Source organism: Anomalospiza imberbis, unplaced genomic scaffold (assembly GCF_031753505.1).
Source record: "Anomalospiza imberbis isolate Cuckoo-Finch-1a 21T00152 unplaced genomic scaffold, ASM3175350v1 scaffold_191, whole genome shotgun sequence".
Lineage (NCBI taxonomy): Eukaryota > Metazoa > Chordata > Aves > Passeriformes > Viduidae > Anomalospiza > Anomalospiza imberbis.
The window spans coordinates 84558-154256 of record NW_027099824.1 but is presented as its reverse complement, the minus strand read 5'-3'; the positions used below and the strand labels follow the sequence as shown (position 1 = coordinate 154256).

At 54.4% G+C, this 69699-nt stretch overlaps 2 protein-coding genes and 1 long non-coding RNA gene across 3 annotated transcripts; 2 read left to right on the top strand and 1 right to left on the bottom strand.

The window, feature by feature from the left end:
• Nucleotides 1–10328: 10328 nt before the first annotated feature.
• On the bottom strand, nucleotides 10329–11238 carry LOC137466369 (uncharacterized). Its single transcript, XR_010995133.1, has 2 exons — nucleotides 11040–11238; nucleotides 10329–10576 (listed from the first exon to the last, which is right to left on the bottom strand). It is a non-coding gene; the product is annotated as an uncharacterized lncRNA (long non-coding RNA).
• A 5797-nt stretch (nucleotides 11239–17035) lies between these two features.
• Nucleotides 17036–18527, top strand: LOC137466371 (zinc finger protein 154-like). Its single transcript, XM_068178132.1, has one exon. The coding sequence runs from the start codon at nucleotides 17036–17038 to the stop codon at nucleotides 18026–18028; it is 993 nt and encodes a 330-aa protein (XP_068034233.1). The 3' UTR covers nucleotides 18029–18527.
• Nucleotides 18528–44349: 25822 nt separating this feature from the next.
• On the top strand, nucleotides 44350–46629 carry LOC137466370 (serine/threonine-protein kinase pim-1-like). Its single transcript, XM_068178131.1, has 5 exons — nucleotides 44350–44370; nucleotides 44895–45033; nucleotides 45675–45854; nucleotides 46110–46259; nucleotides 46490–46629. The coding sequence occupies exons 1-4, from the start codon at nucleotides 44350–44352 to the stop codon at nucleotides 46214–46216; spliced, it is 447 nt and encodes a 148-aa protein (XP_068034232.1). The 3' UTR covers nucleotides 46217–46259; nucleotides 46490–46629.
• Nucleotides 46630–69699: the final 23070 nt, after the last annotated feature.

The window sequence follows — 69699 nt, the reverse complement described above, 5'->3', positions numbered from 1 at the left end:
AGAGCTCACATTATCAACGAGTGGCTCAAGGGTTGGTGTCATCGTCAATATTTTGGATTCTTTAATCATGGGGCAACTTTTACAGCACCTGACCTGCTTGGACCAGATGGGCTCCATCTTTCTGTGAAGGGCAGAAGAATTTTAGCTCATGAACTGTCAAAACTTGTTGAGAGGGCTTTAAACTAGGTCTGAAGGGGAAGGGGATGCAGCTGGTTTGTCTGGAAGCAGGCTCGTGGGTGGTAAGCCTGAGTGAGGGGTGAAATCAGCAGCCCAGCTGAGGTGCATGTACACCAATGCACACAGCATGGGTGACAAACAAGAAGAGCTGGAGGCCATGGTGCAGCAGCAGAGCTATGATGTAATTGCCATCACAGAAACAGGGTGGGACGATTCACATGGCTGGAGCGCTGCACTGGATGGCTGCAAGCTCTTCAGAAGAGACAGGAAAGGGAGAAGAGGTGGAGGGGTGGCCCATTATATTAGGGAGGCTTTTGATGCTACAAATGTTGAAACTAATGATGATGGAGTTGAATGTCTATGGGTAAGAATTAAGGGAAGGCCAACAAGGCTGACATCCTACTGGGAGTCTGTTATCATCCACCCAGCCAGGAAGAAGAGATGGACAACTCATTCTATAAGCAGCTAGAGAATGTTTCAGGATCATCAGCCCTTGTTCTGGTAGGTGACGTGAGCCTACCAGACATCTGCTGGGAACTTAATACAGCAGAAAGAAGGCAGTCCAGGAAATGTTTAGAGTGTATGGAGGAGAACTTTTTGTTGCAGCTGGTTGCAGCATAGTCCCACTGGAACAGGGACAATGTTCGATCTGCTGTTTTCAAATAGGGAAGGGCTGGTGGGAGATGTGGTCGTTGGAGGCTACTTGGGGCACAGTGATCATGAAATTATAGAATTCTCAATATTTGGTGAAGTCAGGAAGAACACTAATGAGACTTTTACATTGGACTTCGGAGGGCAGAGTTTGGCCTATTTAGGAGACTTATTCAGAGAGTTCCTTGGGAAGCAGCCCTTGAAAACAAAGGAGTTCAGGAAAGGTGGGAAGCTTCAAAACAGAGATCTCGAGGGCACAGGAACAGACTGTCCCTGTGTGCCAAAAGACGAGTCGACGAGGCAAACATCCAGTCCGGATGGGCAAGGAGGTTTTGAAGGAACTTAGGAATAAAAGGAGGATGTATCATCTTTGGAAAGAGGGGCAGGTCTCTCAGGAAGTATTTAAGGGGCTTGCTAGGGCATGAAGGGAAGAAATTAGGGAGGCCAAAGCTCAGTTCGAACATAAAATGGCAGCTTCAGTTAAGGCTAATAAAAATGTTTTTATAAATATATCAGTGGTTAAAGGAAGGGTAAGACCAACCTTTGTTCTTTATTAGATATGGAAGGGAATTTAATAACTGCAGATCAGGAGAAGGCAGAGGTGCTTAATGCCTTCTTTTCCTCAGTTTTTAGTGAGAAGACGATTTGCCTTCAGGAAAACTGTCCTCCTGGGCTGGTTGATGGTGTCAGGGAGCAGAGTGGACCACTGTTATCCAAGAGGAGGCCATCAGAGAACTGCTGAGCTGCTTGGATGTTCATAAATCCATGGGACCAGATGGGATCCACCCCAGGGTGATGAGGGAACTGGCAGATGAGCTTGCCAAGCTGCTCTCCATCATTTACCAGCAGTCCTGGCTCACTGGTGAGGTTCCAGATGACTGGAAGCTGTCCAATGTGACGCCCATTCACCGCAAGGGTGGGAAGGAGGATCCTGGTAATTCCAGGCCAGTCAGCCTGAGCTGAGTACCCGGTAAGGTCATGGAACAGTTCACATTGAGTGCCATCACACAGCACTTCCAGGATGGCCAGGGTGTCAGACCCAGCCAGCAGGGGTTTAGGAGGGCTAGGTTGTGTTTGACCAAGCTGGCCTCCTTCTATGACCAGGTGACCCTCCTGGTGGATGCAGGACAGGCTGTGGATGTGTCTATTTGGACTCCATCCAGGCCTTTGGCACTGTCTCCCACAGCACACTCCTGGAAAAGCTGCAGCCCACGGCTGGGACAGGAGCACTCTGTGCTGGGTTCAGAACTGGCTGGATGGCCGGCCCAGAGAGTGGTGGTGAGCGGTGCTGCATCCAGCTGGGGACAGTCACCAGTGCTGTCCCTCAGGGCTCTGTGCTGGGCCAGCTCTGTTCAATAGTTTTATTGACCACATGGATGAGGGGATTGAGGCTTTCATTAGTAAATCTGCAGATGACACTGAGCTGGGAGCGTGTGTCCATCTGTTGGAAGGTAGGAGGGCTCTGCAGGGACACCTGGAACAGCTGGATAGATGTCAGAGTTCAATAAGTTTAAATTTAATAAATCCATGTGTCAAGTCCTGCATTTTGGCCTCAATAACCCCCTGCACTGCTCTAGGCTGGGGACGGTGTGGCTGGACAGTGCCCAGGCAGAAAGGGACCTGGGGGCACTGGTCGACAGCAGGCTGGACATGAGCCAGCAGTGTGCCCAGGTGGCCAAGAAGGCCAATGGCTCCTGGCCTGGATCAGGAATGGTGTGGCCAGCAGGAGCAGGGAGGTCATTCTTCCCCTGTACTTGGCAGTGGTGTACTTGGCATTCTTCCCCTGTACTGGCACCGTACCTCGAGTGCTGTGTCCAGTTCTGGGCTCCCCAATTTAGGAAGGACATGGAGGGACTGGAGCATGTCCATAGAAGGGCAACAAGGCTGGTGAGGGTTTTGGAACACAAGTCCTGTGAGGAACGACTGAGGGAGCTGGGGTTGTTTTGCTTGGAGAAGACTCAGGGGTGACCTTATCACTCTCTACACTCCCTGAAAGGTGGTTGCAGTCAGGTGGGGGTCGGTCTCTCTCTCCTCACAGCAGCTGACAGGACCAGAGGACAGTGTCTTAAGCTGCACCAAGGGAAATTTAGGTTTTATATTAGGAAAAAAGTTTTTTATGGAAAGGGTGATAAATTACTGGAACTGTCTGTCCAGGGAGGTGGTGGAGTCACCATCATGGGATGTGTTTAAAAAAAGACTGGATGTGGCACTCAGTGCCATGGTTTAGCTGAGGTGGTGTTAGGGCATGGGTTGGACTTGATGACCTTAAAGGTCTCTTACAACCCAGCAATTCTGTGATTCTGTGATTGTGTGACATCACAGACCAGGTTGTGACATCATATAGTAGGCTGTGACATCACAGCATGCCTGTATGACATCACAGAGCAGAGCAAGCTGTGAGGTCAAAGAGTGTGCTGTGACATTATAGGGTGGCTGTGTTCCATCACTGAAGGTGTTGTGACATCACAGGGTGGGTCTGTGAGCCCACAGAGGTGCTGTGTGACATGTTGAGTGAGTTCTGCCATCACAGAGCAGGCAGTGACATCACAGAGCAGGCTGTGACATCACAGAGGAGGTTGTGATGCCACAAAGTCAGCTGTGACATTACAGGCTGGCTATGTGACATCACAGAACGGGCTGTGAGGCCACAGAGAAGACGCTGCCATCATAGAGAAGGGCTCTGTGACATCACAGAGCAGCTGTGTGATGTCACAGGGAAGGCTGAGACAATACAGAGTGGGTTGTGACATCACAGAGCTGACTGTGACATCTCAGAGCAGGCTGGGACCTCACAGGACACCTGTATGAAATCACAGGTGGCCTGTTACATCTCAGAGTGGGCTGTGTGACATTACAGGGCAGCTTTGTGACATCACAGGGGCTGTGTGAGGTCACTGGGGAGGTCACTCCACCCCAGCCCCCCCCCCCCAGTTCCTCCAGAGAAGTCCAACGCTGCTCGTGCACAGCAGGGTCCCCTGTCCCCCCGGGTCCCCCCGCCCCCGGCGCCGCAGCCTCCCCCAGAGGATGTTCCACGAGATCGACCCCAGAGCCTGACATGGGGATGGGGGCTGGGGCTGTGGGGGGTGGGACAGGGGGACAGGGACCCCCCGGCAGCGTCCCCGTGTCCCCCAGGGCCAGAGCCTGGGCCAGGGCTCCTTCACCCTGTTACCAACGAGGGCTTGAGAGCGCTGAAAAAATCCCCAGCAAGGGATCAGCAAAAACCAGATTTAATATTAAGCGACAGCACCACAAAGTTCCTTGGCAAGAGTCACTCTGCTCCTGACTGGACACTTCAGGCACACCAAGGAAACAAAGCAACAACAAAACCAAACAGAATCCAGGCAATCAAACCAGAAATGAACCGAGAACTGTCTGTGTGTATGTGTGTGTGTGTGTGTGTGTGTGTGTGTGTGTGTGACAAAAGGGCAATGAGTGCAAGGTGTGAAAAATGCATATTTTATGATTAGCTTTTTTCACAAATATTAAAACAAATATTATATGTGCAGTGATAGAAAGTTATGCTCTATTAATTCTCTTAAGTAGTGTGTTAAATATAGTTCTAGGTTATAACACAATGTTAAAATAGAAACTGCAATGTCAGATATTTTTACTAGCTCAAGAAAAGGGATAAGATAATCAAGAAACTCTTCGCACAGAAGTAACAGCGACAAGACACATAAAGAGTTACTGCCTCCCTATCAGAAAAGACAAACATTCTTCCACCTTCCTTCTGTCTTTATGGAACCACTAGGATTAAGGGGAAGAAGTTGACAACAACCAGAAAAATTCTTAATTTGCAAGGAATTTATGCATCATGTATGAGATATATGAATATGCAACAGGCTGTTGCTGTTAAGGGTAATTCCTTTGTTCACAAGGCATGTTTTTGGCAGCTTAATGCCCAAAAACATCCGGACATCCATAATTCTTTACTTTTTATTGTCTTGTAATTGTCCTAATCCTCATTGTCCAAATTTTTATTACTCTAATTTTATTGCTATTTTTATAACTATTTTATTACTAATAAACTTTTAAAACTAAAAAAAACCCAAGTGATTGGCTTTTTTCACACTATGAAGCCATCCCCCACTTAACACCCAGCCTCCTGCTTCTCAAAACCTACCTTTACCCCCTCCAATGATCCCTGCCCCTTCTCTATCTCCTCAGGGAATCTCCATGCCATTTTTACCCCCTCCAACAACCCCACTCCCCCATATATATCCACCCCTTGGTGCTTTTTCCCCGTTGCCTCCTACCCCCACTAACATACAACTTGCTTCACCTGTAAGTCAGAATACAACACCGTTCCCTGAGAAAAAACCTCTGGATATATCCTCCAACCTAACAACTGAGCCCTCCCAACGTGATAACAAAGAATTAGTGAGCCAGTCAAATAAGCCTTCAGATGCTGGCCCTTACTGTAATACCAGATCAAAAAGTGGTGTAAGGCCAGAGGTAAATCCTGACAGGCTGCTTCCCCTGAGGGAAGTTCCACTAGGTGTGGGGTAGGAGGAATAGGTGTTATAAATGTACCCCTGACAGCTTCTGAAGCAAGAATATATAAGAAAGAGCTAGTTGGTTTAACAGAAGATCCAACTGGCACCGCACAGCAAACAGATCAGTTCCTGGGTCCCAATACACACACCTGGGAAGAGCTGCATCCTATTAGGAACATCCTCTTCTCCCCAGAGGAGATTCACCATCTAACCCACTGGTTTGAGGCATTCCCCACGAGAAGGGAGACAGCCCAAACTGTGACAAAAGTTCTCTTAGAAGAAATTATTCCGAGATACGGGCTCGTAAATTTTATTGATTCAGACCGTGGCCCCCACTCTACATCCAGTGTTCTGCAACAAGTCCTCGGGGCCCTGGGAATGAAGTGGGAGTTACAAACCCCTTGGCACCCTCAGAGTTCTGGGAGGGTCGAGAGGGGAAATCAAACCTTAAAGAATATTTTAACAAAATTGGTCTTAGAAACCCAATGGAATTGGGTCAAATGTTTACCACTAGCCCTATGATGAATAAGAACGAGACCCAGAACAGATCTAGGGGTCTCTCCTTGTGAAATGTTGTTTGGGCTGCCTTTCTTGCTTACCCCATACAGTACTGGGGAACATCAAGAGGGGGGGATGACCATGCAAAAATATATAGAAACAGTAACAACAACCCTGGAAGAACTAAGGAAAAAGGGCTACCTTCCCCAAACTTCCCCACTGGACTGTAAAATACATGGTACTAACCCAGGAGACTGGGTGTTGATGAAATCATGGAAAAACCCTCCACTAACTGCTCACTTTGAAGGCCCCTTCCAGGCACTGCTTGCAGCAAACACCACAGTGAGAGCAAAGGAGCGGGGCTGGACTCATGCAAGTCGAGTGAAGGGTCCAGTACAACCCCCAGCTGAGGCAAGCGAATGGACTATAGCCAGCAGAGACGATAAAGACTTGAAACTGGTCCTGAGGAAAGCACCAAAAGAAGTGCAGCCCTGAACACAACCCCCCCACAGGAAACCTCTGCATTGTTATCTGTATATCCTTAAAGTTTGCTAATGTTTGTTATAGTTATAAGATAAATTTAAGTTTTGTTTAGCTAAGAATTGACAATCAGAATAACATCTCAGTTTCCAGTACTCCTCCATAGAGCACTCCCCTTGCAACCCTCATTGGGACCAAACTGAGGGAAGGGAGTTGGTGAGATAAGGGTCATGGCAGAATGTCTCCAGAAGGAGGGAAAACCAGAGGTGGGAGGCAAGACTGGATCAGGAACTACCTCTGGGAAAGACTCTCAGGGCACCGAGAAAAGCCCTGTGGATCGAGAGGTGAGGAGGCCAGCCCGTACCAGACTCCCACTGGTAGCAATGCTGCTACTCATCCACTTCGGAGGAAGTGGAGGAAACACTTGTGAGAAGTGTTACTATCCCTTGTGTAGAGGAGATACAGTAAGTGCATTCATCAGAGTGCACACCAACATGAATCCCAAATGTATCGACCACTCACAGTTAACAACCTGTAAAGAGGATAATGAAATATATTGGCTGGCTAAAACTATTGCAAACCCAAGTCAGAGGATCTCAGGAGAGTGCCCCATGAAAGAAAGATGGGTATGTTTTGAACAAGAAAGTAAAACCAACTTAGAGGATACATTCAAGGAGAAAGAAGTGCAATTGAAAGGACAAAGGGATAGAGAGGGACAAATAAATGGTAAGAATATTTTTATCAATATGGCGGAAAAGATTACAAAATAATTTAATTTGACTGATTGTTGGGTGTGCAAGGGGACACACTTAAAATTTGTCCATAGGATGGTATCAGTTTGGGTCCCCTAGACATTTTAAAATGGGTTACATGAAAAAAAACTATGGTAGTACCCAAAAGAAGGGAAGGAGAGTGGAAGCTAAAATCCACAATAATAGGGGAAGAGTGTTTATCAAGGAAAGGGAAAATGTATACTATAGAAGCAGGAGAAACACCATGTGAAAGATATCTAGCAGCAAATGACACACACACACCAGGTGGATCCCAGAAACCCCCCATTCATATTGGTCAATAGAAAAAACTGAAAGTAGATGTGTATATAGTGAAAAACTGTTTGAATGCTTAGGAGATTATATTAACCCATTCTGGGCAATAGAAACCCTATCCAAATATTGGAAACATACAACAAATCAAGATTCTAATTTCTGGGATGCACCTAAACGTTTTTTTTAGGTCTGTGGTAACACAGCATATGTGAAGTTACCGGGAGGGTGGACCAGGAGTTGCACAATTGGAGCAGTAAAACCATCCTTTTTGTTACTGCTTAAGGATGTGAAATCACACTTGGGAGTCCCAGTATATGATGATCTGGCCAGAAAGAAAAGGAGTTTATTTGGCGGAACCCAAAATTGGAACAATGAAATTTGGACCCCACAAAAGATTATCGATACTTATGGGCCGGCTGCCTGGGCCCAAGGTGGATCCTGGGGGTACAGAAGCCCAGTATACATGCTCAATCGAATCATCCGTTTACAAGCAGTACTTGAAATAATGTCCAATCTAACAACTCTGACCATTGATCTCTTGAGCCAGCAGCAACCACAAACATGATCAGTAATTTACCAAATTCGATTGGCAGTGGACTACCTCCTCGCAGAGGAAGGAGGGATCTGTGGGAAATTTAACATTTCAAAATGCTGCCTAGAGATCGATAACCACAGTCATGTAATTAAAAACATTACTCAAAATATCAGGAAACTAACCTATGCTGGAACGCAAAAATGGACCCCCTTTTTGGAGACCCCGATTGGTGGGACAACTTGTTCACCTGGAACGGTAAATGGTGGAAGAAATTGGTCTTCTTTGTAGTGCGTGCACTAGTAAGTGTAATATTTCTACCATGTGCAATTCCATGTCTAGTCCTGATAGTACCCAGCATTGGCCAAGGCAGCATCATGCTGCAAGGTAACGTAGAAGGGAAAAATGGCAAAAAAGTAACGCTAATAAAAGAACAGAGTGATCAGAATGCCAGAGATATGCTTGAACAGTATGAGAAACTGAGAAAAGTAGAAATTGGACTTTAAAAGGTTGATGCAGGCTAGAAGACGGATCAAATCGTTAGAGGGGGAATTGTTAAACTAGGTTAGAAACTATTGTAAAATAGTTGATCGCTGTTGAGCGTGTACTGTTGGTTTGGTTATGGTAAAAGGGGTTTGAAGGGTAGTTAGAAGAAATACGGTACTCCACGTACCGTATTACACCTAAGTAAAGTGCAGCCCCCCAAGGGAAAGGAGCCAGCCTGGACTGAACTGCCACGGGCCAATCGAGCGCCTAAACCTTCATGCAAATGAGGGATCCAAAAAGAAACCGATCCAAAGGGACAAAAAACAGGATAAAAAGGGGGCTTCTGACCCACGGAACCTGTGCTGCTCCACCTGGAATGTCGGGGACGTCGCTGCTCAGAAGACCCAGCGCCGGCGCTGCAGCATCCTTGAGGGGAGCGCTCCTGCTCAGCCCGCGGGCCTCCATGCTTTAGGCCTTTCTTTTTTTATTACATTAAATGCTGAAATCACTTTTCGTACCGGGAATGTTTCTAGCAAGTATGCTTGTGTTAAAGTGCCTGCTTGGATGGCAATGAACACAGGATGAGGACACCTGTACAGATCTGCCAACGATCAGCACTCACCGTCTGAAGGCAGTGAGGGCCGGGGCCAAAACTGAAGATGATGATAAAAAAGGACTAAAACCACAACCAAGGAATACACATGCTCTAAAAGGGTGGAACCGAGGAGGGGGAGCCACTCTAAACACTTCTTGGAATATGTAAACTAGTTTGGGAAAAGAGTTTACTATGCATAAGGGTTTATGAATATGCAACAGGCTGATGGAATGGAAAAGGTGTTTAATGGGAATCTCCGGAGATAAGTGTGCTCCTGGTTCAGTACCAAGATGCACACGGCCGTAACAACCTTTGCTCTATGGTCCTTGTCTCCTATCGTCCTGTATTAAAATGTTTAAATTTTCACAGGAGAGTGAGCGTGTTTTTCCCAGCCCGAGCAGAGAGCTCTGCCCGGGGGCTCCCGGGAAAGGCGGCGGCGCTCGGCAGCGGCCCCAGCCCGCGGGAATTCCCCCGCACCGGGACAAAATCCTGCCCCGAAGGAGGCACTTGGAACGCCCGCCTGCGGCTCTCCCTGCCCCAAAGATCCCGGCAGCGGCCCCGCTGTCGCAGCTGCGGCTCTGGAGCAGGGAGGCTCCGCGGGACCCCCGGGCTGTGCCCCCTCCCAGGCCGTGCCCGCCCCGGTGCTGATGTTCCGCCCGGGCTCTCTCGCTGCTCCCGGCTCCCGCAGTCCCGCCGTGAGCGGGCACCGACCGCCCGGCGCCGCAGGGCCCCGAGCCCCTGCCCAGCAAAGGGTCGGTGTCCATCGCCGGCCCTTGCCGGGGGCTCCGGCCATTGCCCGGCCCCGGCACAACCTGCAGCTCCCAGCGCAGCTCCCCCGAGCCGGGCACTGCGGCTGCCGAACGAGGCAGAATATTCAGCTCCTGGAATCTCTGTTAGCTCTGCTGACATGTGCAAAACCAGCTGCTGCTGAGGCAATCCCAGCTCCGACTGAAGCCTTCCCACCCAAAATGCCGCCTTCGGTTCGGACACACCATTAAGAAATACAAGAGCAAACTGAAAGCTGAATAGAGAATCTTGGAAAATCACATCCGAGAACATTTTGTGATAAAATCACAAATGTTAACAGAAGCTGAGAAAGTCAACAATGTTAGAAAACAAGCTTCCAACACTGGGACTAGAAGAGCTCAGGCAATCCATTTGAATGGAATGAGCCCTCTCTTTCTGACATGGGAGCAACGCCATGGAATTTCCCAAACCAGGGAAATGGGGAGCCCTGGCAGCAGCGGCTTCACACGCAGCAATGACACAGAACAGGGCAGGGCAAGAGGCTGACAAAATTCTAACTTCTACTTGCAATGAAGAACCTGTTTCTACTATAGCCACTATTAATATAGAGTCAAAAAGACTAAAAATACTAGTAATAACAACTGTACCATTAATAGCAAAAATAGAGATAATTGAAATAATAATGGTAATAAAAACCCTACCATACTTATACAAGGTTTGCATGGCCAGGTTTTGGTAAGGGAGGGGCTCTAGGAGCACCTTCTGGTAGAGCAGCTGCTCCTCCATGTCCCACAGAGTCAATTCCAGCCGGCTCCAGGATGGACCGGCCGCCAGCCAAGGCTGGGCCAGTTAGAAATGGTGGTAACGCCTTTGGGATAAGAGATTTAAGAAAAAGAAAATGGGTGATCGTGTAGCTGTAACTTGTGAGCAGGGAAGAGCAGGGTGAGAACATGTGAGAGGAACAGCTCTGCACACCCCAGGGCAGGGCAGAAGGGGCAGGAGCTGCTCCAGGTGCTGGAGCTGATTGCCCTGAGATTCCCTGGTGCAGTTCCTGGTGAGGCAGCTGGGCCCCTGCAGCCCATGGAGGGCACGGAGAGCAGAGATGCACCTGCAGCGCCTGGAGGAGCCCGTGCCGGAGCAGGGGGATGCCTGAGCGGAGCTGTGACCCCACGAGAAACCTGTGCTGGAGCAGGGACCTGGCAGGGACCTGCAAACCCCTGGAGAGAGGAGCCCACGCTGGAGCAGGGTCCTGCTAGGACCTGTGAGCCCATGGAAGAGCGAGCCACGCTGCAGCAGTTTGTGAAGAACTGCTGTCCCTGAGATGAACTCACCTTGGAGAAGTTCATGGAGAAGTGTCTCGGGGAGGGACCCCAGCACAGCAGGGGAACGACTCCTCTCCCCGAGCAGCAGGAGAAACAAGAGGTGATGACCTGACCAGAACCCCCATTCCCTGTCTCCCTGCACCCACTGGGGGAGGAGGTAGAGCTGGGAAGGAGGGAGGGATGGGCAGAAGGGGTTTTTAAAGCTTTATTTTACTTCTCACTATCCTGCCCTGATCTGGATAGCAATAAATTCCACTAATATCCCTAATTTCCAAAATGTTTTGCCCCTGATGGCATTTGCTGAGTGATCTGCCCCAGTCCTTAACTCAACCCATGAAGCCTTCCTTCTGTTTTCTCTCTCCTGGCCATCTCTGGAGGGGAGTGAGAGAGCAGCTTTGGTGGGTGCCTGGCATCCAGCCAGGGTGAAGAGACAACACTTCCTTTCCTTCATTCTTTCTTTCTTTCCAGAGGTCACGGTGCAGAGGTTGAGTGGGGCTTTGATGGAGGGAGTGAAGGTGGTGGGGAGTGGTGGGGACAGGAGCCACAGGGACGTGGGACAGGCATCAGAGGGGCCCGGGCAGCTGGCAGGGGGCAAGGCCTGTCCCCCTGGCCCAGCAGCAGCCCCGTGCCCTGCCCAAGGCGCTCCCAGCAGGGGCTGGGCCCCAGAGGCAGGGGGAGAGCCCAGTCCCGGGGGCGGCGTTTCTGCCCCGACCCCCGTCCAGCCCAGCCTGCCCCGTGTGCGCAGTGACCGCTGGCACGGGCTGCACTGGACACTGTGACCTGCTGGGGACACTGAGAGCTGCCCCGCTGGGACACTGCCCTTGGCACTTCACAGGCACAAACAGACCCCAGCCAGCACCGCCCCTGGTCATGTCCCAGGCACCGGAGAGCATCACAGCCAGCCCCGCTCCTGGTGGTGTCCCAGGCACCAGAGCACATCCCAGCCCCGCTCCTGGTGGTGTCCCAGGCACCAGAGCACATCCCAGCCCCGCTCCTGGTGATGTCCCAGGCACCAGAGCACATCCCAGCCCCGCTCCTGGTGATGTCCCAGGCCTTACGAGTGTTCCATGTGTGGGAAGAGCTCCTCACACAGCCCAGCCTTGACCCAACACCAACAGAGGCACCACCAAGGGCAGCCCTGCGAGTGCCCCCAGTGTGGGAAGAGCTCCGTGCGCTGCTCCAGCTCCATCCCCCATGGGAGGATCCGTGCTGGATGATCCCCAGTGAGCCCCGGTGGGCAGAGCCCCGGTGATCCGTGGTGCCGCTGATCCGTGTTGGGAAGACACCTGGCTGGGGGCTCCACATCCTCCTGGCTCCCCTTGCCCTGGATTTTATTTTTTCATTTCTCTTTGCCCTTTCAAAACCCTCAAAAGCAGGTAAAAATAAAGACGTTGAGCTAAGACGAGGATGGGGACACGGGGGTCTTGCAGGGAATGTGGGGGATGCTGGGTTTGAGGGACCGGAGGGTTCCTGGGAGGGCCCTGGGGGTTGCTCAGGGCTTTGGGGACACCAGGCTGAGTGGCTCCGGTTGCACTGGGAGACCCTGGTGGAGGTTCTGGGGAAGCTGGTCAAGGACCCCCCATCCCTGTCCCCATTCCTGGTCCCATTCCCAGTCCCTGTCCCCATTCCCAGTCCCATTCCCAGTCCTGTTCCTGGTCTCTGCCCCCATTCCCAGTCCTATTCCTGGTCTCTGTCCCCATTCCTGTCCCCATTCCCGGTCCCTGTCCCCATTCCCGGTCCCTGTCCGCATTCCCATTCCCTGTCCCCATTCCCGGTCCCTGTCCCCATTCCCATTCCCTGTCCCCATTCCCATTCCCATTCCCTGTCCCCATTCCCGGTCCGTGTCCCCATTCCCGGTCGCTGTCCCCATTCCCTGTCCCCATTCCCGGTCCCTGTCCCCATTCCCATTCCCTGTCCCCATTCCCGGTCCCTGTCCCCATTCCCATTCCCTGTCCCCATTCCCGGTCCCTGTCCCCTCTCACCGACGCCGCCGCCATCGCTCCAGCCCCCCCGGCCCTCACGTGACCGAGCAAACCCCGCGCTGCTCCCGCCGTATTTGCATAGCCCCGCCCCTTGGCCTGGCCCCGCCCCCGCCGGCTGCAGCCGCGTCCGGGCGCTGTTTGCTCCCAGTTCCCTCCCAGTGCTCCCAGTGAGGCGGTACTGGGAGGGAGAGCGCTCCCAGCTCCTTCCCGGTGCTCTCACCATCGTTCCCAGTGCTCCCAGTAAGGCGGTACTGGGAGGGAGAGCGCTCCCAGCTCCTTCCCGGTGCTCTCACCATCGTTCCCAGTGCTCCCAGTAAGAGCGGTACTGGGAGGGAGAGCGCTCCCAGCTCCTTCCCCGTGCTCTCACCATCGTTCCCAGTGCTCCCAGTAAGAGCGGTACTGGGAGGGAGAGCGCTCCCAGCTCCTTCCCGGTGCTCTCACCATCGTTCCCAGTGCTCCCAGTGAGGCGGTACTGGGAGGGAGAGCGCTCCCAGTTCCTTCCCGGTGCTCTCACCATCGTTCCCAGTGCTCCCAGTGAGGCGGTACTGGGAGGGAGAGCGCTCCCAGCTCCTTCCCGGTGCTCTCACCATCGTTCCCAGTGCTCCCAGTAAGGCGGTACTGGGAGGGAGAGCGCTCCCAGCTCCTTCCCGGTGCTCTCACCATCGTTCCCAGTGCTCCCAGTAAGAGCGGTACTGGGAGGGAGAGCGCTCCCAGCTCCTTCCCCGTGCTCTCACCATCGTTCCCAGTGCTCCCAGTAAGAGCGGTACTGGGAGGGAGAGCGCTCCCAGCTCCTTCCCGGTGCTCTCACCATCGTTCCCAGTGCTCCCAGTGAGGCGGTACTGGGAGGGAGAGCGCTCCCAGTTCCTTCCCGGTGCTCTCACCATCGTTCCCAGTGCTCCCAGTAAGAGCGGTACTGGGAGGGAGAGCGCTCCCAGTTCCTTCCCGGTGCTCTCACCATCGTTCCCAGTGCTCCCAGTGAGGCGGTACTGGGAGGGAGAGCGCTCCCAGCTCCTTCCCGGTGCTCTCACCATCGTTCCCAGTGCTCCCAGTAAGAGCGGTACTGGGAGGGAGAGCGCTCCCAGCTCCTTCCCGGTGCTCTCACCATCGTTCCCAGTGCTCCCAGTAGCGCTCCCAGTGCCGGGCGGGCGGGGCCGCTTTGGAACCCCCCCAGGGCAGAGCGCGGCTGCTTTTGGGTGTCGGCACCGCCCGGGCCGGGCTGGGAGCGGAGGAGGAGCGGGAGGGAGAAGAGGGAGAGAGGAGGAGGAAAAGGAAAGGGAAAAAGAGGAGCGGGAGGAAAAGAAGGACCAGGAGGAAGAGGAGCGGGAGGAGGGACAGCGGAGGAGCGGGAGGAGGAGCAGCCCCAGCCCCAACCCCACGCGGTTCCCCCGCTCGGGCCGCGGCTCCTGCGGCTCCGCCAGCATCGCCCCCCCAGAACCGCAGGGGAGCGGGGAGGGGGAGCTCGCCCCAAATCCATCGCGGGGTCTCCGGCAGGGTTGTTTGGCAGGGCAGGGGATGTTTGGGTCTTGCAGGACCCCAAAGCTGAGCCGGAAATGGCCCTGCAGGGACCTTGGGGGGTGCCACGTGGCGATCACCCGGTACCGGCAGGCAGAGGAGGGATATCAGATATGAGAAGGTCGGAGACCGCCCAGCCCCGAGCACCCTCAGCGGTGAGAGGGACACAGAGCCCCTGGTCCCCAGCTCTGCACAAGCATTCCCTGAGGCCAGAGGGATGGAGACACCCCGAGCATCCCCCAGGGTGAAGGGACAGAGACCCCGAGCATCCCCTGGGCTGAGAGGGACAGAGACTGCCCCGAGCACCCCCTGGCACAGGGTGAGAGGGAGGGAGACAACCCAGGCATTCCCTGGGATGAGAACGATGGAGACCCCTGGAGAATGGCCTGGGGTGACAGGGACAGGGACACCCCCTGGGGAATGGTCTGAGGTGACAGGGACAGCGACAGGGACACCCCTGGGGAATGGCTTTGGGTGACAGGGACAGACCCTGGGGAATGGTCTGGGGTGACAGGGACAACCCCCCCAAGCCCCTCCCAGGCATCACCCAGGGTGAGAGGCACAGAGACCCCTCGAGCATCCCCTGGAGACCGGACAAAAAAACTTGAGTTTTTTGAGTTTTTAAACAGATATAAGAAATCAAACTTAACTCTGCATAAAATACTTGACGGATATTTGATTTTCCCACAAGTCACTTGTGATGGAAACGCAAACAAATCCCAAACATGAATAAACTGACAATAGAAGCAGTTCTGTGGCAATTCCAAGTTTCATCGGTTCCTGCACAGCTCCAGCTCAGCTGCTGGCAGGTTCTGATAAAAGAAAAGTTAAAATTTGGCCCAATACAGATTTTTCAAAGGAAGGCAAAGCTATGTGTAGCTGTCACAAAGGAGACAGGGACAAAGAAAATAATGATTCTCACATTTGGCAAAGCCCCCAAGCCTATGAATTCGGGGGTTATTTGGGAATTTAGACACTTGAGCTGGGCTTCTGGTAGGATTTTAACCGCCTTGTGTTCCTCACCTTGTGGTGAATGATCCTTGTCAGTAATGCTGGTATCATTTGGTCCCTTTCCTCCAGTGATTTTAACAAACTTTTCTAGGAAGGACAACAAAATATTTTCTTTACACTGGCCACCCACTACAGTCATTTTCCTCATAAATTCTCCCAAAAGTCGCTCAGAGGAAGCTGCATCCAAGTTTCCAAGAGTTCCTCCAGAAAGAGCCCGAACCTCCTGAGAGGAAGGAACCATGCTGTTGTCAAAGACACTTGGGGTCAGACAACAACGCCCTGAACTCACTGTGCCAAAATAATGTCTCAGTCTGGTTAATAAAATTGTTAGAGAGATGCCTCTGCCCCAATGAAGGTGCTAACGAGACCAAATCCCAAGTGGATGTTATTGAACAGTAAATGTGAGGTAGAGAGAGAGATGGAAGAAAGAGAAAAGGGGGGAGAGCAAGGGAGTGACAGGGACAGAGACCTCCCCTGAGGTGGGGCAAGTGTGACATTGTCCCCTGTGTGCGTGGCCTTCCCAGGGTGGGGGTTTTACACCTGAGCCAGTTTGGGAAAGGGGGGTGGTGTTCACCCCCCACCCCGAGCAGGGATTGCCTCACTGTTTCAGGGTGCAATGTAAGATGTAACCCAAAGTATGTTTTCAGTCACCATCTTCATAGACTGTGATAAACAGGTGGGGCAGTGTTCTTTATCTCTTCCATGACTCAGCCCTGATAACGCCCTCCAGGGGCTATCTTCTGTTAATGGGCCATTGAGTGCCACTGCAGGACTGATAAAATTACATCATCCCATTGTGGGATGCTCCGCCCAGGGGGAGGAACCAAGCATTCCTACCTGGATATAATCTCACCCTTGCAACACCAGGACCACCTTGCCTACTGGATTCCCAGGGGACAAGAGCTCCGTAACCACCACTGGACCTTCAGAGCAAGACCCATCAGGTGATCCCTTCTACAGGATCACTGCTTTGACAGAATAACGATCATCACTCCAACAGGGCTGGAGCCTCCGTTTCATCAGACGGCTACCACCACCCTGACCAACAGGGTGTCAGGTTAAATCCTGACTCTGTCAGATTAAGCCAGTGTTTCTGTATCATTGCCTTGATATTGATTTTTTTTTATTAAATTGTAATTCTGGCTTATACTCTCCTCCTGGTTTGCCTTCAAACCAGTACAAAACTCATTGTGCTCATCCCTTGTTTTCCTCCCAAAACAGAATTTTCCTTCTCCAAACCATTGCAAAATGGAGGAGAAGGCTACGAGGAAGGGGAAGGAGCCCCTGGAAACCCAGGCAGGTGAGGAGGAAGTCACTGCCCCTTTCCCCCTCTCTCCTGCTCCATCTCCCAGCACAGCACAGCCCCCGACTACAGGACAACCTCTCTGCCAACGCCATCCTGCCGGGGACGCACTGCGGGGATCTCCTTCCCCTTCCCTATGGCACGAAGGCAAATCCCATCCTCTCCTTGTCCTTCCTCACCCAGACAAGGAGCTGAGGATGGAGACCAGGAAGGACAAATCCCTACGGCAGAACCTCCTGGCAGAGGCCGTTTTGAGCAGCTCCATGATGCAGGAATCCAACGGGGAGGAAAAGCCCTGGAGATCCCACAGGAGGAAGGGCTGCAAACCCAGCCCAGGGTGCTCTGAGGAGGAGAGACCCACCCTGTGCCAGGAAGGTGGACAGAGCTTCAGCCAGATCTTGGAGCTGGTGGTCCATTATAAGCTTCAGGATGGGGAGAAGCCCTACAAGTGCTTGCAGTGTGGGAAGAGCTTCAGGAAGAGCAACAGCCTGATCTGCCACCAGATGATCCACACCGGGGAATGGCCCTATGAGTGTGGGGAGTGTGGGAAGGGCTTCAGCTACAGATCCAACCTCATCATCCACCAACGCATCCACACTGGGGAGAGGCCCTACGATTGTGAGGAATGTGGGAAGAGTTTCAGCCTAAGGTCCCACTTGATCCGCCACCAGAGGATCCACACCGGGAAAAGGCCATACAAATGTGGGGAATGTGGGAAGGGCTTCAGCTGCAGCTTTGCCCTCGTTATCCACCAACACATCCACACTGGGGAGAGGCCCTACGAGTGTGGGGAATGTGGGAAGAGCTTTAGCTTAAGGTCGCACTTGATCCGCCACCAGAGGATCCACACTGGAGAAAGGCCATACAAATGTGGGGAATGTGGGAAGGTCTTCAGCCAGAAGTCCCAACTGATCATCCACCAAATGATCCACACTGGGGAGAGGCCCTACGAATGTCCCAACTGTCAGAAGAGCTTTCAGACCAGATCCATTCTTCTCAAGCACCAGCGGATTCACACTGGGGAGAGGCCCTTCCCCTGCCCCCACTGCAGAAAGGGCTTCAAGCAAAACTCCCATCTCATCAGGCACCAGTACATCCACACCAGGGAGAGGCCCTACATGTGTCCCCAGTGTGGGAAGAACTTCTCCAGGAGCTCTCACTTGACCAGACACCAATGGAGGCACCAGTAAGGGAAGCCCTGCAAATGCCCTAGCTGCAGGAAGAGCTTCGTGCCCTGCTCCAGCTTCATCCCCCATGGGAGAACCCATGTTGGGAAGAGCTATGGTAATCCATGTTCCCTGTGATCCATGCTGGGAAGAGATCTTTCCCTTTTCCTGCCTCTGCCAATAACATGGTGTGGGATCAAAGAACATGAGGGTCTGGCCATGGCCCTGTCATTACATTCACTCCCACCTCAGGTCATTGCCAGGGGCAGGAAAGGGACTCTCTCTCTCTCTCTGTCCCTGAGGAGAAGGGTGTCCTTTCCAGGCAGGAGGAAATACATGGCCAGGAAGAGCCAGTTGTGATGTAGTTTTCCCTGTAAATAATTTTTCTTATCCCTTCTGTTATCAGTATTATTTCTGGTCCTGTTTGTTCCTTGTCTTGTTGCTGTTCCCAGTAAATTGTTCTCCTCCCAGCCCAGGATCTTTGCCTTTTGTGCTTTCCATGGGAGGCAGGAGGGCAGCAAGGGGCAGTGTGGTTGTAGCAGGAGCAGGAAACTGGGGAATCCCACTTCTAAACCCCGGCCCTTGGAAACCGAGCATTCCAGCTGGTCCCAGCCCTGGTGACCATGGCAGCAGCCCCTGGCTGGGGCTGTGGGAACCTCTTCACTCTGGTGCCCAGGGACAGGACTGGAGGGAATGGCTGCAGCTGAGTCGGGGCAGGCTGAGGTTGGATCTCTGGAAAAGGTTTTTGCCCAGGGGCTGCTGGGGCACTGCCCAGGCTCCCCAGGGAAGGGTCACAGCTCCAGGGCTCTCTGAGCTCCAGCAGCGTTTGGACACCGCTGCCAGGCCCAGGCTGGCATTGTTGGGGTGTCCTGTGCAGGGCCAGCAGTTGGACTCGAGGATCTTGATGGGTCCCTCCCAGCTCAGCCAGTTCTGTGGTTCTGGGATCCCATGGCCATGGGGATGGGACTGCCAATGGTTGCCATGGCAACGGGCTCTGGCTCCAGGCCTGAGCTGGTGTCCATGGCAACCACCCCTGGCATGGGGTCTCCATGGAGCTGCCCAGGGACGGACCATAGCAACAGGGGCTGGGGATGGTTGCCATGGCAAATGACCATAGCAACAAGGGCTGGTGATGGTTGCCATGGAAACTGACCATAGCAACAGCGGCTCATGATGGTTGCCATGGAAACTGACCATAGCAACAGGGAGTCCTGGTGATGTTTGCCTGCTAAGGATCAGATTTGTCACAGGCACTCAGAGGGGTTCCATGGGGACTTTCCAAGAGTCTCCAAGATCCTCAAGAGCTGGAATGTCACAGGCAGAGACAGGGGCTCCATGGAGACCTCCCAGGGGTTTCTGGGGATGGTAAAGAGACGTGTGGTCAGAGGCAGTCACAGCCATCCCATGGTGACATCCCAGGGGTTCTTTGGCTGCAAAGGCACCGATCTGTCACAGGCACTCACGGGGGCTCCACGGTGACATCCCAGGAGTCCCCAGGCTGCCAAAGAGCCGGGATGTCACAGACACTCAGGGGTTCCTGTCATGGGCAGAGTGGGAGCTTCAGGCAAAAGCTTTATTTCCTTACTGGAGAAACTCCTGCTGAGTCATGAGGTGGAGAAATGACCCCCAACAGCCACCACAGATCATGAAACCCCTGCAGGACCCCCAGACTTCTAGAATTCCTTCTAATAGAAGAGACTGGCAGCACCTGGATCCCATCCCGACCCTGCAGATTGGACAGGTGGAATTGAACCTTAATGCAATTTGTCCCAAAAGATTAATGATGTAATACCAGATAAATCTGTATAAATACAGCTATGATTGATTCTGATCATTATTAGATAAAACGGTCTATTTACAACACAGAATAAAATTTAAAAAATAGTTATTTAGTCCTCAATATAGGAGCTATACCAATTATAGACTATTCTGCTCTAGGAAGCAATTCTGACGTCACCAGGGCCTTGCTGGAGTGGTTTGAGCCCACCGCAGGCAGAGCCTCCTGCTCCAGCAGGAACTGCCTTTCCTGTGCCAGGAGCAGGGCAGGTCCCGCTGCAGGAAAAGCCCCAGGCCAGCCCCAGCACAGGGAAGGCCTCGGGCACAAGGGCAGAGTGCCGTGCTGGGAGCTGTGCCAGGGAGAGCCTGAGGCACCAAAGGCGCCTTGGCAGCAGCAGCTGCTTGCAGGGCATGGCCAGAAGCCTCCCTTGGCAAGCCGGCCTGGTGGCCAGCACTGCAGTGTCACTGTTGAGTAAGAAATGTCACAGGCTCATCAGAAGGCTGATTGGCGTAATGTGCCATATGTTTGGAACTGCTCCTTTTTATATGCTGTTCCGATCCAGGTAGATAAAATCCCAGTGGCACATATCAGAGGTTTGTTAGGGAAGACAGTGTGGATCAATTCTGCCTCGAGTACAGACAAACGTATTCGTGGGATTGTCTTTGCTCAGGGATCGGGTTGTACATGGTGAATAATGCAGAAATATGGAAGAACTCGATGTGTACCTCAGGGAGATCTCATATGCAAATATCACTGTTGGATGTTACTGCCACTGTCTTTACATTAAACCACACCAACATGAGACAGAAGGAAATGTGGAAGTGTCGAAGGTTTGTGCAAGTGATACAGAAGGAAATGTGTGTCAAAGGTTTGAGCAAGAGAGATGGAAGGAAATGTGTCTGAGTAAGTGAAAGATGGAAGTTTTTACCTGATTAAGTTTTTACATGACGTTTGGTAGTATGTTGACGATTCGGAGATAAGGGGTGGAATGTCCTAGGGTGACGTTATGGTGCTTGCATCCTCAATCGTGTGTTCTGTTTACGCTTGATGTTATGTTCTGTGCCTTCAGGACTGGCTCCGAAAAGTGAAGGTTTTTTTTGTCTTGTTATCAGCCAGCTCACCTCTCCCCAAAGTCTGTGTCTAGGAGAGGCTAGGGCTTGCTGGCTTTCTTGCTGGCTTGCTGGCTTGCTTGCTTTCGCTTTGCTCTTGCTCCTGCTTTTTGCTTTTGCCCTTGCTTTTGCTTATTAGTTAGTTTAGCTAGGCAATCCAATTTTTTCCCTGGACTGTTTTTTTTCCTTTACCTTTCCTGAATACCATCCCAACCTGCTCAGGACTGGGACCTGGGAAACACCAAGAAACACCAAGAGCCAGCATTTTGTGACCTGCAGCAGCCATCCCCAGTGCCGGAGACCGAGAACTGGGCAACCACTCCCAGCAGAGACTTTCTGAATTTGTCACCTCTTCCGTGTGGTGAAAGAGTTTTTGTCATCTGGTGTTGTTCATTTTTTTGTGCTGGGGAGTGCTTTGCCTGCTCAATAAAAAGGTTGTTTCCACTACTCTCTGAGGAAATTCTTCCCGAGCCAGGTGGGGGTGGGGCTGTGGGGGTTTGCTTTCTGGGGGCTCCTTCTGAAGGTTTTCTCCCAAATTTGCCCGAAACCAGGACACATTACTACATCAGCAGGCTGTTCTTCGGTGAGATCCAGCAGGGCCCTGTCCAGCCTGTGCTCAGCAAACTGACTGGCCATGAGCCACTGGTGGATGTACCTCACCATGGCAGGCACCTGGAGAAGGCAGGGGAGACTTGGAAAGCTGCCAGAGGGAGGAATGTCCCCAGCTTCCCCAGAGAAGTGCTTCCCTTGCCACCACACTGCCATGGCCTCAAAGGCTTCCAGTGACCAGTAGGCATGGCTTAGGAGGCCAAGCAATTCCTGGGAGGATCAAACCATGGCCACAGGCTGCTTACTTGCTTTGGATTGCAAAACCCCTCCTCTACGAGCATATCCAGCAGGGCAGCACAGGTCTTGGTTTTGAAGATGTGCGAATATGCTCTGAGCCGTGTGCCCATGGTGCTGGTCTCTTCCTCCCGAATCCTTTTGATGAATTTGAAAACCAGCTGTAGGAGAAAGGCAGGATGCCAGGGATGCTCCAAGCGCGGTGCTCGGCTGAGCGGTGACAGCAGGCCCAGCCCAGCTGGGGATGGCGGCAGGTACCTGCGCTGTTCTGTGGAAGAGGCCACGGGTGTGTTCCTGCTCTTGTGTGCGCTGCACGGCTGCACCTGGCAAAGAGCGAGCGCAGCCTGAGCTGAGGGGCTGCGGGAGAGGCCGGAGAACACAGCCCAGCCCTGTGCTCCCTGGGCAGGGACAGCCCTGGGATGCCCCAGGGGATGGAGCATGGCCACTGTGGGGTGTCTGCCCAGCCCCTCTTTAGTCCTGTCCATGGGCAAGTGCCCAGGGGATGGGCTGGGATGGGCTGGGATTGGATGGGATGCCATGGGATGCCATGGGATGCCATGGGATGGGATGTGGCCAAGCTGGCTGCAGCCACCAGCCCAGCAGCCCAGCTCTGCCACTCACCCTCCTGCTGAGGCTTGAACTGCACCACCTCTTCAGTCTCCTGTGCTGGGCCAGCTCCAGGGCCTTCTTCCTCTCCTCCACCCAGGCCAGCTTGGGCACTCTCGTGGGTCTCTGCTCCATTTCAGTGATCGGATTTGCGATGACTTGCAGGAGAGATGCCTCGGAAAAGCTCCGAGTCAGCAAGGCCTGCAGTCATGCCTGGAAGGCACCTTCAAGAGAGAAGCCTCAGGAAGGCAACAGGACAGCAAGTCCTGCACTCTGGTCTTGAGGGTTCCTGCCACAAGGACAGGAGACTCCTGTCACGGATTGTGGTCTGGCCTCGAGGGCACCGGTGGCAGGGATGGGAGATGCCTCCAGGGCACCAAGTCCCACGGTCTACCCTCGAGGACACCTGCCGGAGAGAAGCCTTGGGAAGGCCACGGGTCACCAAGTCCTGTGGTCTGGCCTCGAGGTCAGCTGCAGGAATAACGCCTCGGGAAAGCTCCGGGTCAGACACGAACGAGTGCGCTGTGCGGGGGCTCCTCATGGCACCGCTCTGTCCCGTCCTGTCCCGTCGCGTGCTCCGAGCACTGTGGCGTGGTCTTGTCACCGCCAGCTCCTATGTCACCCCGTGTCACAAAGGGCCCTTGGACACGCTGTCCCGTTCCATGCCACACTGACCGTGCTGCACCGTGTCACAAAGGGCCCCTGCACACACTGCCCCCTGCCCTGGGGCTGCCCCCAGCCCACCCAAAGTGGCTCAGGTTGGAAGGAATCCCTCACCCCAAGTGTCTAAGACAGCCCGACAGGATCTTTAGGAATGGCTCAAACCATCAGCAAACGCTGCCCTGCTCTGCGGGCTCAGGGCAGCAGAAGGAGCCCCCAGGGCTGCCGATGCAGCCGCGCTGGGAAGGGCACGGGGCCTTCACAGAAGCTGGCACGGCCTCCTTGGGACACGTCCTGGCTGGTGGCCATCCTAAACCCGCGGGTGTGACACAGACAAGGAACATGTGGGCCAGGGCACGAATGCTGCCCTGACCCCTGCGGCCCAGGGAGCGCTGACATCAGCAGGTGTGGCAGGGTCCCTGCCCAAGCAGACCTGCCACCCCCCGAGCCCTGGCAGCGCCGGTGCCCGTCTCCTGCCCCAGAGACCTGTGCCCGTGGGGGGCTTCTGTGCCAGAGGGAGCCAAAGCCCACGTGCACTGGGGGCTGCGCTCCTGCCTGCAGGGGCTGTTGGCAGGAGCACCTGGAGCAACGCTGGCAACACTTGGTCTCTGTCAGAAGCTCTTACTCCGTGCTGAAATTATTTTCTCATTGAAGTTATTGCCTTCAGCACAAAAACACCTTAGTGGCGAAGGCACAGAAGAATCTGGCAAGTAAGAATCCTCAATTCAGGAAAGCTTTAATTCCCATTGCTCGACTCAAGTAGTTCCAAAAAGTTGCAAACTTCCCAAATTAATTGGGATGGCCTGAGGAGGTGAAGAGTTGGAATTTTGCTTCCCATCTCAAAGCAGCAACTCATTTGCCTTAACCTCATCCACTGAGGGTCACTTTACAGAACATAACACTACACAAAAAAAGGGCAAAACTAAGGGCCATTCTTTGGTTTTCTCTGTAGGGATGATAATATCCTTATTCTCTTAAGAAATAAAAGCTCTCAAGAAATGAAAGTCCACTCAGTGGTAGAAAAGTAGCTCAAAGAATTGAGTAGATGGCAAAAGGGCTAATCCTCCCCCTGGTACAGATATCTGAGTGGCTAGTAAAGCACAGCTCTCCCCTCTTGTTCCCTGCAGGACAATCAGGACCATGAAGAGGAAAAGTCACAGATATTCCTTCTGGCCTCCGTAACCAAAGCTGTGCCAAAGCACAGATGCTGCCTTCAAACTGACTCAAATTCCAGCCTAGACCTCTCACCTTCCAGACAACTCCTTCTCCAACACCCCACCAGCACCAAGCCCCCCAAACTCCCGCACAGAAGCCCTCAACACCCCGCCAGGAGCCCCAGCTGTCCCCATCCCTCTGCAGAGCTTTCCCACCCTCCAGCAGACGCCCTGGTTCCCTGCACGTGCCGTGGGATGGCACTCAGGAGGATCTGCTCCAAGGCCTTCCCCTGGAGCACGCTCAGGCTGCCAGGCCTATGGATCCTGGATCATCCTTCCCACCGAGCCTTCCTGTGCACGGCTGTTCCATTTGCACCTTTGTGCTCAGCTCGGACTTCTCCACTTCACCAGGAGTGCTGGGAAAGGATGGAGAGCAGCCTGGCAAGCTCTTTCTGCAGCTCCCTCTTTACCCTCGGGGAGGTAGAACATTCCACAGGAAAGCAACTGGTGCCACAAGGAGCGGGTGGCCTCAGGCACCTTTGGGGATGGAACAAGGCCTTGGTTTGACATAAGTAAGCACAAGCAATTCACATGAGTAAACAAGTAAATTAGCACAGACATGCCTAAGTACTTAGCAGCAGTTAGCATAACAAAAACCTGGTGGCCTAACTTGACATGAGAGTGACCTGACAAAAAGCTTTAGACACAGTCTACCAGAAGAACTAAGGGCAAGTGTGGAATCAGCCCTGTGCAGGGAAGCCCTGAGGAAGACTTTGTGCTGCTTTGGGGCATGGAGACCGCTCCTGGCCAGGGCCTGGACATCAGCTTCAAGTATGGGAATCTGACAGAATGTATTTCCAACCGCCTGCCTATGGAATCACCTCAGCAGTGTAAAGATGGATGGTGATTTTGATACAACTCCTACATCAACCCACTGAAATTTATATGTGGCAGAGAAACACTTTAGTGGGGTGCAGACCCCTGCCCTCCTGCCAGGTCAATAAAAGGGCTTTTGGCTGACAATGCATTTGTCTGCTGATTTCTTTGAATGAGGGAGACCCCTCAAGACTTCTGTATCCTGAGGGAACACCGCTGGCCTTGGCCTGTAGGCACCTGCACAAGCTTAAAATCAGCTGCCTCAGTTCCCAGGACCTCTCTTGGCCGGCATCCTGACGTGGATGCAGGACTGCTGTGAGGCACTGCTGGGACCCAGCAGGACAGGACCGGATGTCTCGTGTCCACGTAGCACCCCTCACACAGCCAGGGCCATCCCGAAACCAGACAAACGCTCACGTGTCAGCACAGGGGAGCGAGGAGCACTGGGCTCCTCTCAGGGTATCTCAGCTGGGCTCGCTCCACAACACACCCCCACTTTCAGGCCTGCTGATGCCCAGCTGCCAGAAATGCCTACCTTGTTCTCTCCAGGGTGCACAGGGAGAGCCAATGAGCAGGATGCCTTGGGAGGCAAACCTTCCCAGCCTTTTCTGAGGCCAGGGACACACCAAGATCAGCCAAGACTCTCCACGCTGCCTGGCCCACACAGCCCAGCTCTGTGCTGGCCCTGGGCCACAGCAGCTTCCACCAAGCAAGAGCCACATGCACATTGCCAAGAGTTGAAACACAGCAGACAGGGAAGAGGTGAAAAGTGTGTGTGTAAAGGCCTTTTAATTCACAGCTCTCAGAGAGAGCTCTGGGGCTCACGGCTGGACAGAGATGCTCCTGCTCACGCCTCTGTCCAAAGGGGGGAACACACCCTGCTGCAGGTGCTTGGGTTGGTCTCCACAGGTCCAGGCGGATGCCAAACCTGCTCTTCACAGCCTTCTCCCTTGCCCTGCCCCTCTGCCAAGTGCAACGGGCCTCAGGCAGTGAAAGGACCACAGAGAGCCAAAGGGGGACACTTGCACCTGCCTCGCTGGGCGCTCCCTGGGAAGCACTTTCCTTGAGAAGCAAGCCCCTTTCCTCCAAAGGCATTTCCCCAAATGTGTAGCTGTCCTGGGGAACACCAACACACTCTTAAGAAAAGCTGGCAAGGCTGAATGACTTCAGGTCCTTTCAGGACAGGCACTCCGGCTGTAGCTCGTATTCCCCCAAGTGTGTTTCCAGGTGGAGGTTCAGAGGGGCAGTCCCAGGCCCTCTACAAACACAAGCTCACGCTGCCTCTTCACCTGCCTCAACTCCTGCCTGCGGTCACTGCAGCAAAACCAGGCTGTTCCAGCCAGAGCCCAGAGCCCAGAGCCCTGTTCCTGCAGGCAGCTCTTGCCAGCACCTTCCAGGACTCTCCGCTGTGCATGCAGCACTTTTCATGCCAGCTCTCAACAGGCTTTGGAACGCAGAGCACAACCTGGCTGGCTCTGCCACCAGCACATCCCAAACACAGGGGGAGGAAGAAGCAGCAGGGGTTGTTTTGCGGCCATGCCCAAGAGAAACTGGAAGGGTGCCCTCCCTCTGGTCTCCCTTGGTTGGCTTTCTGACTGGGTCTGAGGCTGGGGCTGCCATTCCTCGGTTGTGGGGACCAGAACCACACCCGGGATCCCAGCACTGCCTGACAGCGCTCCGGGCACTGGCACGGTCACATGTCTGAGTCTCGGGCACAGCACTGCTGCTTCAATTGCTCTTAGGCACACCAAAGCTCTCTGTTAAGCCCAGATGGTCTCTGGTTCTGCTCTCTTCCTGATCCTGTGCAGGGATGGAGCACTGCTGTGCTTTCAGGAAGCTATTCTTGAAAACTTGCAGCATTCCAAGCTCCTTTGCCCTCCGTGGATGCTTGCCATGGAATCCCTCACAGCTGGGTTCAGAGCATCCTCAGCTTGGCTCTTCCAAAATCCAGGGGCTCCAGGGTGCTCAGCAAGATCTGTAACTCCACAGTGTTGTGGAACTGGACCTTCAGCACAGGGTCCTTCCCAGCCTGATCTGCCCTCGTTCCTCTGAGTGTGTGCACAAAACACGGCGTGGAAGAGAACGGCAGCAGGGGCCTGTGTGTTCCAGGGCCCTGGATTTGCATCGCTTCAGCTCCACAGAGATGCAGGTAAAGCGAAGAAGCCAAAGTGTTCATTAATGGAAGGCGAAGCAAAGGGATGAGCTGGGAGGGAAGAAAGGGGATGGGCAGGGTCTGAGGGCTGCAGGGAGGGAGCTGTCAACAGGGAGGGAGAAGGCAGGAGCTATGGGAGCTTCCCACAGGCTCAGCTGTGCCAGTCATCAGCTGTGCCTGGAGCTCCAGCTGGTCTCCTCTGGTCTCCAGGTGGTCTCACCTTCCAAGGGATCTGCAGGTCTTAAAGAGACACTGGTTCTTCTGAGCCAGCAGATGAAAGTAGTTCTGCAGCTCTTCCCTCCAACATCACCTGAACAAATGTGCTTCTGCAGGAGGGGCTGTTGTTTTCACTCAGGGCTTGAAGGGCTGGAAGAGAGAGGAACAGAGCCACAGTCAGAGCCTGGATCTGCAGGAATCCAAGGAGACCTTTCTGCCAGGGCCATCCCACCTAGACTGGACACAAGAGGAGAGGAATTTCCCTCCCAGGTCAGGGCTGTGGTGCAACACGTCCCCAGAAGGAGCCTGGAGCAGCCCAAGGCTTTGTGTGGCCAGGCAGGGGCAGGCAGGAGGCAGAGCTGTCAGCAAAGGAAGGGGCCAGCGAGGTGGGGCAGCCGGGGGATGGCGACAGTCTGCAGGGACAGAGGCCAGGGCAGGGACACCGCAGGACAGCCTGGGCTGCAGAGGGCACAGGGATGTGCAGCAGCTGCAAGGCCCTGACAGAGCCAACCTGTGCAGCCCTTTGGCCATGGCTGCTGGCCCTGGGCCTGAGGCCACGAGGGGACAAGTGACCCTTGCAGCCCTGGGGCCTCATTGCCTCCTTGTCCCTGCTCAGCAGCCTGGCAGGGGCCGCCCCATGGTCCTGCCCTTGGCATGGCACATCCCCACATGGCAGTGCCCATCCCGGGAAGAGCCCTGAGCAAGGAGGGAGGGACAGGATCTGCCTTGCCAGGGGCTGGGGCTCAGCCTTGGCCCTTTGCATTCCTGAGACACATCCAGGTTTGCTCAGCGCCAGAGACACCTTTGCCTTGTTTGTCCCCACCTGTCATCAGTGCCTCCAGTTCTCTGCTCTGCCTGGGGCCTGGGGACACTTTGATATGAATTGTGTCCTTGAGTGGAACCCATTAACAGTTAAAGAAAGTTTGGACTTTGAATCTGACTTTTTGAGTTCTTGAGAAGTTCTTTGAGCACACTTCAAGGGACTGGGTCTGATGCAAACAGCACCAAAGCCCCAGAGGTCATTAAAGTCCTGGTGCTGTGTCTGTGCTGCTGAGCTGGGCCGGGCTCCTGGCCCAGAGGCAGCTCCTGGCAAGGGCAGCGCTGCAGAGAGACAGCTCTGGCCAGGAGCAGCTCCTGTGCACAGCCCAGCAGGGCTGGGGCACTGCCAGGGCATCCCAGGGACACGAGCAGGGCACAGACAGAGCTCACAGGGGCTCAGCACTGGCAGGGGCTGTGGGGTGTCCCAGAGGGGGCTGTGTCACAGCAGCAGCTCTGTGGCTGTGTCACGGAGGCACAGAGCAGCAGTGATGTCAGAGAGGAGCTGTGTGACAGCACAGAGTGGGTTGTGTGAGGTCAAAAACTGGGCTATGACATCACAGAGTGTGTTGTGTGAGGTCATCAAGCAGCTATGGCATGACAGAGGGGACTGTGTGACATCACAGAGCAGGCTGTGACATCATGGCATGGCTGTACGACATCATAGAGCAGGCAGTGAGGTCAAAGTGTGTGCTGTGACATTACAGAGTGGCAGCATGACATCATAGGGAGGGTTTTGTGGCATCACTGAGGGGGTTGTGACATCACAGGGCAGGCTGTGACATCATAGAGAAGGGTATAAGGCAATAGAGCAGATCCTGCCATCATAGAGGGTGGCTCTGTGACAACAGAGAGTGGGTTGTGACATCACCGGGCAGCTGTGTGACATCACAGGGGCTGTGTGACATCACAGGGGCTGTGTGAGGTCACTGGGGAGGTCACTCCACCCCAGCCCCCCCTCCCAGTTCCCCCAGAGAAGTCCAACGCTGCTCGTGCACAGCGGGGTCCCCTGTCCCCCCGGGTCTCCCTGCCCCCGGGGCCGCAGCCTCCCCCAGAGGATGTTCCACGAGATCGACCCCAGAGCCTGACACGGGGACGGGGGCTGGGGCTGTGGGGGGCGGGACAGGGGGACAGGGACCCCCTGGCAGCGTCCCCGTGTCCCCCAGGGCCAGAGCCTGGCCCAGGGCTCCTTCACCCTGTTACCAACGAGGGCTTGAGAGCACTGAAAAAATCCCCAGCAAGGGATCAGCAAAAACCAGATTTAATATTAAGTGACAGCACCACAAAGTTCCTTGGCAAGAGTCACTCTGCTCCTGACTGGACACTGCAGGTACAGAAAATGAAACAAAGCAACAACAAAACCAAACAGAATCCAGGCAATCAAACCAGAAATGAGCCAAGACCTGGGGCTTTCCTTCCTATGGAAAAGAACCGTCCTTCTTGTCCAGGTGCCCATGGCATGAACTGGGATTTCACCTCCAACACTGCCTGTTGTGACAGACTGGAGGAGATTGTTGGCTGGAAACATTTCATGTGTGGGGAGGAAGGGGCAGGTCCAGCCTTGCCCTGCCCTGGAACCCCAGCCCTGCCCTGCCCTGGAACCCCAATCCCCCCAGAGCCTCTATCCCAGCCCAGCAGTGTCTGCCAGTCCCTGGCACAGCACAGGCAATGCTCCACAGCCACCTCTGGAGCCCCCAGCCCAGCTCCTGAGTGACCAAATGACCCCAAGTCCCACCTGGGGAAGGGCCCAGGAACACCAAGGGGTATTTAAGGCTGACCACAAGGCAAGCACACAGCTTGACCCTACCTCCTCTTGGAATTTCCATCTGAACCCCGCTGGAATCCAGGAGTTGGTAGCTCTGTGTGTGCTTCTTTATATATTTTTTTGTCTTTCTCTCCTTCTGTCTTCTACTTCCATCCACTTGAAAAACTTAACTTAAAACTGAACAGGCTTGGAGTTTGTGAAGAGAATGGGCCAAGTTAATGCTCTGAGAAGTGTTTTTTGTTCAATGAATGTTGTATTAAACCATTTGCCAAAGTTTCTCTGATTTTCTAAAGTTGCCAGTAAAGGCTGCTTTGTTCTTTTGAGCTCATGAGAATCTCTTGTTGGTATTTCTCCAGTGCATCCAACTCAGAGGACACAAACAATTGCAATTCCTCTTAAATGTCTCCTTGTGAGAGTTGTTTGGGGGATGGGGGTCAGGGCTTGTGTGTCCTGCTTGGCACAGCCCAGGCAGGGCTTTCACAGCCACATTCCACACTCCATTTCCCAGCTGGAGCCGCTGGTGCCTCTGAGTTCTGCTGCCCCAGCCCCAGGGATGCTCTCCTTGTCTGCCCATTCCCCCACGGTCTCTGGGCAGGGATGGCCTCAGTGGGGGCTGCTGACATCCTCAGCACCTTGGAGGCTGCTGCTGAATTTTACTGCTCCAGAGGCTTCTTCAGCCTTCAGCTCTTCAGTTCAGCAATTCAGTGTCCCAGGGCTCATTAACATTCAGAACACCTTAACAAGCCAAACCTCTGGGAATAATGTAAGCATTCAAATAGTTTGTGGTTAATTAGACCAATTTCAGAAGCCTATTCCAAGTGAACACACTACATTTTAAAAGACAGTGATAAAATTTTTTTTTGGTCCTGTTTAGTTTTTTTTTTCCCCTGGTAATACATTGATATGTGCAATCTCCAATTGACACTGAATCCAAGTACCTCCTCATGCAGTTGGAATAGATATGAAAATCAAGACCCTTCATGGCTGACAATCAATCAGACTCTGTCCCTACCCCCACCCCACCATCTCCCCCATCCAAGCCCTGGCACTCAGAGCAGCCTTGTGCAAATCTGAGCTCCCTCCAGCCCAGGCTGCACCTGCAGGTTTCAGCTCCTTGGCTCCAACTCTCACCTGCTTTCCTTGGAGAAGGAGCTGCTCCAGACACAGAGGGATGTTCATTTCTTGTCAGCCAACAAAGCCAAGGGAAGGCACAGCTCCACCAAATGCAAAAGTCATTCCTCTGCTGGATATTAAATCCACTGTGCACAGCAGACAGTCTCAGAGCAATGGAAAACACCTTCTGTGCCCAGCACAGATCCCAAGGCCCCCCAAACCCTCCCTGCCCCGATTCTGCCCAGATTTGCTCTGTGCACACAGGAGTCACAGGCTGAAGTCAGGAGCTCCCTCCATGCCCAGAGGGAGGAGAAAGTGGATGAAGAGCTCTCCTGTGCAGAGCCAAGGTCCAAGTGCCCCTGCAGTGGGAACCACAGCTCATCAGGTTTGTGTCCTTTGGGCTCAGGGATGGTGACACTCAGAGGCACAGAAAGGTTTCCTGCCAACAAACACAAGTTGAACATTTGAACAGTTTAATAACCATCACAGCTCTTCCCTCAGCTCTCTGTGATGTCCCAGCAGCATCTGACATGTCCCCCATCCCCAAGGGATTTGTGTACCAGAACAGTTTTAGACAAAGACACAAGAAAAGGTAATTCTATTATAGATTTAAAAATAGTAAGATGTATTTAATACTTATTTGAACGTCAGAAAGATTGGGCCACTCCCTGATGTGCAAAGTGTGGAACCTCTCAACTGAGAGACATTTGAATAACCAGAAAGCATCTAGAGGGGGAAATCTGGGTGCAACGGGAAGTACATAGATCCACCTGGTCTAGTGCAGAGATGTCCTTAGACATGGCCATTTCAACAGGAGAACTGGAAACACCTGAAGGAAGAGGGAGTGGAAAGAATAAACAGAATATTGGTGACTCAAGGAGACGGGAAGATCAGTATTTCTTCTCCTTCTGCCATCAGTACATCAGAAAACTGCTGTTTCTTAAAAGTACTGAAGTGATGCATATACTAAAAATGTGCTTGTATAATATGAAATGTACAAGTACTAAAACCTGTGCCCCTTTCCAGGCAGACATCAGCTGTGTGCCCATGACCAGGCAGTGCCGCTTGTGCCCTCAGGTGCCGAGCTGGGATTGGATCTCTCAGAGAGGAGCTGAGGGAGAGCAGAGCACCTTGCAAGCTGCAGGTCCCTGCCAGCCCCGCAGGGCTCCTGTGCCATCAACATCTGCTCTGCTCCAGCCTGAAACAGGGCCCAGCATGGTGCCGGGACCATCAGAGAGCTGAGGTGTGTGCTGGAATTCAATGCCCTCCCCATGGCGCAGCAGCCCTGCATTTCCCTGCTCCAGCCTTGGTCTCCAGCACAGCCATGGAGGCTCTTTGGGCTCCTGAGTGTTCCTGCTGTGTCCATGCCCCCAAGGGCACAGAGCAGCCTCCTCTCTCGGGCACTTGCCTGTTTTCCATGCCTTGCACAGGCGCTGGCCCTGCCCCACAAGGCCTGGGCTGAGTCCTGCCCTGCACGCTCAGCCAGGCTGGGATGGACACTGATGGTTTCTGTGCCAGGCTCTCTGAGCCCAGCCCAGCTCCCTGCAAGCTCTGCCAGCTGCCCTGAGCTCTGTGCAGCACCAAGGGCCTCTCCCCAGCACAGCCCAGCCGGCTCTGGCCCCACAGCTCTGCTCAGCCCAGGCTGCTCTGGCCACTGGCCCCACGGCCTCAGCCCCTGGCCAGGGCACAGCAGCAGCTGTAGCTCAGCCAGGACTCAGCCCCAGCCATGGGGGAAGGGGCTTGGCCAAGGCCAAAGGAGGCTCCCTGGGTGCCCTGCTCCCCTGGGGCTGAGGTGCTGAGAGCTCTGCAGCCCCTGCTGCCATCCCATCTGCCCAGGCCAGCACAAGAGCCCGGCCTTGGGGCCCTCCAGAGCTGCTCCTGCTCCAGGCCCAGGGCCCATCCCAGAGCTGGGGCAGCCACAAAGCTGTGCCCATTTCTGGTCATCGCTGCTCTGATGGGGATGGATCCTCAGCCACTTGGAGGTTGCTGATGAATTATACTACTCCAGAGGCCTATTCTTTCTTGAGCTCTTCAGTCCAGGTATTCAGTGTGAAAAGCTCATAAACACTTGTTCAAAATGCCTGAACAAGAACAGCCCCTGGGATTAATTCAAGTTTTCAACTCTTCTGTGGCTAATTAGACTGATTTCAGAAGTGTATTCAAAGTGAATATTTAGTATATTGAAAACAATGCAGGGAATTGTTTTGTCCTGGTAAGTTTTGTTTTCCTGTTTATAGATTGGTATCAGCAATCCCCAATTGATACTGACCCCCCGCACCTACTAATGCAGTCTGAACAGATATGAAAATGAAGACCCTTCATGTCTGACAATCAATAACACTTTGTCCCCACCCCCTCCCCACCATTTCCTTTATCCAGCCCCTGGAACTCTTACGGATCAGGAATGGTGTGGCCAGCAGGAGCAGGGCAGTGATTCTTCCCCTGTGCTGAGCACTGGTTGGGCAGCACCTCGAGTCCGGTGTCCAGTTCTGGGCCCCCCAATTTAGGAAGGACCTGGAGGGGCTGGAGCGTGTCCAGAGAAGGGCAACAAGGCTGGTGAGGGGTCTGGAGCACAAGTCCTGTGAGGAGCAGCTGAGGGAGCTGGGGTTGTTGATCCTGGAGAAGAGGAGGCTCAGGGGAGACCTCATCACTCTCTACAACTCCCTGACAGGAGGGTGCAGCCAGCTGGGGGTCGAGCTCTTTTCCCACAGAACAGAGACAGGACAAGAGGACACAGCCTTCAGCCGCACCAGGGGAACTTTAGGCTGGACATTAGGAAATATTCTTCACACAAAGCGTGATTGGGCATTGGAATGGGCTGCCCAGGGAAGTGGTTGTGTCACTGTCCCTGGAAGTGTTTCAGGAAAAGCTGGATGTGGCACTCAGTGTCATGGTGTGGGTGACAAGGCGGTGTTGGGTCCCAGGTTGGACTTGATGCTCTCCAAGGTCTTTTCCAGCCTGGTTGATTCTCTGATGCTTGTGACACTGCAGGGCCTGGTGGCCCTAAGAGGACCATGGTGACACTGTGTGTGACATGGCACCACAGAGCCAAGGGGCCATTGTGACACTGTGGGGCTGAATGGAAGCAAGGAGTGCATTGTGACAGTCTGGGTCCTGGTGGAACCACAGGGGCCACTGTGACACTGCAGGGCCTTGTGGAACCAAGGGGCCATTGTGACACTGCGGAACCAAGGAGATCCTTGGGAGAGCCTGGGAACAATGGAATCAAGGGGCCATTGCTCTATTGCAAGGACTCTGGGAACTGAGGGAACAATTGTGACACTGTGGTGCCCCGTGGAACCAAGGGTCCCTGGTGACACTGCAGGATCTTGTGTCACCAGGGCTCCATTGTGACACGGCAGCACCAAGGAATTCATTGTGGCTCTCTGAGGCCTCATGGAACCAAGAGGCCACAGTGACCCTGCAGGGCCTTGTGGAACCATGCAGAGCTCTGTGACAGAGCAGGACCTCGTGTCATGATGGGGCCACAGTGACACTGCAGGGTCCCATGGAACCAAGGGGCCAGTGCTGCTCCTCAGGGACTCGTGGAATGAAGGAAACACGTCTGACAACGTGGTGGCCCTTGGGACCAAGAGGCCATTGTGAAACTGTGGGACCAAGGAGGGCATTGCTGCCCTGCCAGACCTCATGGAACCAAGGGCCATTGTGACACTGCAGGGCCTTGAGGGACCAAGGATCCATTGCTGCACTGCCAGGCCTCATGGAACCAAGGATCCATTGTGACACTGCAGGGCCTTGGGACCAAGGGCCATTGTGACACTGTGGGGCCCAAGGACCCAAGGGACTTGGTGACACCAAGGGGTCCCATGGAACCAAAGGGACATTGTGACACTAGGAGGCCTCAAGGAATCATGGTGACCATTGGGTCACTCTGGGGCCTCATGGAACTGTGGTGACACCAAGTTGGCTGGGAGTGCGGATCAGCTGGAGGGCTCTGCACAGGGACCTGGTGAGGCTGGATCCAGGGCCCAAATCAAACAAGGTGAGGTTTAACAAGTCCAAGTGCCAGGTCCTGCACTCTGGCCACAACAACCCCTACAGCCCTACAGGCTGGGGACTGAGTGGCTGGACAGCAGCCAGGCAGAAAGGGACTTGCAGAGACTGATGGACAGCAGTGGCACAAACAATGACATTTATTTGTGGATGATACTGAAAGAGTAAAACAAAGAAAAAAAACCTCCAAAATGAAACCAACAAGAAGTTTCAGAGATGACTTTTATTACAAGTGATTTGCAGAAATTGGCCAGCAGTTTAATGTTTCTGAAATTGTCCAGTCATCAGTGTCCACACTGCAGCCTTGAGCTCCTGGTTCCTCAGGCTGTAGATGAGGGGGTTCAGGGCTGGAGGCACCACTGAGTACAGAACTGACACTGACAGATCCAGGGATGGGGAGGAGATGGAGGAGGGCTTCAGATGAGCAAATGCTGCAGTGCTGAGGAACAAGGAGACCACGGCCAGGTGAGGGAGGCAGGTGGAAAAGGCTTTGTGCCGTCCCTGCTCAGAGGGGATCCTCAGCACAGCCCTGAAGATCCGCACATAGGAGAAAACAATGAACAAAAAACAACCAAATGCAAAACAGGCACTAACAGCAAGAAGCCCAAGTTCCCTGAGGTAGGATTTGGAGCAGGAGAGCTTGAGGATCTGTGGGATTTCACAGAAGAACTGGCCCAGGGCATTGCCATGGCACAGGGGCAGGGAAAATGTATTGGCCGTGTGCAGCAGTGAATAGAGAAAGGCACTGGCCCAGGCAGCTGCTGCCATGTGGGCACAAGCTCTGCTGCCCAGGAGGGTCTCGTAGTGCAGGGGTTTGCAGATGGACACGTAGCGGTCGTAGCACATGATGGTCAGGAGAGAAAGCTCTGTTCCAAGGAAGAAGAAAACCAGAAATACCTGTGCAGCACATCCTGTGTAGGAGATGGTGCTGGTGTCCCAGAGGGAATTGTGCATGGCTTTGGGGACAGTGGTGCAGATGGAGCCCAGGTCGCTGAGGGCCAGGTTGAGCAGGAAGAAGAACATGGGCGTGTGCAGGTGGTGGCCGCAGGCTACGGCGCTGATGATGAGGCCATTGCCCAGGAGGGCAGCCAGGGAGATGCCCAGGAAGAGGCAGAAGTGCAGGAGCTGCAGCTGCCGCGTGTGTGCCAGTGCCAGCAGGAGGAAGTGGCTGATGGAGCTGCTGTTGGACATTGGCTGTGGCTGCACATGGGGACCTGTTCATGGAGAAAGGATAGAGAAGAGTTAGAGGAGATACCTGTAATCAAAACCAAAGCCATCTCCCATACACCCTTCTCTGGAACACGCAGACACTGTCGTTAGTATTTTTGAGTTCTGGGGTTTTCTTTATAAGCTTGCCCGTATCTGTGCTGGTATTCTTGGATATCAAAAACCCTCAGAATTTCTGCTGCCTTTAGGGAGAACAGAGCAAGATCTGTGAGGCAAAATGATGAGAGGAGAGTCAGAGGATATGGTCTGTCATTCTGACCTGTTCAGAGTTTCTCTGGGCTTTAACCTCTATCAAGTGGAGTGTGATCACCTTCCCACGCTTCCCCTAAAATGTCACCAAGCACTGCTGAGAGCAGATGGATCCAGCAGAGCCCAGTTCCACATTTCAAGCAACTCACGTTGCTCATTTCACCAACCCAGCAGCACTTTAAGTGTCAGAACACCTCTGCCTTTCTCCATCAGTCTTGTAACTCATAGATGATCTAGGACAGGTTTGCACCCTGGATTGAAGCTCCCAGCTTGGACTGAAATCTCAGGGAGACTTCCAAGTCTCCTTCTGATGGTATTGGATGAAGGGAGATGCAGCTCCTTCCCTGGCTGCAGTGACAGCATTGCCCAGAGCCGGGCACTGGGGACAGCTGTGTCACCCTGAGCCAGCTGTGCCCCCTCCCAGAGCCCCCAGTGCCAGGCAGCTGCTCCCAGCCCTGTGCTCTGCAGAGGGAACTGGGCCCGGGGCTGCAGAGCTGCCCCACGGCTCTGCTGCAGCTCTGCCTGCACAGGAGGGGCTGCACGCCTTGGAGCCCCGGCCCTGAGGGCAGAGGCTTGGCTGGGGGAACAGGAGGGAGGGGGCTTGTTCAGAGGGAGGGGCTGCACTGGAGGGGATCCTCTGGGCATCGCTAAACTCTCCCTGCCACAGCATTTCTGGGTTTTGTTTTCTCTCCTTCCCTGATCTTCTCTCTGCTTCCTGGGGGTTTTCCTCCTGCAGGTGTTTCCCTGTGCCTGAGCTCTCCCTGCCAGCACTCACAGACCCCAAATCTCTGTGCACTCTCCTTGGCCTGAGAGAACCCTGCCTGTTTGCAGGGCACTGGCTGGGGGCAGGTTCTGTTTGCAGCTTGGAGAAAGGACAGCTCAGACTGAGCCTGATGGCCCCAGCAGAGGTGATGCTGCTGCTGTCCATGGGCAGAGTGGCTGAAAGCACATTAGGGATCTGCTGAGAACCTATTGATCACTAAAAGAAACAGTTCAGATGTCTCAGGTGCTTGTCAAAATTCCTAATCAACCGTTAATATTTATCCCCCCTCCCTGCAATTCTTCAATAGTAGGAAATTGGATAAAAATTCTCAGGAAATGTCCTAATTTTTACCAAAATCATTGTCTTGGAAATATTCTATGACTGATCAGAACCCCTCAGCATGTCAGAGCTTCATGAGCATTTCACCTCCCCTGCACCAGAAATACTCAGAGTTGTACTCACAGGGTCTGTGGGCATTGGGATGTTCCAGCTGTAGGAGATCACTCCAGGAGCTGCAGCTGCATTGTCCTGCAGCCAGAGGTTCCTGTGCCAAGGGCTGCCAGGGATTCTGCCCCAGGCACTTCTCAGCACCTTCCCAGCCCTGACTGATTGAAGCTCTCTGTGCCTCTGTGCTGTGCCCGGGCTGGCTGCAGGCAGTGCCCCAGCCCTGCTGGGCTGGGAGAAGAGCTGCTCATCCTGAGAAATGTGCTTTTGAAGCTCTCCTTGGTTACCAGGATCACCCTCTGTGCCAGGAGCCCAGCTCAGCAGCACAGACACAGCACAAGGACTTTAATGACCCTCTGGGGCTTTGTGCTCAGGCCCTGAACATCAGGCCCTGAGAGGGAGCTGCAGAAACCTCTCCAGAGCTCCAAGTCAGAATCCAACTCCAAAGTTTCTTTGACTTTTAATGGGTCCCACTGAGGGACAGGACTGAGAAAGTGTCCCCAGGCCCCAGGCAGAGCAGAGAACTGGAGGCACTGATGACAGGTGGGGACAAAGAGAAGCCGAGTCTTGGTGCCCTGGGGCACAGCAGGGTCTGTGCCACCAAGGGCTGTCAGGAGACACCTTGTCCTGAGGCACTGGGGCCTCCTGGCACAGCCCCAGCCAGGCTGGGCACTGTCAGCCCCTTGTCCTGCCCTCAGCATCCCCCCCTAGCCCACATCCCAGTGGCCTCAAGGATCTGCTGGAAGGAGTCCCTGGGGAGCCTTGCTCAGCAATGGCCCTGGGGGCTCCTTCATGCTCCCAGGGACTGCAGGTTTTTCAAAGCACTTTGGCTTTGGTTTTTGCCTTGGAGTCTCTGAGAGCTTTGTGCAGTCATGGCCTCCAATTATCTGCTGTAATTAGTCCCTGGAGAGGCTTTGTCAGGAACAAGACTCAGTGGGGCTCATTAATGCTTCAAGGTACTTCAGTTCTTTTCAGGTACTTGGTGTTTCCCTTTTGATCCAGACTCTGTGAGAGGTTTGTGCAATCATGGACCCAATTATCTGCTTTAATGAGTCCCTGGAGAGCTTTGTGCTGACACTCAGTGGGGCTCATTAATGCTTTGAGATACTCAAGGAGTTTAAGGTACTTTGGATTGTCCTTTCCAAACTGAGAGGTTTTTGTGCCATTTTGAGTCTCTGAGAGGTTTTTGTGCAATCCTGGCCTCCAATTCTCTCCACCAAGGACTGCCTGAGGAGCCGGTGTTGGGCATGGACCTCAGGCAGTCCCATTTATGGTTTGAGACTCCAACAACTTTGGGGTTTTCTTCTGGCTTTGACTCCTGGAAAGGTTTGTGCCATCTCTTCTCAGGGCCTGAGGTTCCAGGGCTCAGCTCCAAATGCACCACGGGGCTCATTAGGACAAAGCAAGTCCTGACAAACCATGGCTCTGCCTTGATTTCCCTCTTCTTTAGTGCATTTCATTAGGAAGGTTTCCTACTGCAGTTATAAATAAATATTTCAAAGAGTTTATAGGAAATATGTATTCCTATTTTAAAGGGGGCATTTTACTGCTTCTCTTATTACACAAGTGGTGATTGCAGTATTCACTGACACTGACCCAGGGACTCTCCTGAGTTTGTCTGCCCAGGTCAGAGAAGCTGTGCCTTGAGCTCTGACCCAGTGTGGACAACCTTGCTCCACATTCCCCAGCTTCATCTGGTCTCTCCTCACTCACCTGGGATCTGCTTTGCCCAGAGAACTTGTCAGAACCCAGAATGTCCCTTGGACACTCTTGCATGTTCCAGGCCCAGGTCAAAAGCATTTCAGACCCTGGAATGCAGCCACAGACCCCTGTGGCTTTGGACCTGATCCATGGAACAATTTACCAACCTTGCAGGAAGAACAAGAAATCACAAAAGTTTAGATATGATAGTAGAAGTAGTCAGAAATTGAAAGGAAGATTTTTGAGTGCTGTACAGGGGGGTTTTAGGCCTTGTACAGAGGGGTCTGAGTTTTGTACATGGGGGACAGAAGTTCTAAGATGGAGGGACTTGGGTGTGCCCTGTCTTTTTTTCTTTCTTCTTCCTAACCTCCATGTTCTTGGTGATGTTGGCACTCACAGATTGGTTTACAGTAGAAAGTCACTGTTCAATATAGGTGATATGCATTGGGGAAAAACCACAAACATTTAACACGTAATATGTGATATAAAAGAGGGCACCAGCCCCCTGGGCGTTGGAGTGTGCCCTTGCCTGACTGCTGAACGGAACGCAGCAGCTCAGGGAGAAATCTTTTAGGTAACATACAATAAACTACCTTGAGACTGGACGACTGAAGACTACTGAGTCTTTCTTTGGAGACATGGGTTGGAGGAGAGACTTTTCCACCTTTCTGGGCCACCCCAATCAGGGAGTGACACCAATCAAGAACTGGCTGCCATCAGCCCAAGAGAGATTTTCCTTCTTTTATTTCTGAAGCACTCTAAAAGTCCTGAGATTTTCTGTTGAATTCAGACACCCTTCTCAAGTGTGTGCCAAGCCCAAGGTGCTTCCAAGGCCACTGCAGACCTGCGCTGGGCCAGCTGTGAGGGTGGATCATCATCCCACCCTGCACTGGGCCATTGCAAGGGGCTCTTGCCATGGACACTGCACTGACCCCACTGCTGGGTTTGGGTGCCATGGCATCCCTCATCAGTTCAGGTTTCCTTGAGAACCACCCCAAGGAGCCATTTCTGCAGCCAGGTTCCATGGCCACTTGCCTGCAGAGCTGTTGCTGCCCTCGGCTGCCATGGCAGGCCTCAGGACAAAGCGGTGCCGGGGCTGTTCCAGGTCCAATTGCAGGGACACTCGTTGGTGCCGCCAGGTGCCATGGCAATGGCCACGGGGACCGTTACTTAGTTTGGTGCCACGGCAACCGAGGCCTGGAGCCGTTGTGATGGTTGGTGCCATGGAAACCTGCCCTGGCCCCTTGCTCAGGGCTGCTGTCACTGCCCAGAGCCAGAGGGGATCCCTTGCTGGGGGCTTGTGCCATGGCCACCTACCCTGTGCCGCGCTGGCCGGTCAGGCGCCGCGGAACCAGCAGCAAACGCCAGGGCCAGGGCCAAAGGCCAGGTCAGCCCGACAGAAAGGGGCAGTGCTGGGCACTGTTTCCATGGCAGCCCTCACTGGGGGTGACACCTGGGTCACCTGTCCTGGCAGTTGCCATGGAAACCCGGCTCATTGGGAATACAAGGGTGGACAGAGGTTTTAGTAGGGCCTGGCACAACGGGACAAAGGGGGGTGGTTTTAAAGTAAAGGAAGGGAGGTTCAGATAAGAACAGATAAGGAGGAAATGTTTGATGATGAGGGTGGTGATACACCAGGACAGGTTCCCAGGGAGGTGGTCAGTGCCCCATCCCTGGAAACATTCAAGTCCAGTTGGGACAGGGCTCTGAACAACCTGATCTGGTGAAAGATGTCCCTGCTCATGGCGGGGTTTGGATGAGATGAGCACTGCAGAGCTCTTCCCATCCAAACCATTCCAGGACTGCATGGGCAGAAGGGGCTGCTCAGTGCACTCCATCCACTGCCTTGACTCCTCATGGTCTCTGCTGGACCCCACATCCCACAGCCAAACCCAGCCCCTTCTCTGCCTTTCCTCCCCCTGCCCCAGGGGCTGGCACAGCCAGGGGGGCACAGGTGACCTTTGGGCTTTGCAGGGCTCAGGCACAAGGGCCGTGGCAGAGTCAGGGCTGAGGTCACACTCTGTGGGCTGGGGCAGAGCCCAGCCAGAAATGAGCCCTGAGGCAGCAGCTCTGCAGTGCTGGCCACCAGGCCGGCTTGCCAAGGGAGGCTTCTGGCCATGCCCTGCAAGCAGCTGCTGCTGCCAAGGCGCCTTTGGTGCCTCAGGCTCTCCCTGGCACAGCTCCCAGCACGGCACTCTGCCCTTGTGCCCGAGGCCTTCCCTGTGCTGGGGCTGGCCTGGGGCTTTTCCTGCAGCAGGACCTGCCCTGCTCCTGGCACAGGAAAGGCAGTTCCTGCTGGAGCAGGAGGCTCTGCCTGCAATGGGCTCAAACCAGTCCCGCAAGGCCCTGTTTGCAAAACCCCAGTGGGAAATGAAGGAGGGGCGTCACGCTGCTGTTGGGGTGAATAATGCTGAAACCAGCCTGACTCCTCCATCCCAAAGTTCTACATCCCCAGAGGGAGATGAAGCTGTGGCAGGGCTGGAAAAATCCCCAGAGAAAGGAACAACCAAGTGACACCACTGAGAGCTCCTGCAGAGCTGCTGAGCTGGCCCAGCCTGGGCACATCTGACTGACAGGGCAGCACTTCAGACTAGAAAAGCCCCATCCAAATTTTAATGGCAGCGTCTCCTGGCATTTCCCTTCTTGGGGGCTGTGGAGATTCCTCCCTGCAGTGGGGACACCCCTCAAGGTCACTGCTCCAGGCTGAGCCAGAGATTTGCCCATGGTGGTTGGTCGGGGGCAGTGACATCAATCTCTGCTTAAGAACTGGTTTTTGTTTAATACAATTGCTTCAAAATTGCTTCCTGTTTCAGCCTGAGTGTCCCTGCAAGAACAGGGCATCTTTCAGGCAGTTCCAGAAGCTCAGGGATCTCATTTCATGAGGAATCTGGGATGCAAATGGCCTTGTAAGAAGGACAAAAGCAGAAGCAATGGACTAGAAATAATTAGAACAAATTACCCTTCTTCCAGACAAAGTCCACCAAGTCATTCCCTGCATTTCTCCTTTTCAAATTCTTTCCGTCACCTACTCTCAGAGGTCCAGCCTGTTCTGGTGCTTATCATGAACTGACTGTGCTCTTGATTTATACCAGCACTGGAGATGTAGAATCACCCAAACTGAACACAGAAACAAACTCCCTCTGTCCCATTTTCATGTTCTAGATCACTTTCCAGGTGTCCATGGAGATGTGGGAATGATTATCACACAACTCTCCATTTCTGGCTGCAGGCTCTGGAGATTCCTTCTCTGCATTCAGTCAGGCTTGTATTCCCTAACAAGTCCTGGTTCCACCTCCTGTTTCCCAAGGCTGGAACAGTCACAATGAAAACCTCACCAATGGCACAACTCCCCAGCTCACCAGGAAAAGAAAGGACAAGCTGTCAAGTTCTCCAAACCTTTGTCCTGCTCTGCTGCAAGTCCTGCTGCACTCCCGCTGTGGAAAGCCAAGAGAAGCTGCAGGTGGTGGCACATCTTGTGACAAGAGCTCAACCTGGTTCTCCAGGAAAGGTTCTTGAGAAGAGCAAACAGGACTGTGGAGAAGATTCCTGGAAAACTGAAACAGCTTTCCAGAAGTGAAATGAAAATTGAAAGAAACAGTCCAAGATGTTTTCCTCTATTTATTTCTCTGCTGCCTTTTTCCATCTTGCACTACTTCTCCATCCCATTAATTCCAAATGCATCTCACCTCTAAGATCAGTGACTTAGCGAGTTCTAGACACTCTAAAGTACCATGAGCCACACAGTTTGCCTTCCAGTATTCACTGGAAAGCAACGCTGGAGCCATAAGTGCAGGGCCAGGACCAGGGAATCCTTCAGCCAGGAAATGTGCCCCGACAGGGTTTGATCCTCAGCGGGGACAATGCACAGCAGCGACTGAGGAGATACCTCTGCCCCCATGCAGGAGTCCAGACTCTGGATCTGGGCTGAACAGGGCAAAGTTCCCGTGTTTGGACAGGCTCAGGGGCTGCCCCCGGGGAGCGGGGGGCTGGGCGTGGGGGTGAGCGGGCAACGGAAAAACGGACACGGGGACAAACGGCCCCGGAGCTTCAGTTGCAGCAGCAGCAGCGGCGGCGGCAGCAGCAGCAGCAGCGGCAGCAGTGATTTTGTTGACTTCCGATTCTTACTCCTCTCCCTCTCCCTCTCCCGCTGTCCCGCACCGTCTCCCGCTGTCCCGCACCGTCTCCCGCTCTCCCTTTTCCGCTGTCCCCTCCTCTCCCAGTCTCCCTCTCCCCATTCCCGGCCGGGCCATGCCCCCGGCCCGCCCCCGGCTCCGGGCGGGGCTGCCCCATCCCCGCCCCCGGCCGCCCCGCCGGGGTCTCGCCTCCGCCCGGCTCTGGCCGTGCTGGCGGTGGCGCTTCTGGGCGGGCATCGGTGCCTGGGGCTGGGGCAGCATCGCCTCCCTCTGGCTCCGCCTGGCCCGAGCCTGGCCCCGGCCCCGGCTCCTCCCGGGCCCCGCGGAGGACACACGCGGCGCGGCCGCTGCCGCCGCCTCCGCTGCGGCTCCCCCGGCCCGAGCTCCGCCGCTCGGCAGCGCGGCCGCCGCCCCCGAGCCGCCGCTGTCCCGTTGCCGGGAGCGAACGCCTGAGGAGGGCCGGCCCGGGGCGGTCGGGGGGCGGTCGGGGGCCGCTCCTGGCCCCGGGCCGAGCGCTGACAGCCGCGTCCCGCCCGCAGGGAAGGCGCAGCAGGGCCTGCAGGAGCGGTACCGGCTGGGTTCGCTGCTGGGCAGCGGCGGCTTCGGCAGCGTCTTCGCGGCCACGCGGCTCTCGGACGGCGCCCCGGTGAGCGGCGGGGCTGGCGGCGGGCGGAGGAGGAGGGGGCGGAGGAGGAGGGGGAGGAGGAGAAGGGGGAGGAGGATGGCGATGGACCTGGGGCTGCGCAGGGTGGGTGGTGAGCTCAGCCCGCTGCTGCTCTTGGCTTGCAGGTGGCCATCAAAAGGGTGCCAAGGAACCGCGTCCGGCACTGGGGCGAGCTGGTGAGTGAGCGGGGCCAGCGGCAGAAGCCGGGACGTGCCGGGCGGGGATGAGCCGAGGCCCGGCAGGTTGGGAGCCACCAGGACACCTCAAGGGAGAGCGGGCGTGGGGCCAGCGCAGGGCGAAGAGCATCCCGGGCTGGGTGAGGAGTTCCTGACCCCCAGCACGGCATCAGCCCCACTGATGGCATCGTGCTCCTCCCGCAGCCCGACGGCACCAGCGCACCCCTGGAGATCGTGCTGCTGGAGAAGGTCTCCACTGGCTTCCCCGGTGTCGTCCAGCTGCTGGAGTGGCTTGAGCTCCCCAACGACATCTTGATCGTGCTGGAACGCCCAGAGTGCTCTCAAGACCTGCACCATTTCATTCGGGCACGGGGGTTCCTGTCCGAGGAGGTGGCGCGGGATCTGTTCCGCCAGGTGCTGGAGGCCGTGCAGCACTGCACCAGCTGTGGGGTCCTGCACAGGGACATCAAACCAGGGAACATCCTGGTTGACCTGGCCACCGGGCAGGCCAAATTGATTGACTTTGGCTGTGGCACCTACCTGCAAGACACAGCCTACACTCGCTTTGCAGGTGAGCCCATGCAGGGGTGTGCTCTCGGTCCTGGCATCTCATGGCCCAACACCTCACAGCCCAAGCTGGGTGTGGCAGCAGGGATTCTCCCTTTTGCTGCCCTTCATGGCACTGAGATTTCAGCTGAGTTGTGATTGAGCAGGGCTGGGTGGGGAGCCAGCTTCAAGCCCTGCTGGAAGCCTTTGCCTACCACTCTGGGCAGGACTGAGGCTGGGGCTGGGACAGTCAGCCCAACAAAAACACGGGTGGGTGGGGGTAGCAGAGAGGGGGGCCGTAACCTGTGTCCCAGCCGGTTTGGTGTGCAGGTGAGAAAGGGCTTGGACTGCTCCACTCACCTGGTTTGTTTTGGATTCATGATGTTTTTGGGCAGTGCAGGCAGGGAGGATGAAGGCATGGTTTTCCCAAGCACTGGGTGGGTTTTTCCTCCTCATGGTCGGGCCTTGCCAGGACTTCTGCTGCCCTCTTCCAACCCCAGTGGCTTCTTTTCCAACCCCCAAGTCTGTACACAAGTCCCAGGTGCTGGCGAGAGGGCAGCGGTCATCCCGTGTGCCACTGGAGCAGCCCCCACACGCCCAGGGATGCTGGGGCCAGGCTCTGGGAGCAGCAGCATTCCCCTGATGAACCCCATCTGTATTCCACAGGAACACGGTCATACAGGCCCCCAGAATGGACCCACTTTCGATTTTACTATGGCAAGCCAGCTACCATCTGGTCCCTGGGCATCCTGCTGCACCAGATGGTCTGCGGGGAGCACCCTTTCAGGAGGAGCCAGAACATCAGCTGGGACCATCAGCTCTCGCTGCCACAACGGCTCTCTCAAGGTGGATCCTCATCTCTGGCCACGGGGGCAATGCCAGTGCTGGGAGACAGCAGCAGCTAGTGAGCATCCCGCTCTGGCAGCTGCTGAGGAGGTGGCACATGTCCTGCTCTCCTGCTCTCCTCCAAAACAGGGAATTGATGGGGAAGTTTGGGCCCAGCTCTGAGCACATCCAGCATGGCCTGGACACGGGAATAGTGGGGCAAAGCCAACAGGAGCCTTCTCCAGCTGACCGGCGGGTTCTGGTTTCTCTTCCCAGAGTGCCAAGATGTGATCAGGCGGTGTTTATCCATGCTGCACTCGGACAGGCCCTCGTTAGAAGAGCTGTTATGTGATCCCTGGCTGCAGGATATTGATCGGCCCTAGAAGAAGGGAGAGAGCCACAGGCACACTTTGATGCAAGGCACTGGTAAGTTGCAGCTCCACACATGCCTTGGCAATGAGAAGCAAAGGAACCCAGACATTTTGTCCTGCCTGTGTCACTGCCCAGGGGTCATCAGATGGGAACACGCAGCCCTTTTGCTGGAGCTGAGCTGCTCTGCCCAGCAATGGTGGCTGCCATCTGAGCTGGTTTGCTTGTCTGGTTCCCTGACAGCTGGGGCCCTGGGCCGAACCCAGACAGCCTGGGCTCACCCCCAGGGAAGGAGAAGGAGCTCCTGGAGGAGCTGTACCAAGTGGGGCTGCTGCTGCTGAGGACAGCAAGGATGACATCAAGGATGACAACCTCTTCCTCCACCTGGCCACCGGCAGCTGAGGATGATGGACTTCGATTCTGGCACCTTCTCCAAAGCCAGGCTCCACAGGGAATTAGCAGGTGAGTCCACACGCAGGGGGATGCTCCCAGATTTGGGCATTGCACAGCCTGGCCAGGAACCAAAGGTTCCCCCTTTGCTGGGGCGGATGCAGCTGATCCTTCAGTCGGCTGCCAGGCTGCTTTTGGCAGGGCTGGGGGGATGGGCTGGGGTGGTGATGAAATGGGAGTGGGCTCCTGGCCCTGCCAACAGCCCCCAGCCCCCACCGTGCCCCGGGCTGGGGCTGGGGCTGGGGCAGCCAGCCCGACACAAACAAACCCCCATGGTGGGAGCAGAGGTGGGACTCCAGAACCTGTGCAGGGGCTGCTTTGCTCTGCAGGCAAGGAAGGGCTTGGGCTGCTCCACTGCCCCTGTTTGCTTTGGGGTCACCGTTATTTTGGGGGGCAGTGCAGGGGGGAAGGGAGAAAGCCTGGGCTTCCCTCACCTGTGGGTGGGTTTTTCCCTGGCATGCAGGGGTTGGGCCTTCCTCAAGTCCCTGACAGTAATATGATTTTTGACCTTTTTTCTTGTTCCCCTTTTTGTCTGTAATCTATTTTCAATAATTTGTTGTGTGTTTTTCTAGAGGAAGCGTTCTAGCTGGGGTCCAGTCTGGATCAGGAAGTGCTTGGGAGCAACTGTGGCGTGGATGGGCCGTGCCCTTGGAGAAGGCTGAGGACATGGTTTGGGACCAGCTTTTCTTCCAGCGGGGGATGGCGTCAGGTGGGTCCCGTCTGCTTGGCATGGTGGGATCAGAGCTTTGGGGAGATGGCAGCGAGCACGGGAGCATCCTGCTCTGGGCAGCTGCTGAGGGCTGGATGTGCCGTGGCCGGCTGCAGGCTGGGCACATGTCCTGCCCTCCTGCTCTGCTCCCAAAGGCAGCAGGGATGGGCAGCTCTGGGCCAGCTCTGGGCACGGCCAGCATGGCCTGGGCACCGCGGGCGGCTGGGACAAGGGGACAGGAGCCTTCAGCTGACGGGCGCTTTCTGGTTTCTCTCCTTGCAGCCGGGCTCTGCGGGTGCTGAGGCTGCTCTGGGCTCTGCCAGGGCTCTGCTGGAGCTCAGCACCGGGCCGCAATCAGCCAAAGAAGAAATGGGGTGACCTGCAGCACAGACCTGCTGGAGCATTTCAGCAACACAGCTCAAGTGTGCAGAGTGTACACCTCCCAGGGAAAACATGACACCACCCCAAAATAAACTTGTTCAATAGCTTCTGAAATGAAATCAATCTGGGATGACCCCAAATGACATTTTGCAGCCTGCTCAAGCTGTAGCTCAATCTTTCTCTGAACAGTTCTCTCCTCCACCTGCCTTTTACTTCCCAACTGCTCCCTCTTTTCCCCCAGTCAGTTCCCAGCCCATGGCAGTCTCCACCACACTGTTGCCTTCCTTGGTGCCCCTCACCACGAGGAAGGCTGAGCCCCAGGCTTAGGGACTCATTCTGTCACTGGCTGAGGAGCAGCAATGTCTCAGAGGTCCAGTGGGATTTTAGTGTCATTCAGAGCTGCTCTCCAGCCCTCAGCTCTCCTCACTGCTCAGTTCCCACTCCCATTTTTCTTGCCCTTGCAGCAGGATGAGCTCTGTGAATCCCCTTGAGCCTCCCCACTCTTCCCAGCCCACGCACCCACCTCAGTTAGGCTGAAGCTGCAGCTTCCCAGTCTCCTCTGGCACACCAGTCCAGTCCCCTGTGCGGGGAGCCCCAGCCCCATAGCACAGCACTCAGCAGTGCAGTCCGGGCTGGAGCAGCTGCCCTGCAGCCCTGGCTTGGCTGTTTGTGGCAAGGGAATGCTCCCTGTTTGCAGCTGTCCCTGCAGGATGGCCCCAGGGCAGAGCCCAGCCAGGCTCCCACTGCAGTCCCTGGAGCTTGGGGCAGGCAGTGGTCCCAGAGCTGAGGTTCACGGGGAGCACCCAGAGCTGTGGCTTGCAGTCAGTGTTGGCAAATGTTGTTTTCTCATCTCCTGCAGCCTGTGGGGAAAGCCACCTGTGCTGCCAGGCCTGTGTGTGCCAGGCCTGTGTGTGCCAAGGGCTCTTGAATGTCTCTGTACCCATGGACAGAAGGCTCTGTGTGTGCCAGGGGCTCTTGGATGTCTCTGTACCCATGGACAGAAGGCTCTGTGTGTGCCAGGGGCTCTTGGATGTCTCTGTACCCATGGACAGAAGGCTCTGTGTGTGCCAGGGGCTCTTGGATGTCTCTGTACCCATGGACAGAAGGCTCTGTGTGTGCCAGGGGCTCTTGGATGTCTCTGTATCCAGGGACAGAAGGCTCTGTGTGTGCCAGTGGCTCTTGGATGTCTCTGTACCCATGGACAGAAGGCTCTGTGTGTGCCAGGGGCTCTTGGATGTCTCTGTACCCATGGACAGAAGGCTCTGTCTGTGCCAGGGTTTCCATAATGTCTCTGTGCCCATGGGTATGGAATAGCATGGACACTGAAAGTGTCAGTCCCGTTGCTTGCACGCTCCTTCCTTTGTATACAAGACGCATCCATGCACACCCCCATATACAGATACATTAAAACATCAGGGAGGGACAGAGATTTCCCACAGAGCTCTAACTTGGGCATAACTCACCTTTTAGCCGGTGGCCAGGGGATTTTTTTCCCAGCTCTGTGTGAGAAGGTGTCCAGGAGCTGAAGGAGCAGCATTTAGAAGCAATTTCAGGATTTCTAGGCAGGAAGTGGAGCTGACAACCATCCACGTAACTCGCCGTATTCATCAGGATGTGCTGCTGGTTCTTTGGGAATATGGCCCAATGGAGGCATGAACCTTGGAAAAATCCCAGCTCTCTGTGGGTTTGTGCAAAGGGGGAGCAGCAGAAACACTTTGTGTCTGCTTTGGGGACACAAGGCCCAAGGAGCTGCGGTGGCAGAGGGTGACCTGGGCTGGTGGCAGGTGAAGTCCTGGTTCATGACATCCCAGAGTGGCACAGGACAAAGCTCCAAGCCCTCCCAACCCCACTGATGAAGTCTTTGTGATGCTGCGCATCCTATAGGAAAAGCTGCTGTCACACAATGCACTGGGATTTGTAAGTTTCATTTTCAATACTTTAGGTCAAAGTTTCAAACTGCAATACTTTTGTACTCAAGACACAGTCGTGCACAATCCATCTCTCATCCTCCTATTGCTTCAACTCCAATAAAAAAAAAAATCTTAATATTGGAAACAAAACCCAAAGTCTTTAAAATGGATGCTGAGGTCAGTCCGTAAGATGGATCCAGACCATCAGAACATGCACTAAGTAAATGAGTTCTCCCTTTAAAAAGATCAGTTACCTCTTAATCCAAAGTTCAAGAAGATTTCTCTACACATCTGTTTCTTTTTTTTTGCTTTAATATTTTCCTCGGGTTTTTTTTCTTTTTTCTTTTTAAGAAGATAACACATTCTGAAAAAGAAATGTTCAGCAAAATGAGATATATTTCTGATAAACAATGAAAATATTTACTCCTCTGTTTACTTCTTTTTGGATACCCTGATGTAAAAAATCTAGCAGATATGAACAGAGGTGTCAAGTGTTTGCTTTGGACTAAGCAGGAGTTCAGCACTGCTGACATCCTGCTCCAGCCAAGAGTTGCAGAATTCTTTTGCACATCTCGAGCCATGTGTTTGCAGGCACAGCACCTGCAGTGCTGACACACCAGTGCACGTGAATAACTCTGTTACTCCCTCACAGAATTTGGGCTCTGCCCCAGAACGAGGTGCTCCAGCCCTTGGCTCCTGGTTCCCGTGGGGAGCAGCTCCCTTCCCTCTGGCTGAGCTGCTCAGGCAGAGCCCGGCAGCTCCTGGCCCTGCAGGGCTGAGGCTTTTCCCCATGGCTGGGCACAGACTGATGGAGCAGCACTGCTGGACACGGGGGCACACAGAGGGACCAGCAGCAGCTGCCTTTGGCCACCTGAGGCTCCAAGGCCCAAACTCAGAGCAGACAGGGCTGGAAGAGACTCGCAGGCTCCCTGCTGGCTCTGCTGCCCCACTTGTGCCCACCTGGGAGCCCCCAGGGCCAGCAGGGACTTGAGATGGCAGCCCTGGGCTCCTGGAGCTTGTGCAAGGAACGGAGCTGGGGACTCCCTGTCCATGGGGAGCTTCCAGATGGAAAAGGCTGCTGTGCCCAGGCAGCTCCAAGGGCAGAGAAAGGAGGGTCTCGACCCCTGGATCCGTGCCAGTCCCACAGTCCTGGGCAGCAGCCACCGAGCCCTGGGGGAGCAGAGGGCACAGCAAGAGGGACAAAAGCAGGCAAGGTCAGAGACTGGAGAGAGCCAGACCCGGCAGCAGGAGCAGCTGCTCCATTGCACTCTTGGAGAAAGCTCTTGGCTGGTTCAAAGCGCTGAAAGGCGTGCAGGGCAGAGAGGAGGCCACACCAAACACTGCTCCTGTTTCCACAGCCTCCCCTCTCCGTGTCCCAGAAGGAATTGGATGGACTGTGTTCTTCTCCCCGAGTCGTCCGGTTCAGCACGAGCAGCTGAGCACCAGGAGCTGAAGGAGCTGAAGCCTCAGGCCACAAGAGCTGGGCCTGAGGAGACTTTGTGAGCAAATGAATGCTGCTAACATGGACCTGGCTGAATGCAGCAGATGGAATCATGGAATCACAGAATCCTTTCTGTTGGAAAAGACCTCTGAGCTCATCCAGTCCAGCCGGTCACCCAGCAGTGTCGAGCCCAGCACTAAACCACGTCCCTGAAGTGCCAAGGCCTGGACAACAGCCCTGAGTGAGGCCCTGAGCCAAAGGTGGCCTCTGGATGAACCTTCCAACCAAGGGTTATCTTTGTATCTGCTCACTAATGAAATGTGCATGGTCATTAGCACTGTGATAGATGTATCCACTCATTAGTGAAACATGGATTGACCTTTGTGTGTTTAGAAGCCAGACAAGGCCATGAAATCTGACATCTGGCCTTGTCTGGGGCTGAATGGTCAAAGTCACCTCTCTTGGTTCCTCTTGGGCCCTGGCCAGGCTTTGGGAGGAACCCAGGAGGAGGATGAAACCAGATGTTCCCGCACCAGCAGCGCTGTCAGTTTGTTCATTCAGCACTGTCAGAGCGGGGCCCTCTCCCAGCGAGGCTGGAGCCTCACCTGTGGCTGGAGGCACCTGCAGGAATTCCCAGTGTCCAGGAGTGGCTCTGCAGCCCTTGGCTGTGACAGCTTCCCTAGCTGCTGTGTGGATCTGGGGCATGGTAAAGCCTGAGGGTAACTGCTGCTGGATCTTTCTCAATCACTGCTGCAATCTCTGGTGCTGCTGGCTGGGTGCATTGCTGAGCTGCTCCTTTTGTGATTCTTTGCTGCTTTGAGCTACAGTCAATGACACTGAGTCCTTCAGTTGGTGTCTGTGTCTTTGGTGCTGACCCTGCCCACTGGGGAAACAAAACTGGCACAGCCTGGCCAGATCACAACAAAATGTCACTTTTTAAATGTAAATGTGAGGAATCAGTCCCATCAGAAATTCCCAGATGGGAAGCCCTTCCCTGGAGTTCCCTGGCTCTGGAGTGGGCTGAGGTCAGAGCACTGGTGTCAGCAGTGGGGCACTCTGTTAAAAGAGGCTGAACCCCTGGATGTCTTCAAATGCATCCAAAAATTGCATGTGGAAGAAGGCAAAGAATTGTGGGTTTGGGAATATGTGGGTGAAGTTTGTAAATGGCACATTGGAAACAGCACCAACAGAAGGAAGAATTGCTTTTGGAATGCTCCCACATGGAGGGACAGAGGAAGGTTAAAACTTGAGCTCAGGTTCATTTGTGCAAGTGAAATATAATATAATAATTATTATCATCATTAATAACAGTTATATAAAAATAGAACATGATTATACATTTTTTTTTTCGATAGAATTAAAAATTGATAATGTGAAATAAGGCTGACAATGCTAATATGTCACCTTTGGCTGCTCACTGTGACACTGAATACCCTACAGAAAAGGACTGGCCAAGACCCAAATGTCACAATAGAACTTTGTGAATTGTGTATAATGAATAAAGGAGGAAGGGATGTTGTGGAAACCCAGGACACCGGGAGTATTTCTCTATCTGCTCTGGGGTGTCCTGACCCCCAGGGGAGCACTGACTTTGACCCTCATTCATGGAGAAAACTTCCAAAGCCTCAAGGTAAACTAGAAACCACAAAAGTGTGAAATAGATTGTAGAGATTGTAGAGAGGAGTTTAGTATGTCACATGGGTAAGAAATTTAAGCTTTAGGATTTTTAGGATGCTATAGATGGATTCAAGACTGTTATAAATGAATGCTCCAATTTATTAATTAAAGAAGATTTATTAAATTGTCCAAATATAAATTTAGAGAATAACAACGAAAAGCCACTATCAAAAAAAGGTCAGTGCCGAGCCCGGGATCGGTGCTGGGTGAGACACAGGTTTGACCACTACAGCATAGGGTCCCCTATGTTCACCCCGACTGTTCTGTCCAAGTGATTTATATATGGTTTTTCTTGCCTGAGGCAAAGTCTCTTTCTTCTTTTCTGGGCTGCACCTATTCATGTGGAGTTCCTTCACTGTGGCAAGTTGAACAGAACCCGTCCGATCGATCGTGCTCCTGGAATTCGGTATTCAGATGTATCTCCCTGATGGTTCTGGTTATCTCACTCTCAACTACTTACAGCGTGTTTCTCGTTGGGCGTTCCAAACATGTACATGTCACTTAGGGCGTGTAAGTGGTGCCATTGTGTTCACCTGGATAAGATAAACAGAAGTTTATTACATACAACAACTTGCAGAGTAAAATCTCGGACACTTTGGCATATATGGGATTTGACACAGAAAAAGGGAATTAGAGAAAGGGAATTGGCTCATAAAATGAGAAAAAGACGAGAATGGAGATGCGTGAGGGAAAGAGAATGAAGAGAGAAACAAAAAGATTAGCATATAGAATAGCATGGTAGGTTAGTGAACACATTTTGGAATAGCAACAGCAAACCGTTTTACCAGCTCAAATGTGCAGCTACCAATAAAACAAAAGCAGCCAGCAAAGCAGTTCAGTAATGTTGTACTTTCTAAATGTCCAGAGGGATTCAGCAAATCAGTACAAACATTCTGAAATACCTTGGCTAATGCTGGAGAATAGGAGGGGAACAGAAGCCCGGCGTTTTAAAAATTCTGCACTGGGACATTGAGCAGTCACTGTGGTGGTGAGATTGTTTCTCCTTGAAGCTGATGAGGGACAAAGCAAACCTCCAGCCAGACACCCTGCTGAGAGCTTGGCAGTAAAGAGCCTGAAGCCAAGTAGGTGCTTTTCATCAGAAGAATTCAAAATAGTGTGCCAATATCCAAACCTGACCACTGATTGGTTTGACCCAACTTCCTGAAAAAATTCATTTCCATGTCAAACCACGACAAATATGTAAAATGTAACATAAGACACTTGAAAAATGATGAATGCCAAAGGATCTGAGTATTAGATCTTTCCTCAAAGAGAATCCTTTTTGCTAACATCTACATGCCAGGAACTGCAGTGTAGCACCAGGGAGACAAAGGAACCCACCAGTGCAGAAAAGCACCTATCTCCGAGCCGGCCACGTCCATTCGTTTGCAAATTAGGTCCTTTTCTCCCTGCTGCCAGCTGTGGGTTTGAAATACTCTGAAGCAACCTACCCGTCCTTGGTGGGGTGCTTAAAAAAAATTACAGAATATTTCTTACCAATATAACATTTTTCATACATCTATTTCTCACAAGCACGAATTATCTAAAATACACATAACAATTCCATGATTCCATCTGCTGCATTCAGCCAGGTCCAAGTTAGCAGCATTCATTTGCTCACAAAGTCTCCTCAGGCCCAGCTCTTGTGGCCTGAGGCTTCAGCTCCTTCAGCTCCTGGTGCTCAGCTGCTCGTGCTGAACCGGACGACTCGGGGAGAAGAACACAGTCCATCCAATTCCTTCTGGGACACAGAGAGGGGAGGCTGTGGAAACAGGAGCAGTGTTTGGTGTGGCCTCCTCTCTGCCCTTCGCGCCTTTCAGCGCTTTGAACCAGCCAAGAGCTTTCTCCAAGAGTGCAATGGAGCAGCTGCTCCTGCTGCCGGGTCTGGCTCTCTCCAGTCTCTGACCTTGCCCGCTTTTGTCCCTCTTGCTGTGCCCTCTGCTCCCCCAGGGCTCGGTGGCTGCTGCCCAGGACTGTGGGACTGGCACGGATCCAGGTGTCGAGACCCTCCTTTCTCTGCCCTTGGAGCTGCCTGGGCACAGCAGCCTTTTCCATCTGGAAGCTCCCCATGGACAGGGAGTCCCCAGCTCCGTTCCTTGCACAACCTCCAGGAGCCCAGGGCTGCCATCTCAAGTCCCTGCTGGCCCTGGGAGCTCCCAGGTGGGCACAAGTGGGGCAGCAGAGCCAGCAGGGAGCCTGCGAGTCTCTTCCAGCCCTGTCTGCTCAGAGTTTGGGCCTTGGAGCCTCAGGTGGCCAAAGGCAGCTGCTGCTGGTCCCTCTGTGTGCCCCCGTGTCCAGCAGTGCTGCTCCATCCGTCTGTGCCCAGCAACGGGGAAAAGCCTCAGCCCTGCAGGGCCAGGAGCTGCCGGGCTCTGCCTGAGCAGCTCAGCCAGAGGGAAGGGAGCTGCTCCCCACGGGAACCAGGAGCCAAGGGCTGGAGCACCTCGTTCTGGGGCAGAGCCCAAATTCTGTGAGGGAGTGACAGAGTTATTCACGTGCACTGGTGTGTCAGCTCTGCAGGTGCTGTGCCTGCAAACACATGGCTCGAGATGTGCAAAAGAATTCTGCAACTCTTGGCTGGATCAGGATGTCAGCAGTGCTGAACTCCAGCTTAGTCCAAAGCAAACACTTGACACCTCTGCTCATATCTGCTAGATTTTTTACATCGGGATATCCAGAGAAAAGCAAACGGAGGAGTAAATATTTTCATTGTTTATGAGAAATGTTTCTCATTTTGCTGAACATCTCTTTTTCAGGATGTGTTATCTTCTTAAAGAAAAAGGAAAAGAAAAATGAGGAAAATATGAAAAACAAGAAAAAAATTTGTAGTGAAAATCTTCTGTAACTTTGGATTAAGAGGTAACTGATCTTTTTAAAAGGAGAACTCATTTACTATGTGCATGTTCTGATGCCTGGATCCATCTTACGGACTGACCTCAGCATCCTTTTTTTAAAGACTGGGTTTTGTTTCCAATATTAAGATTTTTTTTTTTAATTGGAGTTGAAGCAATAGGAGGATGAGAGATGGATTGTGCACGACTGTGTCTTGAGGCCAAAAAAAATTGCAATTTGAAACCTGGACCTAAAGTATTGAAAATGAAACTTACAAATCCCAGTGCATTGTGTGACAGCAGCTTTTCCTATAGGATGTGCAGCATCACAAAGACTTCATCAGTGGGGTTGGGAGTGCTTGGAGCTTTGTCCTGTGCCACTCTCGGATGTCATGAACCAGGACTTCACCTGCCACCAGCCCAGGTCACCCTCTGCCACCGCAGCTCCTTGGGCCTTGTGTCCCCAGAGCGGACACAAAGTGTTTCTGCTGCTCCCCCTTTGCACAAACCCACAGAGAGCTGGGATTTTTCCAAGTCTCGTGTCTCCATTGGGCCATATTCCCAAAGAACCAGCAGCACATCCTGATGAATATGGCGAGTTACGTGGATGGTTGTCAGCTCCACTTCCTGCCTAGAAATCCTGAAATTGCTTCTAAATGCTGCTCCTTCAGCTCCTGGACACCTTCTCACACAGAGCTGGGGAAAAAAATCCCCTGGCCACCGGCTAAAAGGTGAGTTATGCCCTAGTTAGAGCTCTCTGGGAAATCTCTGTCCCTCCCTGACGTTTTAATGTATCTGTATATGGGGGTGTGCATGGATGCGTCTTGTATACAAAGGAAGGAGCATGCAAGCAACAGGACTGACACTTTCAGTGTCCATGCTATTCCATACCCATGGGAACAGAGACATTATGGAAACCCTGGCACAGACAGGGCCTTCTGTCCAAGGATACAGAGACATCCAAGAGCCCCTGGCACACACAGAGCCTTCTGTCCATGGGTACAGAGACATCCAAGAGCCCCTGGCACACACAGAGCCTTCTGTCCATGGGTACAGAGACATCCAAGAGCCCCTGGCACACACAGAGCCTTCTGTCCATGGGTACAGAGACATCCAAGAGCCCCTGGCACACACAGAGCCTTCTGTCCATGGGTACAGAGACATCCAAGAGCCCCTGGCACACACAGAGCCTTCTGTCCATGGATACAGAGACATCCAAGAGCCCCTGGCACACACAGGCCTGGCACACACAGGCCTTGCAGCACAGGTGGCTTTCCCCACAGGCTGCAGGAGATGAGAACACAACATTTGCCAACACTGACTGCAAGCCACAGCTCTGGGTGCTCCCCGTGAACCCCAGCTCTGGGACCACTGTCTGCCCCAAGCTCCAGAGACTGCAGTGGGAGCCTGGCTGGGCTCTGCCCTGGGGCCATCCTGCAGGGACAGCTGCAAACAGGGAGCATTCCCTTGCCACAAACAGCCAAGCCAGGGCTGCAGGGCAGCTGCTCCAGCCTGGAGTGCACTGCTGAGTGCTGTGCTCTGGGGCTGGGGCTCCCCGCACAGGGGACTGGACTGGTGTGCCAAAGGAGACAGAGAAGCTGCAGCTTCAGCCTAACTGAGGGGGGTGCATGGGCTGGGAAGAGTGGGGAGGCTCAAGGGGATTCACAGAGCTCATCCTGCTGCAAGGACGAGGACAAGGGAGTGGGAACTCAGCAGTGAGGAGAGCTGAGGGCTGGAGAGCAGCTCTGAATGACACTAAAATCCCACTGGACTTCTGAGACATTGCTGCTCCTCAGCCAGTGACAGGATGAGTCCCTAAGCCTGGGGCTCAGCCTTCCTCGTGGTGAGGGGCACCAAGGAAGGCAACAGTGTGATGGAGACTGCCATGGGCTGGGAACTCACTGGGGGAAAAGAGGGAGCAGTTGGGAAGTAAAAGACAGGTGGGGGAGAGAACTGTTCAAAGAAAGACTGAGCTACAGCTTGAGCAAGCTGCAAAATGTCATTTGGGGTCATCCCAGATTGATTTCGTTTCATAAGCTATTGAACAATTTTATTTTGGGGTGGTGTCATGTTTTCCCTGGGAGGTGTACACTCTGCACACTTGAGCTGTGTTGCTGAAGTGCTCCAGCAGGTCTGTGCTGCAGGTCACCCCATTTCTTCTTTGGCTGATTGCGGCCCGGTGCTGAGCTCCAGCAGAGCCCTGGCAGAGCCCAGAGCAGCCTCAGCACCCGCAGAGCCTGGCTGCAAGGAGAGAAACCAGAAAGCGCCCGTCAGCTGAAGGCTCCTGTCCCCTTGTCCCAGCCGCCCGCGGTGCCCGGGCCATGCTGGCCGTGCCCAGAGCTGTGCCCAGAGCTGCCCATCCCTGCTGCCTTTGGGAGCAGAGCAGGAGGGCAGGACATGTGCCCAGCCTGCAGCCAGCCACGGCACATCCAGCCCTCAGCAGCTGCCCAGAGCAGGATGCTCCTGTGCTCGCTGCCATCTCCCCAAAGCTCTGATCCCACCATGCCAAGCAGATGGGACCCACCTGACGCCATCCCCCGCTGGAAGAAAAGCTGGTCCCAAACGATGTCCTCATCCTTCTCCAAGGGCACGGCCCATCCACGCCACAGCTGCTCCCAAGCACTTCCTGATCCAGACTGGACCCCAGCTAGAATGCTTCCTCTAGAAAAACACACAACAAATTATTGAAAATAGATTACAGACAAAAAGGGGAACAAGAAAAAAGGTCAAAAATCATATTACTGTCAGGGACTTGAGGAAGGCCCAACCCCTGCATGCCAGGGAAAAACCCACCCACAGGTAAGGGAAGCCCAGGCTTTCTCCCTTCTCCCCTGCACTGCCCTCCAAAATAACGGTGACCCCAAAGCAAACAGGGGCTGTGGAGCAGCCCAAGCCCTTCCTTGCCTGCAGAGCAAAGCAGCCCCTGCACAGGTTCTGGAGTCCCACCTCTGCTCCCACCATGGGGGTTTGTTTGTGTTGGGCTGGCTGCCCCAGCCCCAGCCCCAGCCCGGGGCACGGTGGGTGCTGGGGCTGTTGGCAGGGCCAGGAGCCCACTCCCATTTCATCACCGCCCCAGCCCATCCCCCAGCCCTGCCAAAAGCAGCCTGGCAGCCGACTGAAGGATCAGCTGCATCCGCCCCAGCAAAGGGGGAACCTTTGGTTCCTGGCCAGGCTGTGCAATGCCCAAATCTGGGAGCATCCCCCTGCCTGTGGACTCACCTGCAAATTCCCTGTGGAGCCTGGCTTTGGAGAAGGTGCCAGAATCGAAGTCCATCATCCTCAGATGCCGGTGACCAGGTGGAGGAAGAGGTTGTCATCCTTGATGTCGTCCTCGCTGTCCCCAGCAGCAGCAGCCCCACCTGGTACAGCTCCTCCAGGGACTCCTTCTCCTTCCCTGGGGGTGAGCCCAGGCTGTCTGGATTCTGCCCAGGGCCCAGAGCTGTCAGGGAACCAGGACAAGCAAAACCAGCTCAGATGGCAGCCACCAGTGCTGGGCAGAGCAGCTCAGCTCCAGCACAAGGGCTGCGTGTTCCCATCTGATGACCCCTGGGCAGTGACACAGGCAGGACAAAATGTCTGGGTTCCTTTGCTTCTGATTGCCAAGGCATGTGTGGAGCTGTAACTTACTAGGGCCTTGCATCAAAGTGTGCCTGTGGCTCTCTCCCTTCTTCTAGGGCAGATGAATATCCTGCAGCCAGGGATCACATAACAGCTCTTCTAACGAGGGCCTGTCCGAGTGCAGCATGGATAAACACCGCCTGATCAGATCTTGGCACTCTGGGCAGAGAAACCAGAACCCGCCGGTCAGCTGGAGAAGGCTCCTGTTGGCTTTGCCCCACTATTCCCGTGCCCAGGCCATGCTGGATGTGCTCAGAGCTGGGCCTAAACTCCCCCATCAATTCCCTGTTTTGGAGGAGAGCAGGAGAGCAGGACATGTGCCACCTCCTCAGCAGCTGCCAGAGCGGGATGCTCACGAGCTGCTGCTGTCTCCCAGCACTGGCATTGCCCCCGTGGCCAGAGATGAGGATCCACCTTGAGAGAGCCGTTGTGGCAGTGAGAGCTGATGGTCCCAGCTGATGTTCTGGCTCCTCCTGAAAGGGTGCTCCCCGCAGACCATCTGGTGCAGCAGGATGCCCAGGGACCAGATGGTAGCTGGCTTGCCGTAGTAAAATCGAAAGTGGGTCCATTCTGGGGGGCTGTATGACGGTGTTCCTGTGGAATACAGATGGGGTTCATCAGGGGGATGCTGCTGCTCCCAGAGTCTGGCCCCAGCATCCCTGGGCGTGTGGGGGCTGCCCCAGTGGCACACGGGGTGACCGATGCCCTCTCGCCAGCACCTGGGACTTGTGTACAGACTCGGGGTAGGAAAAGAAGCCACTGGGGTTGGAAGAGGGCAGCAGAAGTCCTGGCAAGGCCCAACCATGAGGAGGAAAAACCCACCCAGTGCTTGGGAAAAACATGCCTTCATCCTCCCTGCCTGCACTGCCCAAAAACATCATGAATCCAAAACAAACCAGGTGAGTGGAGCAGTCCAAGCCCTTTCGCACCTGCACACCAAACCAGCTGGGACACAGGTTACGGCCTCCCTCTCTGCTACCCCCACCCACCCGTGTTTTTGTTGGGCTGACTGCCCCAGCCCCAGTCTTGGGCAGAGTGGTGGGCAAAGGCTGCCAGCAGGGCTGGAAGCTGGCTCCCCACCCAGCCCTGCTCAAACGCAACTCAGCTGAAATCTCAGTGCCATGAAGGGCAGCAAAAGGGAGAATCCCCGCTGCCACACCCAGCTTGGGCTGTGAGATGTTGGGCCATGAGATGCCAGGACCGAGAGCACACCCCTGCGTGGGCTCACCTGCAAAGCGAGTGTAGGCTGTGTCTTGCAGGTAGGTGCCACAGCCAAAGTCAATCAATTTGGCCTGCCCAGTGGCCAGGTCCACCAGGATGTTTCCTGGTTTGATGTCCCTGTGCAGGACCCCGCAGCTGGTGCAGTGCTGCACGGCCTCCAGCACCTGGCGGAACAGATCCCGCGCCACCTCCTCGGACAGGAACCCCCGTGCCCGAATGAAATGGTGCAGGTCCTGAGAGTGATCTGGGCGTTCCAGCACGATCAAGATGTCGTTGGGGAGCTCAAGCCACTCCAGCAGCTGGACGACACCGGGGAAGCCAGTGGAGACCTTGTCCAGCAGCACGATCTCCAGGGGTGCGCTGGTGCCGTCGGGCTGCGGGAGGAGCACGATGCCATCAGTGGGGCTGATGCCATGCCGGGGGTCAGGAACTCCTCACCCAGCCCGGGATGCCCTTCGCCCTGCGCTGGCCTCACGCCCGCTCTCCCTTGAGGTGTCCTGGTGGCTCCCACCCTGCCGGGCCTCGGCTCATCCCCGCCCGGCACGGCCCGGCTTCTGCCGCTGGCCCCGCTTACTCACCAGCTCGCCCCAGTGCCGGACGCGGTTCCTTGGCACCCTTTTGATGGCCACCTGCAAGCCAAGAGCAGCAGCGGGCTGAGCTCGCCACCCACCCTGCGCAGCCCCAGCTCCATCGCCATCCTCCTCCCCCTTCTCCTCCTCCCCCTCCTCCTCCGCCCCCTCCTCCTCCTCTTCCCCCGCCCCTCCCCTCCTCCTCCCCCTCCCTCTACTCCTCCTCCTCCCGTTCCCCTCCTCCTCCTCCTCCTCCGCCCGCCGCCAGCCCCGCCGCTCACCGGGGCGCCGTCCGAGAGCCGCGTGGCCGCGAAGACGCTGCCGAAGCCGCCGCTGCCCAGCAGCGAACCCAGCCGGTACCGCTCCTGCAGGCCCTGCTGCGCCTTCCCTGCGGGCGGGACGCGGCTGTCAGCGCTCGGCCCGGGGCCAGGAGCGGCCCCCGAGCGCCCCCCCGACCGCCCCGGGCCGGCCCTCCCCAGGCGTTCGCTCCCGGCAACGGGACAGCGGCGGCTCGGGGGCGGCGGCCGCGCTGCCGAGCGGCGGAGCTCGGGCCGGGGAAGCCGCAGCGGAGGCGGCGGCAGCGGCCGCGCCGCGTGTGTCCTCCGCGGGGCCCGGGAGGAGCCAGGGCCGGGGCCAGGCTCGGGCCAGGCGGAGCCAGAGCGAGGCGATGCCGCCCCAGCCCCAGGCACCGATGCCCGCCCAGAAGCGCCACCGCCAGCACGGCCAGAGCCGGGCGGAGGCGAGACCCCGGCGGGACGGCCGGGGGCGGGGATGGGGCAGCCCCGCCCGGAGCCGGGGGCGGGCCGGGGGCATGGCCCGGCCGGGAATGGGGAGAGAGAGACTGGGAGAGGAGGGGACAGCGGGAAAGGGAGAGCGGGAGACGGTGCAGGACAGCGGGAGAGGGAGAGGAGAATCAAGAGGGAGTCTCTGCTTTGGCTGCTGCTGCTGCTGCTGCTGCCGCCGCCGCTGCTGCTGCTGCTGCAACTGAAGCTCTGGGGCCGTTTGTCCCCGTGTCCGTTTGTCCGTTGCCCGCTCACCCCCACGCCCAGCCCCCCGCTCCCCGGGGGCAGCCCCTGAGCCTGTCCAAACACGGGAACTTTGCCCTGTTCAGCCCAGACCCAGAGTCTGGACTCCTGCATGGGGGCAGAGGTATCTCCTCGGTCGCTGCTGTGTATTGTCCCCGCTGAGGATCAAACCCTATCGGGGCACATTCCCTGGCTGGAGGATTCCCTGGTCCTGGTCCTGCACTTATGGCTCCAGTGTTGCTTTCCAGCAAAAACTGGAAGGCAAACTGTGTGGCTCATGGTACTTTAGAGTGTCTAGAACTCGCTAAGTCACTGATCTTAGAGGTGAGATGCATTTGGAATTAATGGGATGGAGAAGTAGTGCAAGATGGAAAAAGGGAGCAGAGAAATAAATAGAGGAAAACATCTTGGACTGTTTCTTTCAATTTTCATTTCACTTCTGGAAAGCTGTTTCAGTTTTCCAGGAATCTTTTCCACAGTCCTGTTTGCTCTTCTCAAGAACCTTTCCTGGAGAACCAGGTTGAGCTCTTGTCACAAGATGTGCCACCAACTGCAGCTTCTCTTGGCTTTCCACAGCGGGTGTGCAGCAGGACTCTTGCAGCAGAGCAGGACAAAGGTTTGGAGAACTTGACAGCTTGTCCTTTCTCTTCCTGGAGAGCTGGGGAGTTGTGCCATTGGTGAGGTTTTCATTGTGACTGTTCCAGCCTTGGGAAACAGGAGGTGGAACCAGGACTTGTTAGGGAACACAAGCCTGACTGAATGCAGAGAAGGAATCTCCAGAGCCCGCAGCCAGAAATGGAGAGTTGTGTGATAATCATTCCCACATCTCCATGGACACCTGGAAAGTGATCTAGAACATGAAAATGGGACAGAGGGGGTTTGTTTCTGTGTTCCGTTTGGGTGATTCTACATCTCCTGTGCTGGTATAAATCAAGAGCACAGTCAGTTCATGAAAAGCACCAGAACAGGCTGGACCTCTGAGAGTAGGTGACGGAATGGATTTGAAAAGGAGAAATGCAGGGAATGACTTGGTGGACTTTGTCTGGAAGAAGGGTATTTTTTTCTAATTATTTCTAGTCCATTGCTTCTGCTTTTGTCCTTCTTACAAGGCCATTTGCATCCCAGATTCCTCATGAAATTAGACCCCGAGCTTCTGGAACTGCCTGAAAGATGCCCTGTTCTTGCAGGGACACTCAGGCTGAAACAGGAAGCAATTTTGAAGCAATTGTATTAAACAAAAACCAGTTCTTAAGCAGAGATTGATGTCACTCCCCCCGACCAACCACCATGGGCAAATCTCTGGCTCAGCCTGGAGCAGTGACCTTGAGGGGTGTCCGCACTGCAGGGAGGAATCTCCACAGCCCCCAAGAAGGGAAATGCCAGGAGACACTGCCATTAAAATTTGGGATGGGGCTTTTCTAGTCTGAAGCGCTGCCCTGTCAGTCAGATGTGCCCAGGCTGGGCCAGCTCAGCAGCTCTGCAGGAGCTCTCAGTGGTGTCACTTGGTTGTTCCTTTCTCTGGGGATTTTTCCAGCCCTGCCACAGCTTCAGCTCCCTCTGAGGATGTGGAACTTTGGGATGGAGGAGTCAGGCTGGTTTCAGCATTATTCACCCCAACAGCAGCGTGACGCCCCTCCTTCATTTCCCACTGGGGCTTTGCAAACAGGGCCTTGCAGGAGTGGTTTGAGCCCATTGCAGGCAGAGCCTCCTGCTCCAGCAGGAACTGCCTTTCCTGTGCCAGGAGCAGGGCAGGTCCCGCTGCAGGAAAAGCCCCAGGCCAGCCCCAGCACAGGGAAGGCCTCGGGCACAAGGGCAGAGTGCCGTGCTGGGAGCTGTGCCAGGGAGAGCCTGAGGCACCAAAGGCGCCTTGGCAGCAGCAGCTGCTTGCAGGGCATGGCCAGAAGCCTCCCTTGGCAAGCCGGCCTGGTGGCCAGCACTGCAGAGCTGCTGCCTCAGGGCTCATTTCTGGCTGGGCTCTGCCCCAGCCCACAGAGTGTGACCTCAGCCCTGACTCTGCCGCGGCCCTTGTGCCTGAGCCCTGCAAAGCCCAAAGGTCACCTGTGCCCCCTGGCTGTGGCAGCCCCTGGGGCAGGGGGAGGAAAGGCAGAGAAGGGGCTGGGTTTGGCTGTGGGATGTGGGGTCCAGCAGAGACCATGAGGAGTCAAGGCAGTGGATGGAGTGCACTGAGCAGCCCCTTCTGCCCCTGCAGTCCTGGAATGGTTTGGATGGGAAGAGCTCTGCAGTGCTCATCTCATCCAAACCCCGCCATGAGCAGGGACATCTTTCACCAGATCAGGTTGTTCAGAGCCCTGTCCCAGCTGGACTTGAATGTTTCCAGGGACGGGGCACTGACCACCTCCCTGGGAACCTGTCCTGGTGTATCACCACCCTCATCATCAAACATTTCCTCCTTATCTGTTCTTATCTGAACCTCCCTTCCTTTAGTTTAAAACCACCCCCCCCTTTGTCCCGTTGTGACAGGCCCTACTAAAACCTTTGTCCACCCTTGTATTTCCATGGCAAATGCCAGGACAGGTGACCCAGGTGTCACCCCCAGTGAGGGCTGCCATGGAAACAGTGCCCAGCACTGCCCCTTTCTGTCGGGCTGACCTGGCCTTTGGCCCTGGCCCTGGCGTTTGCTGCTGGTTCCGCGGCGCCTGACCGGCCAGCGCGGCACAGGGCAGGTGGCCATGGCACAAGCCACCAGCAAGGGATCCCCTCTGGCTCTGGGCAGTGACAGCAGCCCTGAGCAAGGGGCCAGGGCAGGTTTCCATGGCGAGCAACCATCACAACGGCTCCAGGAGCAGAGTGACTCTTGCCGAGGAACTTTGTGGTGCTGTCGCTTAATATTAAATCTGGTTTTTGCTGATCCCTTGCCGGGGATTTTTTCAGCACTCTCAAGCCCTCGTTGGTAACAGGGTGAAGGAGCCCTGGCCCAGGCTCTGGCCCTGGGGGACACGGGGACGCTGCCGGGGGGTCCTTGTCCCCCTGTCCCACCCCCCACAGCCCCAGCCCCCGTCCCCGTGTCAGGCTCTGGGGTCGATCTCGTGGAACATCCTCTGGGGGAGGCTGCGGCACCGGGGGCAGGGGGACCCGGGGGGACAGGGGACCCTGCTGTGCACGAGCAGCGTTGGACTTCTCTGGGGGAACTGTGAGGGGGGGCCGGGGTGGAGTGACCTCCCCAGTGACCTCACACAGCCCCTGTGAGGTCACAGAGCCCCTGTGATGTCACACAGCCCACTCTGAGATGTAACAGGCCACCTGTGATTTCATACAGGTGTCCTGTGAGGTCACAGCTGGCACTTTGAGGTCCCAGTCTGCTCTGTGACGTCACAAAATCTGCCCTGTAATGTCACAGTCCAGCCTGTGATGTCATAGACACCCTGTGATGTCACAGCCAGCTCTATGATGTCACAGCCACCTTTGTGATGTTATACAGCCTCGCTGTGATGTCACAGCCTGCTCTGTGATTTCACAGTCAGCTCTGTGATGTCACAACCCACTCTGTATTGTCTCAGCCTTCTCTGTGACATCACACAGCTGCTCTGTGATGTCACAGAGCCCTTTTCTATGATGGCAGAGTCTTCTCTGTGGCCTCACAGCCCGTTCTGTGATGTCACAAAGCCAGCCTGTAATGTCACAGCCGACTTTGTGACATCACAACCTCCTCTGTGATGTCACAGCCTGCTCTGTGATGTCACATCCTGCTATGTCATGTCACATAATAAACCAGTGATGTCACAGCCAACTGTATGATGTCACAACCTGGTCTGTGATGTCACACAATCACAGAATCACAGAATTGCTGGGTTAGAAGAGACCTTTAAGATCATCAAGTCCAACCCATGCGCTAACACCACCTCAGCTAAACCATGGCACTGAGTGCCACATCCGGTCTTTTTTTAAACACATCCCGTGATGGTGACTCCACCACATCCCTGGAGAGACAGTTCCAGTACTTTATCACCCTTTCCATAAAGAACTTTTTTCCTAATATCCAACCTAAATTTCCCTTCATACAGCTTAAGACACTGTCCTCTGGTCCTGTCATTTGCTGTGAGGAGAAAGAGACCGACCCCCACCTGACTGCAACCACCTTTCAGGGAGTGTGGAGAGTGATAAGGTCACCTCTGAGTCTTCTCCAAGATAAACAACTCCAGCTCCCTCAGTCATTCCTCACAGGACTTGTGTTCCAGACCCCTCACCAGCCTTGTTGTCCTTCTCTAGACACGCTCCTGCTCCTCCATGTCCTTCCTAAGTGGGAGGGCCCAGAACTGGACACAGCACTCGAGGAACGGTGCCAGTACAGGGGAAGAATGCCAAGTACACCAGTGCCAAGTACAGGGGAAGAATGACCTCCCTGCTCCTGCTGGCCACACCATTCCTGATCCAGGCCAGGAGCCATTGGCCTTCTTGGCCACCTGGGCACACTGCTGGCTCATGTCCAGCTTGCTGTTGACCAGTGCCCCCAGGTGCCTTTCTGCCTGGGCACTGTCCAGCCACACCGCCCCCAGCCTAGAGCTGTGCAGGGGGTTATTGTGGACAAAATGCAGGACTGGCCACTTGGACTGATTAAATTTAAACTTACTGAACTCTGCCATCTATCCAGCTGTTCCAGGTGTCCCTGCAGAGCCCCATGCCTTCCAACAGATGGACACACGCTCCCAGCTTAGTTCATCTGCAGATTTACTAATGAAAGCCTCAATCCCCTCATCCATGTGGTCAATAAAAATATTGAACAGAGCTGGCCCAGCACAGAGCCCTGAGGGACAGCACTGGTGACTGTCCCCAGCTGGATGCAGCACCGCTCACCACCACTCTCTGGGCCGGCCATCCAGCCAGTTCTGAACCCAGCACAGAGCGCTCCTGTCCCAGCCGTGGGCTGCAGCTTTTCCAGGAGTGTGCTGTGGGAGACAGTGCCAAAGGCCTGGATGGAGTCCAAATAGACAACATCCACAGCCTTTCCTGCATCCACCAGGAGGGTCACCTGGTCATGAAAGGAGACCAGGTTGGTCAAACACGACCTAGCCCTCCTAAACCCCTGCTGGCTGGGTCTGACACCCTGGCCATCCTGGAAGTGCTGTGTGATGGCACTCAGTGTGAACTGTTCCATGACCTTACCGGGTACTCAGCTCAGGCTGACTGGCCTGGAATTACCAGGATCCTCCTTCCCACCCTTGCTGTGAATGGGTGTCACATCGGGCTGCTTCCAGTCATCTGGGACCTTACCAGTGAGCCAGGACTGCTGGTAAATGGTGGAGAGCAGCTTGGCAAGCTCATCTACCAGTTCCCTATCACCCTGGGGTGGATCCCATCTGGTCCCATGGATTTATGAACATCCAAGCAGCTCAGCAGGTCTCTGACTTCCTCCTCTTGGATAACAGTGGTCCACTCTGCTCCCTGACACCATCAACCAGCCCAGGAGGACAGTTGTCCTGAAGGCAAATCGTCTTCTCACTAAAACCAGAGGCAAAAATGGCATTAAGCACCTCTGCCTTCTCCTCATCTGCAGGTATTAAATTCCCTTCCACATCTAATAAAGAACAATGGTTGGTTTTACCCTTCCTTTTACCATTGATATATTTATATATTTTTTATTATCCTTTAAAGAAGCTGCCATTTTAAGTTCAAACTGAGCTTTGCCTTCCCTAATTTCTTCCCTTCATGCTCCAGCAAGCCCCTTAAATACTTCCTGAGAGACCTGACCCTCCTTCCAAAGATGATACATCCTCCTTTTATTCCTAAGTTCCTTCAAAACCTCCTTGCCCATCCAGGCTGGGCTTTTGCCTCGTCAGCTCATCTTTTGGCACACAGGAACAGTCTGTTCCTATGCCCTCAAGATCTCTATTTTGAAGCATGTCCACCTTTCCTGAACTCCTTTGTTTTTAAGGGCTGCTTCCCAAGGAAACCTCTGAATAAGTCTCCTAAGTAGGCCTAAGTCTGCCCTCTGACGTCCAGTGTAAAAGTCTTATTAGTGTTCCTCCTGACTTCCCCAAATATTGAGAATTCTATAATTTCATGATCACTGTGCCCCAAGTAGCTTCCAACCACCACATCTCCCACCAGCCCATCTCGATTTACAAAGAACAGATCTAACATAGTCCCTCTCCTGGTGGGCTCACTCACCAGCTGCGACAAAAAATTGTCCTCTACAAACCCTAAATATTTCCTAGACTGCCTCTTTTCTGCTGTATTTAAGTTCCCAGCAAATGACCAGCAGACTGAAGTCACCTACAAGAACAAGGGACTGATGATCCAGAAACATTCTCTAGCTGCTTATAGAATGAGTTGTCACACTCTTCTTCCTGGTTGGGTGGATGATAACAGACTCCCAGTAGGATGTCAGCCTTGTTGGCCTTCCCCCTAAGTCTCACCCATAGACATTCGACTTCATCATCATTCGTTTCAACATCCATAGCATCAAAAGACCCCCTAATATAAAGGGGCCTCCCCTCCACTTCTTCTCCCTTTCCTGTCTCTCCTGAAGAGCTTGCAGCCATCCAGTGCAGTGCTCCAGCCATGTGAGTCGTCCCACCCTGTTTCTGTGATGGCAATTACATCATAGCTCTGCTGCTGCACCATGGCCTCCAGCTCTTCTGGTTTGTTACCCATGCTGTGTGCATTGGTGTACATGCACCTCAGCTGGGCTGCTGATTTCACCCCTAACTCAGGATTACCACCCACGAGCCTGCTTCCAGACAACCCAGCTGCATCCCCTTCCCCTTCAGACCTAGTTTAAAGCCCTCTCAACAAGTTCTGACACTTCATGAGCTAAAATTCATCTGCCCTTCACAGAAAGATGGAGCCCATCTGGTCCAAGCAGGCCAGGTGCTGTAAAAGTTGCCCCATGATTAAAAAATCTGAAATTTTGTCGATGACACCAACCCTGAAGCAACTCATTGGTAATGTGAGCTCTCTTATTGCTTTTACCGTTTTTCTCAGACTCCAAAGGGACTGAGGAAAAGACTGTCTGTGCCCCTGTCCTATTAACCACCTGACCCAAGGCCCTAAAGTCCCTTTTAATTGCCCTGAAACTCCTCTTTTCAATCTCATCACTGCCAGCCTGGGGTATCAGCAGTGGGTAATAATCAGAGGGCTGAATCAGCCCAGGCAGTGTGTCAGTGATATCCCATACCCGGGCCCCAGGGAGGCAGCAGACCTCTCTGTGGGGTGGGACTGGTCAACATATGGGGCCCTCTGTTCCGCTCAGGAGGGAGTCACCCACCACGATTACCCTTCTTTCCTTTTTGATGTTAGAGGTGCTGATCTGTCTCACAGATGAATCATAATTGGGAGGCTCACTGGGCAGATAATTTTCTTCTAAACCATCTGGCTGACTCTCCAGATCCAGGGGATCATACCTAATCTGAATTGGCACCTGGCTTGGGAGAGGCGGTTGGGAGGGATTTTTATTATTACCTCCTCGAGTAGGTACCCACTCCCACTCCCCTTCATCGGCCAGGTGTCCTTCTATAGCCTGACACTGGGAGGTGTGGGAGACAGCGGGAACCAAGGAGAGCATTGCTGCACTGCCAGACCTCATGGAACCAAGGATCCACTGTGACACTGCAGGGCCCTGGGGCACCACGGTGCCATTGTGACACTGCAGGGCCCAAGGATCCAAGGGACTTTGTGACACCAGAGGGACACTGTGACACTGGGAGG

Bases quoted from the DNA above. Each gene is read 5' to 3' on its own strand.
- LOC137466371 (XM_068178132.1), top strand. From the start codon at position 17,036: ATGGAGACCAGGAAGGACAAATCCCTACGGCAGAACCTCCTGGCAGAG.
- LOC137466370 (XM_068178131.1), top strand. From the start codon at position 44,350: ATGGACCTGGGGCTGCGCAGG. The intron at 44,371-44,894 runs GTGGGTGGTGAG...GAGGCCGTGCAG, and splicing joins TGGACCTGGGGCTGCGCAGG to CACTGCACCAGCTGTGGGGT. The intron at 45,034-45,674 runs GTGAGCCCATGC...TGTATTCCACAG, and splicing joins AGCCTACACTCGCTTTGCAG to GAACACGGTCATACAGGCCC.